The sequence below is a fragment of the Panicum virgatum genome, chromosome 1K (assembly GCF_016808335.1).
Source record: "Panicum virgatum strain AP13 chromosome 1K, P.virgatum_v5, whole genome shotgun sequence".
NCBI classification, from domain to species: domain Eukaryota; kingdom Viridiplantae; phylum Streptophyta; class Magnoliopsida; order Poales; family Poaceae; genus Panicum; species Panicum virgatum.
In genome coordinates, this window is record NC_053136.1 from 3,560,099 (window position 1) to 3,624,991 (window position 64,893).

At 44.3% G+C, this 64,893-nt stretch overlaps 6 protein-coding genes and 1 long non-coding RNA gene across 11 annotated transcripts; 3 read left to right on the forward strand and 4 right to left on the reverse strand.

Annotated features, from left to right (window-relative positions):
• Positions 1-438: 438 nt before the first annotated feature.
• LOC120646058 (achilleol B synthase-like) lies at positions 439-10,498 on the reverse strand. Its single transcript, XM_039922800.1, has 13 exons — positions 10,308-10,498; positions 10,110-10,194; positions 9,862-10,028; positions 7,858-8,046; positions 7,557-7,670; positions 7,039-7,161; positions 6,833-6,955; positions 6,494-6,592; positions 1,836-1,882; positions 1,603-1,746; positions 1,339-1,516; positions 873-953; positions 439-788 (listed from the first exon to the last, which is right to left on the reverse strand). The coding sequence occupies exons 1-13, from the start codon at positions 10,455-10,457 to the stop codon at positions 681-683; spliced, it is 1,608 nt and encodes a 535-aa protein (XP_039778734.1). The 5' UTR covers positions 10,458-10,498; the 3' UTR covers positions 439-680.
• Positions 10,499-11,228: 730 nt separating this feature from the next.
• LOC120646493 lies at positions 11,229-13,120 on the reverse strand. The gene is made up of 3 exons (XR_005664429.1): positions 12,942-13,120; positions 12,565-12,623; positions 11,229-11,602 (listed from the first exon to the last, which is right to left on the reverse strand). It is a non-coding gene; the product is annotated as an uncharacterized LOC120646493 (long non-coding RNA).
• Positions 13,121-16,699: 3,579 nt separating this feature from the next.
• Positions 16,700-19,133, forward strand: LOC120646159 (aspartate--tRNA ligase 1, cytoplasmic-like). Its single transcript, XM_039922883.1, has 7 exons — positions 16,700-17,251; positions 17,345-17,458; positions 17,554-17,667; positions 17,784-18,074; positions 18,155-18,265; positions 18,370-18,503; positions 18,608-19,133. Exons 1-7 carry the CDS (start codon positions 16,901-16,903, stop codon positions 18,963-18,965), a joined length of 1,473 nt encoding a protein of 490 aa, XP_039778817.1. The 5' UTR covers positions 16,700-16,900; the 3' UTR covers positions 18,966-19,133.
• Positions 19,134-21,702: 2,569 nt separating this feature from the next.
• LOC120646390 (cycloartenol synthase-like) lies at positions 21,703-35,668 on the reverse strand. The gene is made up of 17 exons (XM_039922994.1): positions 35,624-35,668; positions 28,394-28,540; positions 28,226-28,310; positions 27,723-27,889; positions 26,058-26,246; positions 25,146-25,259; positions 24,895-24,994; positions 24,504-24,526; positions 24,295-24,417; positions 23,930-24,028; positions 23,580-23,636; positions 23,291-23,337; positions 23,070-23,213; positions 22,801-22,978; positions 22,324-22,404; positions 22,153-22,236; positions 21,703-21,837 (listed from the first exon to the last, which is right to left on the reverse strand). The coding sequence occupies exons 1-17, from the start codon at positions 35,624-35,626 to the stop codon at positions 21,718-21,720; spliced, it is 1,761 nt and encodes a 586-aa protein (XP_039778928.1). The 5' UTR covers positions 35,627-35,668; the 3' UTR covers positions 21,703-21,717.
• Positions 35,669-38,352: 2,684 nt separating this feature from the next.
• LOC120646579 (molybdopterin synthase catalytic subunit-like) lies at positions 38,353-39,379 on the forward strand. Its single transcript, XM_039923080.1, has one exon. It carries the CDS (start codon positions 38,540-38,542, stop codon positions 39,122-39,124), a length of 585 nt encoding a protein of 194 aa, XP_039779014.1. The 5' UTR covers positions 38,353-38,539; the 3' UTR covers positions 39,125-39,379.
• A 597-nt stretch (positions 39,380-39,976) lies between these two features.
• On the forward strand, positions 39,977-40,994 carry LOC120646950 (AIG2-like protein D). Its single transcript, XM_039923543.1, has 4 exons — positions 39,977-40,237; positions 40,325-40,417; positions 40,552-40,635; positions 40,731-40,994. The coding sequence occupies exons 1-4, from the start codon at positions 40,025-40,027 to the stop codon at positions 40,803-40,805; spliced, it is 465 nt and encodes a 154-aa protein (XP_039779477.1). The 5' UTR covers positions 39,977-40,024; the 3' UTR covers positions 40,806-40,994.
• Positions 40,995-41,116: 122 nt separating this feature from the next.
• Positions 41,117-49,219, reverse strand: LOC120646702 (auxin response factor 5-like). 5 transcript variants are annotated; one of them, XM_039923308.1, is made up of 15 exons: positions 48,713-49,219; positions 48,389-48,522; positions 46,890-46,988; positions 46,749-46,805; positions 46,504-46,659; positions 46,315-46,399; positions 45,977-46,067; positions 45,738-45,902; positions 45,508-45,630; positions 45,281-45,356; positions 45,060-45,189; positions 43,115-44,943; positions 42,310-42,500; positions 41,778-41,991; positions 41,211-41,695 (listed from the first exon to the last, which is right to left on the reverse strand). In XM_039923308.1, the coding sequence occupies exons 1-14, from the start codon at positions 48,786-48,788 to the stop codon at positions 41,793-41,795; spliced, it is 3,411 nt and encodes a 1,136-aa protein (XP_039779242.1). In that variant the 5' UTR covers positions 48,789-49,219; the 3' UTR covers positions 41,211-41,695; positions 41,778-41,792. The 5 variants fall into 5 exon arrangements, 4 of the variants coding, with proteins under 4 accessions (XP_039779172.1, XP_039779317.1, XP_039779105.1 ...); XM_039923238.1 differs by having other exon boundaries at positions 41,117-41,991; XM_039923383.1 differs by having other exon boundaries at positions 41,117-41,991; positions 48,389-48,507; positions 48,713-49,082.
• Positions 49,220-64,893: the final 15,674 nt, after the last annotated feature.

Consider the following 64,893-nt stretch of genomic DNA (forward strand, 5'->3'; position numbering starts at 1 on the left):
CCCCTAATTTATCTTGGGTCATGACAGTCTTTAGAGAAGAGGTCCAGCAGTGGTATGTAGGAGGGGCTCGAGCAGTGGTCTCCTTGCCCTAGCTCCTACCTCCTAGCTGATCTGAGCTGGTGGTGTGGTCTAGTCCAGTAGTAGTTTTTGTATAAAAGAGAATTTCTAGTTTACAGGGTGTGTTACAGACCCTTTATCTATGTAACTTTTTTGTTTTGGGGCACCCCCCACCCTTTTTCTTCTTAATATATTGATGCGCAGCTCTCTTGCGCGTTCGAGAAAAAGAATTAGACACAATAATATCTGGAACATCACCTCATACTGTTTTGGGCAAGGTAACTGAAGTGCAGTTGTGTGATTATGGTCGATGTATAGGCCAGGGTGAATTCTTTTGGGGGAGCATGTGCAGTTGTGTGATTACTGCAAGATGTATAGGTGTGATTTTTTTGGAGCATGTAAACTGAAAATATATTGTTAGACATTCTAGTCTGTACTCTGTAGTCACCCATCTGGCCATATCATTTGATCACATATTCACACGTGAGAATAATGGGTGTTTCATTCCTGTAATAATTATGCAATATGAATGGTGTTCCAATAGTAGTCCTCAACACTATATTTCGTTAAAATTCTGTTGAATTTAAGAGAATAACAAGCTTGCTTGTTCATAGAAGCCGCCATTATGAACACAAGTAGAAACCTACTTGTTGCGGAAACTCTCCTGTCTCCAACTGCATATTGATCAATTCTTTTGCAGCATGATGCAGTGGTGTTGGATCTCGTTCAAACTGGTATTCAAACAAAGGTATGTGACTAGATTGATGAAATGCATATTATTGTCAAAATTTAAATCAAGCACTAGAAAATTGTACCTGTTTAGCATAAATTAAAGCTAGCATCGCCCAAGCTGTATTCACTGCATGAGCGCGGCTACCTTCGATGTTTACATAAACCTATTTAGTATTAAAAGGAAAAAGAAAACAAATTAAAAGACAAAATGCAAACTCTTTGATAGTCTATAAATATAAGTTTACCAATGCATTAAATAGTGTGCCCTACCCCAATTAGCAAGGCTCTGTTCTTGTTGCATTAAATACTGGAACTGGAGCATTCTTATTGCGAAAGAAACTGAGTAAGATAGGCTTCTAAGAATATTTAGATTCGATGATTCAATAAATCCAACGAATGACTAATGATTCAAATCAATTCGTATTATTCAGATTTACCATGGAATCATGTTAAATAAGAATCCAATGAAAAAAAATTGTATGTTTATCAGTATTCACCAGCAAGACAAACCAGAGCTAGAGAGATCTAGAGAACAGGAATGAGAAGTACCTTAGTTTCATTTGATACATGGCTTTCTCCCCATCCACCGGTACTGAGCTGCTTTGACAACAAAAATTGGCAAGCTTTCCTGATGGAAGAGCTGTTCTCATATGTTCTTCCAGAAGCAACTAAACCTTTAATCGAAAAGAAGGCCCCATCGGTAAAACATACACCCCAAGTGCCCAACCTGCCAAAAAGCTATGTGTGTTATCAATTCTTAAAGTAAAATTCATATTAGTAAGGTAAGTCAGCAAATGACGCATTAGGACAAACCATGAACCATCTTCCTTTTGTCTGCTCTCGATAAATATTGCTGCCTTTCTGATAGATGCATTGATCTCTTCTGTACGATAACTAGGGTATAACTCTTTAAACAGTATCAGAGCTTGAAGCACAGAGGAAGTGCATTCTGGGTAACTGCCAATGTAGTGAGTAAATTTCTTCAGCTAAACTGGAAAGTTCATTATGAGGGTTTTTGCTAATAGTACGTCATTTGCATCACTTACGGATAATCAACGACCATATTGGGAAAACTCTCACAAGGATTTAGAATCTAGTTAATTAATAGAAATATGTTAATACAGTGGACTGGAAACAGTAAATGTTAAAAAAAAGGCAAGATAGCTGGATAAAAAGTACTGATGCATCTTACTAAGGGAAAATTACAAGAATATATATGAGCAGAAGCTTGTAAAACTTAACCTCTATCCAATAAGAAGTTCTTTTGCACTCGTATGTAGAAAAGCTACTGTTGGTGTATATGTGAGCCCATGTATAGAGGCTCATCTAGAGACCCATGTATAGGAATTATATATACCCACCCTTTTAAGGTTGGAGGTATATCATCCATTATTCTCTCCTATATGGTATCTTTAGCCTAGGTTTAGGTTTAACTCTCCACTCCTCCCTCCCCTACCCAGCCGCCGCCGCAGCCGGCAGCCATGGCCGGCCGCCGGCCGCCGGCCGCCGGGCCCCCCTCCTCTCTCCTCCTTCCCTCCCCTCCCCTCCTCCTCTGCTGCCGCCGCCGGGTCGGCCGCCGCTCCCTGGCCGGACGCCCCTACCTCTGCCGGTGCCGCCGCCTGGCGCCCTACTGCCGCTGCCCTGGTCGCGCAGACCGCCGCAGCAGCCGACGCGGGCGCGGGCGCAGCCGATGCCCTGCAGCCCGCCCTGCAGGCGCTGCCGAAGGGGCCACTGCAGCCGGCCGCGCCTGGCCCGCACGCGCCCGGGCCGCATGCGCCTGGGCTGCCCCTGCGTGGGCCGCACGCGCCCCTGATGCCCGATGCAGCGGCCGCCGCAGCTGCCGCCATTCAGGCCGCCGCTGACGCCGCCGCCATCGCCGCTGCTCACCGGGCTGCCATCGCCGCGGGCAAGCAGCCCGCCGCCGCCGCCGATCCCGCGTGGTCTGGCCTCGGGATGGCCCCCGTGGATGCACCGCCGCCACACTCCGTGAGCAGCAAGCCGACGCCGCTCTCGTCGCGGCTCTCCTCGCCGCCAAGTCGGAGGCTTCGGCGGCCCAGGAGCGGGTCCGCGTGGCTGCCCTCGCTTGGGAGCGCGAGCGCGCCACGGCCGATGCTCTCGCTCTCCGGGTCGCCGAGACGGAGCAGTATGGCTGGGCATTCGGGTTACCCGAAAATTTCGGGTCGGGTATTTCGGGTTTCAGGTATTTCGGGTTTCCAAAAATGCTACCCGAAATTAGCTGGGGAAAAGAAAAACCCGAAAATTCGGGTTCGGGTTCGGGTTCGGGTTTACCCGAATTACTCGATTTTCTCACACTTCACATATGCAACACGCTGCAGCCTGCAGCAGAGAGGCGACGACGGCTCGGCGACGGCGCCCCGCGGCAGGAGACCGGCTCAGCCAGGGCGCCCCGCGGCGGCGGCTTGGCTAGGGACGCAGAGACCAGCCGGGGAGGGGTCGTCGGCGGCTCGGCCAGCGATGTGCCAGCGCGGAGACTGGCGGGGGCGGGGTCGTCGGTGGCTCGGCCAGCGACGCGCCGACGCGGAGACCGGCGGGGGCGAGGATGCGCCGCAACAGGGAGACCGGCAGTCGCGCAGACCCGAGCTCTTGGTCCTTGCCTCCTGATCTGGCGGAGAGATGGAGAGGATTGGAGAGAGAGAGACGGAGAGATGGTTGGGCGGTGAGCGGCATCCGTGAGCGCCTGAGCGGCGTGTCGGCGTGGGGCGTGGGGGGTGTTGGCCCTTGGCGGCTGGGGGATGAGGTGGGGGTGCGTTGTGGGCCTTGGGTGTCGGCAGCTAGGGTTAAGAAATTGGGAAGGTTTGTTGGACTGGGCTGAAATGAGTGAAAATATTTGGGTTGGGCTGTTGTTCGGGTTTTTCGGGTAGTTCGGGTACCGTGGGTTGAAACCCAAATTACCCAAAATAATTTCGGGTACCGTGAGTTGAAACCCGAATTAGTGTTCGGGTTTTTCGGGCTCGGGTTTTTCGGGTTCGGGCTCGGGTTTTTCGGGTTTGGGGTTCGGGTTTCGGGTATTTTGCCCATCCATACCGGCTAGCTTCCCGTCGACCCCGAGAACGGCACCTCTTCCTCCCATCAGGCTCCGCCTGCTGGATCTGGAGCCCGGCACGACCCGACCGACCCCATGGTCGCCCAGCTCCACCTCCAGGCTGCCGGCGTCCAGAAGATCCGGGCCCTGGTCACCGTCGTCCTCGACCCCACGTCCTCCTCCTACGGACGCTAGCGGGACCAGGTCCTCCTCACCCTCCGCCGCTACGCCCTCGACGACCACGTCCTCGTCGACTCGCCGATCGAGGCGCGGGATGGGGTGTGGCTGCGCCTCGACAGCGTCGCCCTGTCCTGGATCTTTGGGACCATCTCCCTAGATCTTCAGGACCTTGTCAGGACCCACGCAGGCACCGCACGACAGGCCTGGGTGGCACTTGAGGGGCAGTTCCTCGGCAACGCCGAGTTCCACGCCCTCTAGCTCGACGCCACCTTCCGCACCTTCGAGCAGAGAGACCTCTCCGTTGGTGAGTTCTGCCGGAGGATGAAGGGCATGGCCGATGCTCTTCGCGACCTCGGGTGTCCGTTGTCCGATCGGATCTTGGTGCTCAACGTCCTGCGGGGTCTGAGCAGCACCTATGACCATCTGAAGACCTAGATCACCCGCTAGAGGCCCTTCCCCTCCTTCCAGCAGGTCCGGGACGACCTCGCTCTCGAGGAGATCACCAGGGGTCTCGTGCCCGGATCGTCCTCGCCCACCCCCACCGCGCTCGTCGCTGCTCCACCGGCCTCCTCCGCCGCTCCTGCCACCTCGCTCCTTGGTGTTGCTCCCGCCGGGCAGACCGGAGGAGGGGGGCGTGGACGTCGTCGGTGGGGGGGGGGACGGGGTGGCGGTGGCACTGGTGGCCCTGCTTCTGGGAGTTTTGGTACCGGTGGGGGCCGTCGGGGCGCGCCGACTCCCGCTCCCGCTCCTGCCCCTGCCCCTGGAGGTACGCCCTGGCCATCCTTTAGCAACCCATGGTCACGGCGCATCTCGATGTGGCCGTTCCAGGGTCCGGGAGGGGGGCTCGTCCTCAGCTCTAGCCGGCGGCCATGTTCTCCTCGCCGTCCTGGACCCCGCCTGCTCAGCCCAGCCAGCAGCCGACCTGGCCTGGGGGTGGGACCAGGCCGCTCTGGCGTAGTCTTTCAGCACCATGGGACTGACGCCGCCGATCTGCACCGAGTGGATCGCCAACTCGGGTGCCTCCTTCCACACCACCCCAAACGCCGGTATCCTCTCTTCTGTCCGACCCCCACACCCCGCTTGTCCTTCTTCCATCATGGTTGGTGATGGGTCTTGCCTTCCTGTCACCGCCGTGGGTTCTGCTCCTCGTCTTTCTAATATTCTTGTTGCTCTTCAAATGATTCACAACCTTCTTTCCATTCGCCAGTTTACTGCCGACAACTCTTGTTCTATCGAATTTGACTCTTCTGGTCTTACTGTGAAGGATTCGCTTTCCCGGCGTCTGCTTCTTCGATGTGACAGCCCGGGGCCCCTTTACACTCTTCGGCTTTCTGCTTCCGCTGCTCCGCCTTCGGCTTCTTCTTCTTCGTCTGCTGCTTTTGCCGTGACGCCTTCTTCCACCACTTGGCACCGCCGACTTGGACACCCCGGTCGTGACGTTTTGGCTCAGCTCAGTCGTAGTACTGATGTTCCATGTACTAGGACTCCTGCTGAGCACCTCTGTCATGCGTGCCAGTTAGGTCGTCATGTTAGACTTCTTTTTTCTTCTTCTTCTTCGCATGCTGCGCATGCTTTTGATCTTATTCACTGTGACCTGTGGACATCTCCTGTACTCAGCATGTCTGGCTACAAATATTATCTGGTCGTAGTGGATGATTTCTCTCATTACTCTTGGACTTTTCCTTTGCGCGCCAAGTCTAAGACCTTCCCCACCCTCCTCCAATTCTTTGTCTGGGTGTCCACTCAGTTCAGCCTCACCGTTAAGGCCGTCCAATGCGACAACGGGCGTGAGTTCGATAACTCTACCTCCCAGTTTGCCGACATCTTCACCAAGGGACTACCCTCCTCGATCTTCTCGGAGTTTCGCTCCAGCCTCAACGTAGCAGGTGGCTAGTTGTGGCTGCGGGGGGGGGGGTATTTGCCCTTTGTACTTTTTTCTTATCCAGTCTTGAACACCGCTGCGCTGGTAGTTCAGACTGCGAGGGAGTGTTGACTTTCTTGTTGTCCAGTCTTGAACACCGCTGCGCCGGTAGTTCAGACTGCGCGCGGGGGGGGGGGGTGTTGGTGTATATGTGAGCCCATCTAGAGGCCCATGTATAGGAATTATATATACCCACCCTTTTAGGATTGGAGGTATATCATCCATTATTCTCTCCTACAGCTACCATCTTTGTTCTGCAGCATAATGATTAGACATTAAAAGATGATCTTCACAGCTTAGAACAGGAACTCTGATAAACTTTTAAGGGTCATAAAAACCATAGCATAGTTAATAAATTTTAAATTTATTTGACTGACTGCTAAAAGGTGGAAAAATATCATAAACACGCAGGGAGCCAAGAAAAATTATGCAGATTCTAATGAAAGATGTAATGTTCATAGTTTCATACACTTTAGTTCCTTAACAGAATTACCCCGGGGCATGAACGAATGCATTAAATTGGAACAAGTTTAGATTATTCCGTTTAAGAGAACTCATACCAAATAAGATAAAAGGCAATCGGCAGCGTCATGCAGCCTTTCTCTTTCTATTGGATCACCAATATGGTTGCTTGCAATGTTTGACAGCAAAAGTACAGCCTGTAAATAAAGTTAAATAAGTTCCTTTGTATAGTGAAAATGAGAAAGTATGGAAAAAATTGACAGAAGAAGGTATGGAAATTAACAACAGATATTGCTGAGTATTTTATAAGATTGTTATTTACACACTATGCGTTCACTAATTAAGATTAGGTTATGTTGTACTCAGTAACCTATCCGATCACTAGTTTTGCTTGTCCACATTAAGACAAAATAAAAGGTGAACAAGAATCTAACAACCTTAAGAGCTTCTCCTGTAGTGTCAGATACAGCCCATCCGTTGTCTGCAGATGAAAGAGTCCATGATCCCTTCGATCTATGGCGATGCCAATAACTTTGGTCACCAGGATGATTCCTCAGAAGCTGTGAGTACACAAATACATGTCAAGTTACATAATGCAATTGTCAATTTAGAACATGGATGATTTGATGACAAAGAAAGAAACCTGTGAATGTTTCATGAACTCATAGGCTCTCTGGATAGTTGGAATATACTCGTTGACAAGATCCGTTGCACAAAATGCTTGAATTATGAATGCTGTCTCCCAGCTCTGACAGCCATCATATACCTATCACGATAATACAGCAGATTCATCAAAATATAATTATATGTTCAATAAATACAACATATGTATCATTGTACCAAGACATTTCTACTCTAATTTTAATTGACAACATATCATATGCTCTACTGTCTACTAAATGATGGTTAGGCGATGCACATCCCCTGCAATTTAAATGAAACATTAACCTGTGAGCTCAGGCATACTTGCAACATGTCAACGGCCATCGTTGAAACTTGAAAGTAAATTTAACGTTAATTATTCCTTGTAAAGTTGGAGTAATGACATCATTAACTAGCCAATGGAAAAGAACTATGATAGTAATCGTGCACTTATTAATCATATAGTTATGACGATGCTAGCAGGTACTAGAAAGTGCATGAAACAGGGAAAACTTATACCTGTGCCTTCATGCCGTCTTCTGAAAGCCACAAGAAATCAGGTATCCTTGCAAGGTGATGCTTGAATGCATTTGAATTTGGATTTTCTACCCAGCAGCAGAACATGTTTAGAGCCTAAATTGCAAAGCAACAAAATGGGCACCAAGCACCAGTCCAAGATGCACATGATAGTTAACAAGAACCATTATAACAAAGTATATACTAGATCATAAAGCAAAAGGATCACTAATAAGAATACCACAACAGAATGGCAGTACAACTTAGGTAAATCGTGAGGAGTCAAACTTTTAACATTGTTTACCTTGTTCAAAGCGCATATGCAAACATACTGAGTGTTCTCATCTTCATAATGTATATGCTCCATGAGGTTGTACAGGGCTCTGTCTCTCAGCTTGTTGACAGGCCAACTGCTCAACACTGGTTCCACACACCTGTAGAGTGAGGTCCAAACAGCATTCTGCATGTCTGTACGTGGACAGAGGAGATCCTCCTGAATTTACAGGAAAAAAGAGTCTTAAGAAAAAAAAGACCCTTCATATCAGTTAGAACATTGTTGTGAGTAGAGCAACCTAACATTATCTTACAGTTTCACATTGTGATAGTTTACGTGAAAATAAACAAATTACATTGCTGGTTTTATTGTTTAGATAGAAGCTTGGAACTATTCCATCAACAACATCAACAAAGCCTTTTAATCCCAAGCAAGTTGGGGTAGACTAGAGTTGAAACTTGAAACCCAACAAAGACCATTATTCATGGTTCTGGCACGTGAATCGCGGCTTTCCAAGCACTCCTATCCAAGGACAAATCTCTAGGTATACTCCAGTCTTTCAAGTCTCTTCTAATTGTTTCTTCCCATGTCAACTTCAGCCGGCCCCTGCCTCTCATATTACCGTCGTGCTTTAGGATCCACTATGCACTGGTGCCTCTAACGGTCTCCGTTGGACATGTCCAAACCATTTCAGTCGGTGTTGGATAAGCTTTTCTTCAATTGGTGCTATCCCTAGCCTATCCCGTATATCATCATTTCGAACTTGATCCATCCTTGTATGCCCACAAATCCAACGCAACATGCGCATTTCTGCAACACTTAATTGTTGGACGTGCCGTCTTTTTGTAGGCCAACATTCCGCACCATACAACATTGCCATCCACACTCAGGTGCAGAGGGAGAGGAGGGGACAGGTGTTTGCATGTTAGGGCTGCTTGTCATCCACACTCTAGAAGTCTTGTATGTGGCAGCCCAGAGCCCACATCTGTCCGGGAATGAGCCCTTTTAAACTGACAAGCTATCCAAAAACCATAGGTTAGTCATAAATCAGAATCAGGCCATGAAATAGATCCTGCCCCACATTGCACCAACTATCCAGGCGATTTGCCGAGCCCAATCTATATATCCTATATAGATAGCACCCACTAACTATTTCTCTCTTCATGCAAGGTGTCCACATCATTCTCCACTAAGTGTCCCACTAAGTTTTAACTACCTTATTAATTATAAAAAATGTTCATGTCATCTCTACAATATACAATACTTTTAATCTTTAATTAACTAAAATAAAATCATATACATACGTTATTTTTTTTCATCACCTATTCTTCTATAATGTGATCAAATATTATATTGGTGTTTCTTCTTTTAACTTATCGATTTTTACGAGATTCAATAAACAAGAAAATGTCCATATGATCTCTACTATGTGCAATACTTTTAATCTTAATTCTATTTACATAAAGTCATATACATACTCTATTTTTGCAATACTTTTAATCTTTAATCTATTAAGGTAAAGACTTATATACATACTCTATTTCTTTGAGCACCTATTCTTTTATAATGTGATCAAATATTCTATTGACGTTAGTTTATCGATTTCTACCAGATCTTGATAAAAATAACATGCAAGTAAAATTCATATCAACTATATAGCATATATATAGATGACACCTACTAAAGTCATTAACTCTATTTCTCTTAACATGCAAGTTATCCGCATCATATAGGAATCCATTATATCAAATGCCACATCAACGTCCACTAGGGCCATCTATTTATGTTTTCCATCGATTTTTTTTGTGAATGTTGCCATGCAATCATCTTAATTTTTCTACTTTCAAATTTCACGTTAAATTTAAAAAATCCCGCAACAACGCGCGGGGTATCACCTAGTTAATCTTTACTTTGTTTACCACAGAAAGTGACGTATCAAAACTGAGTGGCCAATCGGCATTTTTCCAATCATTGAAGGCATGTAAGCAAATGGTGAACCGATGGAACTGCAAAACTGGAAGAAATTTGACAAACCTTTGCACAGGCGTTACGGGCCTTGCTCCAGTCGATCTTGACATAACAAGTGCCATAAATCTCCTCTCTTAGTGCCAGTATAGTTGGTGTAATCGGCCCAACAAATTTCTTGCCGTAAAGATAAGCCATTGGCAGATACACCATACGGGTTAAACACCAGAACTTCCCTAAAAGAACAGAGCTTAAGCTATGTGTCCAATGTATTATACCCTGGAGGTTGGAATTGTATCATTACAAGGAAGGAATACCTGGATGAAATGGCAGAAACTTGGGAGCCAACCATAGTTCAGGGAAAATTGGATTATTTCCAGACCAATCATACACTCCAAGTATCTTCACTTAATCCATAAAATAGCTTGGATCAGTTATAGTGATGGTACCCCCCAAAAAAAACAAGGGTTCTAAAATGTAACACAAAATAATCACATATAGACTCTGGTGCGTACCGAAAGCCATATCTTTCCCCATTGGGGCACTAAAGTTGCACCACCATGGGATAAAATCCAAGCACGCCATTTAGCCAATGGACTGTCCTCATCGTTTGGTTCCTCACCGAGAAGCCTCAAGGTGATGTAGTTTGAGCATGTTCCAAACATGCTGCTTGAGCCCAAGATAAGTGTGCCCCATCCACCATCTTCATTCTACATATTATTCGTTTTGGATAACAAGAAAAATTGACTTAGTTGGGACCTTATCCAAAATATGTATAAGTGCATATGGCTTGGTCTAAACTTGTGTGAAGCCTAAAAGCAAAGTTAGATAATACAAGGTTGACTGGTAAACATCTTAATCAACTTAGCTAAAGTCAGAGCAAAATGCTACTAGGCCTATAACATGGGTAGGCGTGGATCCTCAACCATCCAGAGAAGTCCTTGAAGAGAGATCAATTCTAAGAGAATAATGCCATGCCTGATGATTGTAGATGTAGCGGCATATCTCCCGCCGATGCTCCGGTGATACGACAATGTCCAGTGAATTAGTGACGTGCACAGCAAATATCTGCAAGTGAATGCGCACATATGTTTTTATCCTTGTCAGTTTGTACGGAATAACTAACAGCACTCGATTACACAAAAAGGGAAAGTAAAAAAAAAGGAGTCGACTAACCTACGGCCAGCCGTATTTTAGACTAAATATACGGCTGCTCCTTTTTAGGAAAGTAGACAAACTCTGCAAACTTAGCTTTCCTTTTATGACAAAACTTTGCACAGCGGTCAGCGGGCAGAGGAAGCAACATAAAATAAATATGCAAATCCTGTTTCTGCTCTTCGTTATCCAAGTGGGCCCACATAGGCTTACTGCCCTCAGAAATAGACAAAATTTCTCTGCTAGACAACGGTGACGAAAATTGATAAAAATGCAGAAAAGTTACTCATGGTACATATGTATCACAAATCCACTATTTTCTCTATAATCTGATGATCTAATTCACAATTTGAATCAGGATTTCACAAATAGATCCATTATTGCCTCATATATAGCACACATTGGTTTCAGCAAAAATCACAAAATAGATGCAGGTCGATTGTTGTTCTTAAACAACTGTATAAACAGATATCTAACCGTTCAGGCTGCACGCATCAGGCTTGGCAAAAACTGAATGAACTAGGCAATATGTACTACCACGCAGACTGCACATAGCATTTCCTTCCCTTCTTAATGGGTTGAAATTTGAAATGCCTAATATCTACTACCATATAACCTGATCTGGCCCCCCTTCTCACTGTTTGAAGATGGTTACCTGCAATGTAACAAGGGAAATGAAGATGATTAGATAACCTATAGTACGAAAAAAAGATGGAAAAATAACCTGCTGAGTTACATTGTTTTGCTTTGATACAACCATGTTATTGCCTAATAAAATACCTACTAAATTGCATTTTAACATAGTTCTAACCACATTTTTTACTGATGGAAAAATTAAAAAAATGACTATTGGATTGCATTGTTTTGCTTGGTTCTGACCACATTTTTGCCCAATGAAAAATACAAAACTGCTAATATAGAACAGATGTAGAACACACCTGTATTATTGATAATTCAAAATCATATTATTGCCTACTAAAGTATATTTGTTTGCCTAATTTAGTAGCATATTATTGCCTAAAGGATTACATCATTTTGCCTAATTTCCAACTATGCTATGAACATCAATGATCTATGGGTGAGAGAAACAACATAACAAAACTAACAGAATACACACAAAAAAGAAAGATCTGATGGTGATGCTATAAAGGTTGGATAAGCTGAAGAACTAATTTTCTCATACAATAGTAAGCACTTGGTTAAAAATTGTAGGCTTGTTATTTTGAACTCACGAGCACCCTAGAATAAATGCGCAAGCAAAATAACAAAACTTAGAATAAATGTGCAAGCAAATAAAAACAGTGTTCTGCCTGACCAAGAAGAGAGCAATAATTTTGCCTAACTGGTAACGGCATGGACTAACACAAAACAATATTGTTGCCGAATGAAAGTTATATTATTTCCTAGTGAAAACCATGTTATTGCCTGATGAAAACCATATTGTTGCCTAGTAAGAAAGATGTTGCGGCATTTATTAAAGAGGGGCAATCATCGTTCAACATGCACGTATATCTCTAGCGAGCACAACTACAATAGCAGAGCCATGTCACATATAATCTCCTGAAGCACCAATGGTGATTTAGAAAAAGCAATCATGTCAAGAGAAATCTAAACTACCTCAAGCTTTTTGTGTGTTCTTTCAATCTATCTGCTGATGGAAATGTTGCTCCCAGCTCCTGTGAGGTTGACACGTAATCTTAAAGTTAGTCATTGTATAGTCCAGAAATATGCTACTGAATGAATAATTTTCTTGTTCATTTAGAAAAGGTTCTCTACACATGAATCGAACAAATTTATTGTTACGATAGAAAAATGGCAGAGGGCCACAATTCGCAAAAAATGCTAAAAAGTTAGAACACAAAAGTGCTTAGCTAGTATGATTAATTTGCATGCTGGTTTAGCATAAGTTGCATACATGAAATCCAAAAAATAATCAGTAGGAACACATGAAAATGCTAGAATAAATGTTTGAACTATGTCTGTCAGGGACATACAGTTTGATATACCAAAAATCTTCTGGTAACAGAATAGGTTCACCTCCATAGCTCAATTTGAAATAAACGTCGAACCATGATATGTAAATTGCTTAACTGTAATCGGAGAAATGCTAAAGTCCCAAGCTATAATTGCGAAAGTACAATATATTAGTCTAAATTGCTAATATGCCTTAAATAAAATGCTTACCTGTAATTAGAAATATGCTAGAGTGCTAGACTATAATTGCAAATAATGCTATATACTATAATAACATTAGTAATAACTGGGAAAAAAATACTAGATAGCCAGACCGTCCACTTCACATAGCACTTGTGGCAGCTGTACCCCCAACCTTCTGAACACAGCATACTCATCATGAAAAGAAAACTGAACATAGCAAGAGATGGAGGTCTTACTATTTAGCATCACTTTATATTATTTTTTTACTCTGAATACAAAAATATAACATTCAATTCAAAAAAAAACAAGAGGAAATATCTAAAGATGATATGAACATCAACTATGTATTGGTGAGAGCCAAAAGAAAGATGTTCATATTACTAATGTTATTATAGTATATTGCTGGAAAGGATCAAAAGCCAGCCATAAAAGCAAGGAATGATATCAACCAAAAAAATATTTTGGAGGAAAAGTCCTAAAAACCATCAGTTCATAACGCTGCCGGGTAATTTTTAGTAATTACTAAACACATGTTGAAATTTCGCCAAATAGTTATAAATAGAGACTTAATAGAGAAAACTAAATTCATTCCTAGCAAATTTATTCCTTTTAACATAAGCAGGATGCCACATTACCAAGTTGTATGGTGCACCAGCTCTACAAATCACTAGATTTTATAGCTGTAGCTATAAAATTGCTTGACAGAAAAAACCATAATTTCTAGAAAAATATAGAACACCCGTGTATGCATTCCTAGGTAAAAAAATAGCTACAGCTTCTATTTTCTATTTTTCATTTTTTGGAAATTGATTTGTATGAACGGTTCCTAGAAATTGATTTCTAGGGACGGGCACGTTACTCGTTCCTACGAAACGACTTTTAGTTGCGAGAAGTATCACCCCAAAAAATATATTTTTATCCATCTGTAAAAATCTTTTTTAGTAGTGGTAAGGGTTATGATTTTCTCGAAATAATGATGGCCATTTCTAGGGACAGGTGATGCATCACCCGCCTCTAAAATGCATTTTTAGGGGGTGGGTCAATTGCTACATTAGCTCCTCTCTCTTTATAGGAACAGGTTACCTTTTAACCCATGCCTGGAAGAAAAACGGGGCAATCATTTTTGTAGTAGTGTACCACACAATCGCAAACGGTAACCATTTCTTCTTCTAGCATCCTGGCATTGTAAAGATGTCATTTCCAGGAGCTGTCACATGATGACCAGATGGCTAGTGGTATGAGCGATCAATCTATGATGCAAGTCTTTGTGCGTCTGTTTAATTATTGGTTTTAGCATGTGTGTTTTGCCCTCTGGACAGCTTAGGTCCGTTTGGATCATCTAGGACTAAGCTTAGTCCGAACTAAACTTTAGACTAAACTTTAGGTAACTAAAATTCAGCCCACGCCTGTTTGGATCCATGGACTAAATTTTATGTGAAAAATACAATAGAATTATCATTTTTAACCTTGGATTATATTGTTGTTGTGCCTACATGCGCATAGTGAGGGTAGTTTGGTCTTTTCGCAGTTCACAATTTGGTTTAGTCCAAATTATCATGTGGGTTTTAAGGAGTAATAGACTAAATTTTAGTTGGGCTCACTACAACATAATATGCATGTAGAGACACTATTTTTGGCTTCAAGAGACATTTTATGTTGTCTCTACAAAATTGTAAAGACATTTTAACAAAATTGTAGTGTCATTTTTAACTATATCGTAGAGGTGCCACTACATCGAGTGTCTCTTTAATAGAAGACACTTTGCTAGTTGTCTCTATATTCTATATAAAAACTTGTAACGACACACTTTTATGTCTCTACCCTCTAGGCACACTAAAAAATATTAAAAATACTTGAGTGGTGAGCTTTGAAGCTTCGAACTCAAGACCTCACACCATATATATTGCATAATCCTCAACTTTCTAACCATCTCAACCTTACATATACTTATAGTATAATTCTTATGAGTATTCCATAAGGTGCCTCAATGATCTAAATAGTGTATCAAGGTATTACAAGGAATGACTCAAACTCTGCCTATGCAAAGCCAAGGTAAAAAATTAAAGTGTCTCAAATTTGCCCCTAATAATATGTATTGATATTTTATAAAATAACATAAAAAATATCTCTATGATTTAAAATGACTTAAATAATGTCTCAATACATGTGACTCTTTCGCCTACCATTCAATGCACAACGCCGTTAAATCTCAAAATATTTGCTCCCATAGAGAGTCGAACTCAAGACTTTAGGTGCTACCGAGACTCTTATAACCACTAGACTACATGTCCTTTCGCGCCAATATGCATATATGGTTACAATTAATAACGTGATCTAGGAAGTGAGAATTGCTGGGCCAGGCTGTTCAAATTTTAATGCGGTGAGAATGGGCTGGGCCTATTGGGCCGGCTAATATCACCAGGCTTCAGTTTGATCTGAAATGTGGTCGGATGAGCTAGGTTATCAGTTTCAGAAGAAAATTTTTATTAATAGATGAGGACCTTCCTGTCTGTCCAAAAAAAAGGAGATTCTAGCCGAACAGTGGAACAATCTGGTAAACCTTTTGGAGGGTGTTCAAAAACAGGTGCAAGTTAGCTCCTCGATAAGTTAGAGGCCAGGTTTCTCAGCACTTTTTTTTTCAGGCTTTCTGTGGGCAATGTTGAAACACTCGGAATAAGACGGCAAGCGAAAGGATGATTTTCTAATCACCCAACTGAAATTCGAGTGTTTATTGGCAACTCATCTAGCTTGACTAGCTTGCATTAAGAGTAGTTCATTTCCTATAAAAGTGTAGCGAGTTTTCTACCTTTTCACATAACTGAGAAAAAAGGATTGAATAAGCGAGCACCAGCAATGACTTTATTGCTTTAACTAACCTGACGCTAGCCCTTTTTGTTCAGTCTATCCGATCCATCGGTAAATAAAGTCTATCTGGGTTCGATTCCCCCAAAAAGAAAAGACCAATACTAAGTTTCGACCTTACTGTAGAAATGGGTGTTACTGTCAATGGTTACATCACCCAACTGAAACAGTGCCTTGATCTTTGATGCTGGTTTCATTCGAACCCTGTCAATGGCCACATGACGCTGGAGATCGCTAGCCACTGACCATCCGCAAACCACCTGCATCGCCACGCTGTGCCACCGTTGGATCCTTGGAAAAATGGAAATTCTCCCACTCTCCTGCAGCTCTCCTAGAGTTTAGTGCCCCTCGCGTCCTCGCTGGAGATTCGGTGATATTCTCATGACATTGAGTCACTGACATATGAGACCGACATCTTCTAGGCTCACGTGAGTCTCACAAATCAATGACTCAATGTCACGGGGAATATCACCGTGTAATGTCATCGAATCTCTGTGTCGGTTCTCGCAATGAATTGGGACCAAGTTGCTCAAGGAATTTTGTTCGACTTGTTCGATCTGATCTTGATAAATAAATTGGCGTAGCACTGGAGCTGCCCTAAGACAACCCACCTACTTGCGGAGCCGTATCAACCGTTGGATCGGATATAGGCGGCTGGGAGCGAGACGGGGGCAAGAAGCCATGGCAGTTTTTGCCGTCACCCTTTCAAGTCAACGAGCATGGGGGGAAAAAAAAGACAACAGCAGCGGCGCCACTACAACTACCAGCAAGCGCAGCCTCCCCCAGTTCACCGCTGCCAGCCGCCGGCGTGGGCAGGCAACAACTCCGCATGTTCACTGCGCACTACAACTACCACCCGCATGCGCAGGCGCGCAGCAGCTTCCAGTAAGCTTCCGGAACAAAAGCCTCCGCCGCCGGCGGCAGCCCACGATCCATGGCTTCCGGGGAGGGGGACTACGGAGACGCGGCCACCATGCTGGCGCTGCGGCAGCTGTACGCGGGGTACGCCTGGGCAGACGTGGCGTCGCTCGATCCGGCAGCCGTGGCCGCGGCCGCGGCCGGCGCCGCCGTGCGCGTGCGCGTGCGCGGCGCGGCGCAGGCGGTGCGCGCCGTGGGGCGGCGCGTGGCGTTCCTCGTGCTGCGGCAGGGGGCGGCCACCGTGCAGTGCGTGGTGGCCGGCGGCGGGATGGCGCGGTTCGCGGCCGGGCTGAGCCGGGAGTCCGTGGTGGACGTGGCCGGCGTCGTGTCGCTGCCCCGGGAGCCCGTCCGCGGCACCACCCAGCAGGTGCTCGACGTTTTGACCCATCTCGATTGGCGTCTCTGTTTCTTGCGCCGCCGATCGATCTCACGTCTGCCCGTCGCCCGTGTTGAACAACAGCTCGTGGAGATCCACGTGGAGAAGCTCCACTGCATCAGCAGGGCCGTCCCCAACCTCCCGATCAGCGTCGACGACGCCGCGCGGAGCGAGGAAGACGTCGCAAGAGCCAAAGCTGTAAGCTCCTGATTTTGCAGCTCACACGCATTGACATTGCACAATCCTTGGTAACCTTTCAAATTCTCTACTATGTGCACAACGGACTCACACAGGCAGGGGAGCAGCTCGTTCATGTCGGGCAGGACAAGCGGCTGGACTACCGGGTCATCGACCTCCGCACTGCCGCCAACCAGGCCATCTTCCGCGTCCAGTGCCAAGTCGAAAACGTAAGTTCTTGCCATTTCATGGGTCAAAAACATGAATTCCAATCCTAATCTTTCGTCACAAAATCTGAAGAACACATAAAAAAAAGAGATGGTGAGTGTTTGCAAACGGCGTGCAGATGTTCAGGCAGGTGCTGCTGTCTGAAGGGTTCGTGGGCATCCACACGCCGAAGCTGATCGGCGGGTCGAGCGAGGGCGGCGCGGCGGTGTTCAAGCTGGACTACAACGGGCAGCCGGCGTGCCTGGCGCAGTCGCCGCAGCTGCACAAGCAGATGGCGGTGTGCGGCGGGTTCGAGCGCGTGTTCGAGGTCGGCCCCGTGTTCAGGGCCGAGGGCTCCGACACCCACCGCCACCTCTGCGAGTTCGTCGGCCTCGACGTCGAGATGGTGCTCAGGGACCATTACTCTGAGGTGAGGGTGCCGCCGATTCTGCTGTCGAATGGTTTGGCTCCATGGACACATGAGCACATTGTTCTTCTCTTTCGTGGCAGGTGTGCGACGTCGTTGACAGGCTGTTCGTCGCCATGTTTGATCACCTGAACAAGAACTGCGCCCGGGAGCTCGAGGCCATCCATAGGCAGTACCCCTTCAAACCGTTGAAGGCAAGCTGCTTCGCATAATAATGCTGTCAGATTCAATCTGATCAAACAGGATCGATTTCAGATTCTGAATTCCTGTTAATCAGTCGTTGTGTTGAGGCTTGCAGTACTTGGAGACGACGCTGCGCCTCGACTACGACCAAGGCATCCGGATGCTGCAGGAAGCCGGGGTCCACGTGGACCCCATGGGGGACCTCAACACGGAGGCCGAGAAGAAGCTGGGTGAGCTCGTTCGAGACAAGTGAGCCTCCCTCCATGTCCATGGAGCCCTGCCAGCATTCGCGTTCGCGTTCTTGATCTGGGTAGTAGAATGAGACTCTGATCTGGGCGTGTGTTTTTCAACAGGTACGACACGGAGTTCTACATGCTCTGCCGGTACCCGTCGGCGGTGAGGCCGTTCTACACCATGCCCTGCTCCGACGACCCGCGCTACAGCTGCTCCTTCGACGTCTTCGTCCGCGGCGAGGAGATCATCTCCGGGGCGCAGAGGGTGCACGACCCGGAGCTCCTGGCGGCGCAGGCGCAGGCGCGGGGCATCGACGTCCGCACCATCGCCGCCTACGTCGACTCGTTCCGGTACGGCGCGCCACCGCACGGCGGGTTCGGAGTCGGGCTGGAGCGGGTCGTGATGCTCTTCTGCGGCCTCGGCAACATCAGGAAGACGTCGCTCTTCCCGCGCGACCCCAGAAGGCTGGCGCCGTGACGACGACGGCGCTCACGGCTTGCCCTGTGCATGCCAAAATGCACATTAATAATAAGCTTACATGTATGTTTATGGGGGACTGGATTGCTTCTCCCAACTTTGCTCTGGATTGACTCTGCGACATGAGAAAAAGAAAATACATGGGCACAAGACATCTACTGGCCTTAACTGTGTCGAGACTTATCCATGTGTCCACCGTTGCAACTCCAGATACATCTGTTGCACACGAAAACGGAGCAACAGAACCTATCAACTGATCTGGATCTAGCTACATTATTAACCACCTTGACTATACATTATTAGGATTAGGAAGGCAGCACCTAAACGTAACGCAGCTAATTATTCGAACTACTAGACTCGCATAAGATGATTCACAAGACAGTCCTCCGCAGGGGCGGAGCCAGGAATTTGTCTTTTTCATTATTAGGGGGGCCAACTATATTAATTTATATAAAAATTTAATCAAAATTCAAATTTTCAATGTAAATTTGGGAGCCATAGGGGGGGCAGGCCCCTGCCCGCCCCCCTGTCTACGCCCCTGGTCCTCCGTGTGGCAAGGTAGAGCAACAACATGGGCAATTGCATGATTAAATTCCGAAATAAATAAATCATGATGAACACGAAAACTAGCATGCACAGATCTAACATACTAGACAAGATGAGCAACACAGCCAAGAACTCAGGATACAAGGTTATGAAATAGATCGGATCACAAAACACGTACTGAGTCTTGGCAGGAGAGTCGACGACGGCAGAAGGGTTGACGACGATGAACCGCTGCTGCTGGAGTCGACGAAAGCGGTTGGCCCGTGAGGCGGCGGAGTTGACCGGAAGACGCACTGTCATGAAGACCTTGCAGTCGTGCGAGGCGCTTCCCAAAAACCTTATTCGCCCTCAGCGAAGAGTTCCGGAGACCTGCTCTCCCGTTCGTCGATGCACGCCGGCACTCGGGATGGAGTAAGCTATGAAGTCGGCGCAGTAGCGAGAAGAGGCAAAAACCCTAGATTTTGATGTGTTTCTGGTGGACGCCGATGGGTCATATAAATAGGGAAGCCAAACTGACCTCGCGTCGCAATCGCGATCTAAAACCGATTAGGTTTAGGGTTTAGGTTTCCATATTTCGCAGACTTAGAGTCCAAGTCACCAAAAATAAAAATTGCAAAAAGAAGCCACGCCCCCAAGATGAGGAGCCGATTTCCGCGGACCATTTACGTAGGCGCCGCGCGCCCCGGCACGAGCCCGGCGAGGCGAGCGTGGTGTTTCTCTTCTCTACCCTTCACATAACTTGAATGAGCAAAGATAGCCTCACTATTTAAGTTAGGTATCCTCCCCTTCCACTAGTAATGTGGAACTAAATGTTTGCAGCACTCCTCCACTCCCTGCCCACATAGATCTTTGAGGTTTTATTTGGAATAGCTGAAATATTATTGGGCCAAGCTCACAAATTCCAACAATCCCCCACCAGATTTCAAATGACTATTTAGAGATTTGCCTGTTTCTCACTACTGTTTAAGATACTAGTCTTTCAGTAGAGACTGTCAAGTTAAACTTCCGCTTAGAGCTTCAAGCTACGCCTATTCACAACTTGGCAATGGACTATGTCTTGAATTGCTAGTTTTTTGTGAACAAGTTTCACTCAAAGTCATAACCAATACATGACTGCCAGTAGCTTACCCCGCGGGTGGAGCATATACGTCATACTCTCTGGTCTTTTCATGAGTTTGCTAGAGATTAACCAAGTCTCATAGACTGCGGCGTTTAACAGTCAGGCTCATATAGGTGTATTCTTTCAAGGATACTCAGTCCTAGGACAGTACCTTTGCTTATCAAAGCCAATAGAAACACATTAAGGCGTATAGGCAACCCACCTTACAGCATTTGAGAGTATTGCATTCACACAGAGAGGGTTAAAAAGGTTACTCTCCTCAGTTAACCAATAGCTTGTTTCTCCCTGGTCCTAATCCATGGGATCTCCGATCACATAGGTTGGATTACTACTGTGGCAACTTATATGGGTCTCATACCCATCTCCCTCAATGCATTTTCAATCACATTCCGTGAAAGCCGTTTTGTAAAGGGATCTGTCAGGTTTTTCTCGGTTGAAATATAAGTCACTCTTATTACTCTGGAGTTTCTCAACTTGCCTAACAGACTTTAATCGTCTTTTGACATGTCTTGATGAATTCGCATTATTCTTAGCACTGTTAACTTTTACTATCAATGTTTGATTGTCACAGTTCATAAGAATAGCCGTCACTGGCTTTTCAACCACAGGCAAGTCCATCAAAAGCTCACACAACCACTCTGCTTCAACAGTGGTTGTGTCTAAAGCAGTAAGTTCTGCTTCCATGGTTGACCTCGTCAAAATGGTCTGTTTACAAGACCTCCATGATATCGCACCACCTCCAAGAGTAAACACGTACCCACTCATGGCATAAAGCTCATTTGCATTAGAAATCCAGTTCGAGTCACTATATCCCTCTAGCACAGCAGGAGTACCCCATCAAGTAGCGCATGACCTGATCAAGTGCATGCCAATGATCAGAACTCGGGTTTGACATAAACCTACTCAATTTGCTCACAGCAAAAGATATGTCGGGTCTTTTTACGCTAGCTAAGTACATAAGTGAATCAATAACCTATGAGTACCTCAATTGATCCTTAGCAATTTTCTTGTTCTTGTGGCATAAAGTGCTGGAGATGGCTTGCTATCCATGTAACCGAATCGGCTCAAGATCACACTGGGATCACACTACTTCTTGCCAGCGCCTAGGACTCGGCACTGGTACTCTCCCAAAGCCCAAATTGGGAAGATGCTCCTGCACTGGGAGTAACTGATCATGCAGTTCTTGTTGAAGACTCCAATGATTTCCTGTGTTATGTGGAGCAAAAAGTTATTCAACTTCTAAGAAGGGAAGTAATCAGTTATGGGTTTAAAAGAAAAACTGAGATCCACGCAAACATGGGTTTATCATGGTCCGTAAACAAAATTTGAGGTACCTAAAACAATCTGATGTTTACATATCCAAAAAAAGAGGAGATTACGAGCCTCCAATCAGTACACCAGCAACATATATATATCTAATATTCCGACCATTTTGCTTCTCGAGCAAAGTTTCATAGTGATGACATATGAGGTGGAACAATGCATCAGTGTTAGTATTTTTGTAGATCGATTGTTACTTACATGCTGAGGAAATTCTCCATCCTCTGATTGCAAGTTGATCAAAACCTTTGCTGCTCGGTGTAGAGGTGTTGGATCTCTCTCAGCCTGTATGGATGAGATTTGAGTACCATTCTGAATGTGCAAATTGTATCAGAGTATCAAAAGCAACAAGCTAAATAAAACAATGCAGACCTGTCCTGCACCAATCAGTGACAGCATGGCCCAACCAGTGTTCACTGCATGAGCTCGCTTGCCTTTGAGATTGGTGTAAACCTGAATGAGTGCAAGTTAAAAGATGTTTAGTGCAAAGGTCTTTCCAATTTCCAAGAAGGCATGACTTATCACTGTACCCCATTGTTTTTTACTCACTACCGAGTTAAGCATTCCAAGAAGGCAAGAATTACAGAGTGCTACTTGTGCCGCACTCTTCAGATAAATAATGTGCAAATATTACAGGTTTTTCCTGGGTTAGTGTCCAATGATGATTAATTACATAATTTTGGTACAGACCAGGTCACACCAAAATCTTTAGTATAGCACACAGATGATGAAATTTGGAATAGATATACATAATGCGGCAAGCAGATTGCAAGTATATCCAGGATACTGGCAATGGTTAACAGGTTAAGTGCTGTTAAATTCTAAAGAATCTGCTAGAAGTGAATTTACCTGGTCTTGAGACGACAAATAGCTTTCTCCCCAACCACCAGAAGGAAGCTCTTTTGATAACAGAAATTCGCATGCCTTTCTGATTGCAGGACTGTTCTCGAATGTCCTACCAGCAGCAACTAATCCCTTCACACCAAACCAAGTGCCGTAGGTGAAACAAACAGCCCAAGAGCCATACCTGTTTGGAAACGTTGAATCGAATAGAGAACAATGTAGAGCTATTCGGAGGCACCTTATAGAATAATATACAGTTTCTGATAAATACTGACCATGAGCCGTCGCTTTTCTGAATACTCTCAATGAAACTAGCAGCTTTACTGATACAGTTGTCAACCTCTTTCTTGCGGTGCCCCGGGTAGAGCTTTCTGAATGATGTCAGGGCCTGAATTGCTGCTGATGTACATTCAACATACCTGCCAAATGAGTATTATATTTTTTCCATTTTGTTTTAAACATAAAAATAAGCACAGGAAAAGTTATTTCATCTTGCGGGCAATCAATCACAATGTCGCCAAAGGTCTCAGCAGGATTAATAAGCTGAATATTTTAAGAAAGAATGTCAGTATAGATGAAACGTGAAGATTCGAGGAATGATGAATATTCTACTTTCAAAACGAAATATCTTATTAACCTGTATTTTATTCAATGGAAAACGGAAATAACTAAGAAAATTACTAGTGTCCTGATTAACTTGGAAATTGGCATTATATGATTCCAGTTACTTGGTTAACTTCCCATTTCAGATGAGAGCACAGCGACCCAAAATGGGTAGCACCTACCTCCAGCCAGGCATGAGACCTTGTGAGTTCATATGTGGCAAAACCACCATTATCATTCTGTAAAGGTTAATACAAACTTATGAGACATGGTCCCTCCAACAGAAACATGGATGTGATTAATTCAAATCACAGATACATAAAATAATGGAATCAAAGAGAAACTGTTGAAAACATAAGTTTGATTTTAGTGTTCGATATAATATTTAAACAAGATACAAGGCGCTGCTTCCCTTTCAAGGAGTCTTGTTTTCCATATAATAAACATTTTTTACACAATTTCACATTGACTATTTCATCAAAAACTGATTCAACAGCAACAATTGAGAGTAAAAAAAATCAAAGGTACTTACCATATAAGACATCAGACAGCTGACAGCATCATAAAATCTATTAGCTTCCAGCGATTCGCCAACAATTTCAGGAGATATCTTTGATAACAATAATGAGGCCTGGAGTAAAGGAAAACAAAACATTAGATACTAGTCAAATAATTATGACAAGATACGTAGCACTATACTCTCAAGAATACTGGAACATAAATGATAAGGAACAAAACTAAGCCTCATCACAAGTGAGAGCTAAAAATACCCGTATAGTTTGGCAACAGTGAAAAAGTTGAGATGTTGAAAGAATAAAGAAAAATGTAGATCTCAAAAGGGGGAAAATCAAACTTCAAAAGTATTTCCTTATTGATTTTTCTGATGATCTAACTCACCTTCAGTCCTTCTGCAGTGCAATCTGATATAGGCCAACCATGATCGGCAGTAGAGAATGGCCATGCACCTTTAGATGTGTGGCGGTACCAGTCATCCAGATTTCCAGGGCAGTCGTCACGAACCTTTCATAATAAATAGCCTTATCATCAGTACTGTAAATGAATCTGACGTTGAACCATATGGATGAAAAGGCATGTTGAATGTGTACCTGTGCATTCTTAATGTAGTCGTCACTACCGGAAACGGCATATATGCCGAGTGCTCGGTTCTTTGCTGAGTGCCAAACCACGGGCACTCGGCAAACAAACTCTTTGCCGAGTGCCGAGCCCCAGGCACTCGGCAAAGATTCCGCACACGGTACATTCCATTTTTGCCGAGTGTCTTTTGCCACGTAGCTGCTTTGCCGAGTGTCAGGGCACTCGGCAAAGCCTTTGCCAAGTGACCGTAATCCGACACTCGGCAAAGTCAACATTGCCGTGGGATCCTTTGCCGAGTGTCTTTTGCCGAGTGTTACACTCGGCAAAGACTTTGCCGAGTGGAACCTGTCCTTTGCCGAGTGTAACGGACACTCGGCAAAGTTTGGAAGTCCGGTAGTGCGTGTGCTAGTTTAAGGGTGGGACCAAACTCTTCAATAAGGTTGGTAGCCACAATAGCTTGAACTGTGAAAGCTGTATCCCAAAGCTGGCTACCATTATAACCCTACAGTGCAAAGAAGTGACTGGATTGAAGATGCCAATCCCATTAAGAGACGGTAACGTGTTTTATGCTGACAAGTTTTCTGTTGCGGTAGCAGCCTAATGGAAAGTTAATTAGGTAAAAGGAAATGGGCCACAAAACAAACAATAATCACCTGCATTTTCATGCCATCTTCAGCAAGCCACAAGTAATCATAGACTTGCGGAATGTGGAGCTTGAATGCCTCTGAGTTTGGATCTTCGATCCAGCAAGCAAGCATATTTAATACCTGCATAGGATTTCTTGCAACGATCAGTTGAACAACATCAAGAAATAATCAAGAAATGTTATACTAATCCAACAATCAAGGTATACACTTCTGATAAACATTTCATAACCTACGAGCACATCACCAAATTTGCAGAAGTGAATTAAGTCAACAGAAGTGGCAAGCAGAGTTAGAAATACACTATGCTCATGGCTGAGGAATCCAACTCATACATCAAGGCACTAACAGAAGGATTCTGAGTTTGTTAACATTACAAAAATGTTGGAGATGAAAGAAAAAGAAAAGAAAATCCACAATATGAAATTAATGATCATTCAAGTAGTATCTTGTTTGGCATAATCCTATGCTGTTGCAAAGGACTGTAGATTGCACGTACTGGATACTGTTAGCAACATCACAAGTACTTGGCATAGAATACATGTTTCACCATATATACATGGTATAGCTCACAAGATTTAATCATAGTGCACGCTATGGCAAAACTTAACAGAAAGCTGCGGTCGGAATATTTTTAGTTCTCATAGACGGTTCAGGTGAAAGTAATGTGGGGAACATGGTATGGGAAGGCTTCATCACTGCAATGCAAGTAAAAGCTGAAAGTTAAAGGAAGCACTGAAATCACAAGTGCCTCAGCTTTTCTTTCTAATTGGAGAGCAAAAAAAAATCTATACTAAAGTTGCCAGCACATGCCTTGTGATGCAACATAGTTCTTCTGATGCTTCCAGTAAGAATAGGACAAAAGAAGAGTCCACTTTTTTTTTGTAAAGGTTCAACAAGCAATCATAGTCCTCAATTTACCTTGTTTACAGAAGCAATGCAAATGTACTGAGTGTTCTCATCTTCATAGTGAACGTGCTGCATGACAGTTTCCAGAGCTTTCTCTCTCAATTTGCTCCCAGGCCAATGCAACATAACTGGTTCGACAAATTTATGGAGTGTAGCCCATAAGACATCTTGAACGAATGGGTGTGGATAGTACAGATCTTCCTGCAGCACAAGGATATAAGAACTCTTTCAGACAGAACAATCAAGATCCTAAATGGACTTCTCACAGACAAAAGAAGATAAACATGAAAGTCCATATAAGCTTCCGTAAGTAAGCAACTTTTCAAATAGCACGTCACTTGCCAATTAATGATTGCTATGGACAAAAGGGACTTCAACACACATTTGTGTGAAACTGTGAAAGATAGATCCTAAACTTACTACAGATCTAGATCACTTAGCCCATCTGCGGTGATAAGTCGTTCTCCCTCCATTTGAAATTATAAGGCTTATTTTGTTTTGTTAAGCCTTTGACCAAAAATTACTCTAGTAATACATAACTTTTTGTGACAAAAAATTGACATCACTAGACTTGTATTAAAAAAATTATGATTACTCTGTTGTACCAAAGAGATTAAATATTAGTAGAATAATATTGGTCAAAGCCTTGTCCGAATGAAATCAAATATGCCTTTGAAAAGAATGGAGGGAGTAATACATGCTTTCACCGTTTACAAATAACTGTCGAGTTCGATTTTATTACTCAAAGTAAACAGAGGGACTAGGGAGTATTTACTCCAGCAAGCATTGCAGAAGAGTCTTCTAACCATGAGAATACATGGAAAGAAATCTCTTTTGAGAAAAAAAAATCTCTTTGAGCTTCTTGACAGCTTATATATTTAATATTGAGTTATGAGTATGAATCAAAGTCACAGTCTGCGAGAGAGATTGCTGATAGAGTATTATTTAGCACTAGCGTGGTTACCATGAGGTTTTTGTTGTGAAGTATTAGTGGATTGCCCACCTCTTCCCAATAGCTTAAGCTTTTGAGTTCATCTGGTTGGTGCATGAAACCTAACATGGTAAGGTCTCGAGTTCGAGTCTTGGTAGAGACATTTAAGTCCTCCGCTCCCTTCTTTATTTCCACATTTGCGCCTTGTTCTGGCTGCATGTGAGTGGGAGTGTTGTGAAGTATTAGTGGATTGCCCACCTCTTCCCAATAACTTAAACTTTTAAGTTCATCTAGTTGGTGCATGAAACCTAACAGTTTTGTCAGCGGCAAAACATACTCTCTTTCGACAGTGGGATTTCTGAACAAGGAGTAAGGACAACCTTGGTCTCACAAGATCAACTTAGGGACTACTCCCTCCGTTCCAAATTATAGGTCGTTTGACATTTTTAACCTCACGTTTGACCACTCGTCTTATTCATAAAATTTGTGCAAACATAATCAAATTTAAGTTATTCTTGAAAGAACTTGTATTGATAAAGCAAACCACAACAAAAGAAGTGATATTTTGCACAAATTTTAGAATAATACGAGTGGTCAAACTTAGGGTTAAAAAAGTCAAACGACCTATAATTTGGAACGGGGAGTAGTAGATAACTTCACAGCACCTCATGCAATGAACTTGTGCCACAATTTGGCCCATATGTATCAATTTTCTATAAGAAAGGTTAAGCATAAAGTTAACAAACCTTAGCACATTGATTGCGGGCCTTGTCCCAATCAATCTTGTTGTAAGGGTCTTTGAAGAGTTCCTTTCTTAATTCCAACACAAGTGGTGTGATTCTGCCGACAAACCTCTTCCCATAAATGTAACACATTGGCAAATACACCATTCGGCAATGGCACCACATCCTCCCTGCAAGACATTGTAACCTGTAGTAGAGAATCAGCAAGAGACAACATAACAACCAAAAATAGACTACTGTTCAGAATGCGGTAATGCAAAGTAATTCGATTGTTGACCTGTTAAAAATGAAAAAAGATCGATATAGAAAATGAAAAGAATTATGATATAAGATTGGTGGTGATTGTAATATTCAATTCGGATCAAATATTTTTTTTGTGAAATCTTTCAACGCATACTGTGTAGTGTATTTTGGATCAAAATACCCCTGGACTACAGCAAGTAGTATCAACTACCTCTGAGTGATAAAACACTGGAGTTATGTACATGTATAAAAAGAAAGCGGACCTGGATGAAATGGCAGGATATATGGTAGCAGCCATACTTCTGGTGGCACTGGGTTGTTATCAGACCATTCAAACACACCAATTACCTTAAATAATCCAGGAAAATAGAAGGAATTATACGGATCCAAGAAGATGGAGGCAGCTCAATAAATAAGAGTAAATACCCTACCGAGAGCCAAAACTTTCCCCATGATGTTATAAATGTTGCTCCACCATGGTCTAAAATCCAGTTTCGACCTTTCTCCATGGCTCCATCTCCACTATCTGGTCCCTCTCCAAGCAATCTCAAAATAACATACGTCAGTGCTGAGCCAAACTGTGAGGAACCGCCCAAATTATCTCGATTAAACTAGGATTGACGATCAATCCTAGTTTAATCGAGATAATTTGGGCGGTATCGTCAATCCTAGTTTAATCGAGATAATTTGGGCGGTTCCTCACAGCGTGGCATCAGAGCTTGGTTATGGAGAGAACCATAGATAGAGTAGTTAGATGGGTAAATAAAATATAACAACATACACTTAGTAACCAACTTATGCCACTAAATATAATTTTAATTTTCTAAGTGTATTCTCTTATATGTCTTACCTATCCTAGAGCTATCCTCTTCATGTTCATAACCAATTGAATTGTTAATTTATTCTTAACTTGTCTTTTCTATCATGGTTTTGGGTGCGTAGATAATGTCCTATCATCATGGTGCAACTCCAACCTTTGTATCTTATCTAATCCTTGTTAGATGATTCACATTGTACCTCACCTTGACCTTATCCACTCTCTTCTTAATTCCTGCTTTCTATCTCAAGATGTGGTGCAATCTAAATAAGTAGTGTTTTGAATAGCAATAATGTGGGTTTATAAGTGGAAATGAACCATGGCCAACCTAGACAGCCTGTATGTGCCTTAGGATTGGACTGAGCATGGTTAAGTTTTAGGAAGGCTAAAAGTATGAAACTGACTAGACGTGAGTGAGGAATGAGTGTTCGTCATGCTTCTTGCCCTATGTTTCTATGAAAGATAATAAAATTTTATTCTTGTTGTATAACTCATGGATTGCATAGGGATGTTTGTAGTTTGGAAATTTCAGCAAGTACACTTTATGCTTTTATGTTATAATTTATCCTAGACTTATGTTTTAATCTCTGCACTACTAGAATGTTTTATTTTGCATGAATATAGGAGGCTGATTTAACATGCTTTGAACTATTCATGCTTACTGAAATTTCTAAGGAATCATGACCATATGCATTGGTATTTATGTTGAGTCACACCACATGTGTTCTTGTGAAAAAGAAGTTTTTGTATAGGTAGTATCCTTGCTGAAATTTCTGAAGAATGGCGAGTGTGAGAATATCGTGTAGCTAGGATTGCGGTAATGTAGTCATCCTCATGTTGCATCCATTCATTTGTATATGTGTTGCTAAGGATTTTTTTTATGAGCATACATGATTTTGTATACTTGTACCTTGCTGTCCAACATCTATAGTAATCTTTCACTCTTGCTGTCCAAATTCTTTTACATGAGCCATTCCAACTTTTCCATGCTATCAATAAGTAGATATCCTTCTTACAATTTTATTCCACAGATTACCTGCTGAATTGGTCCCCTCCTTGCTGTCCAAACTTTAGAAAACATGTTCTTTGCTAATATGTGCCATTTAGTCGCTATCGGCCGTTTGCTTGTGGTGGTGCCATCCCATGTGACCCATAGTGCCGCGATGGAACCTAGGGCCCCTGTGTGCCGCAGCCACATGGTTGTGCTGCTAGGCGCGCGCCGGTGCTCGGGTCTATGGTTGTGACATGCTACAAAAGCTTACCGGTGCACTACCTTGGTCTTCAAAATTTTCTAGTGCTTTCATTCTTGATACTCGATCATATCTTGCAACTTCTGTCTAATAAGTGAACCCTTCTCATGGTAACAAACAGCTACCAATCTAGTTTCCCTTTTCTCCACTCCATCATCCAAACACCGGTGTACCCAATAATCTTTTTACCTACTATATCCTTCCTATTGCTTTGTAGGTTTTGAGTGAGGTGATAACCTTTTAGGTTAAAATCCAATCATCCTTGACCCCTAAAGAGTCTATGTCATCTTGAAATTAGTTCCCACTCTATAGTGTGCCTTAAGTAAATGAACTTGGTTTAAGTAGCTATTTTTCTGCTAGATTGTAGCTAGAAAACCACTATGACAACCCACCTATCAAGTTGTAGGTATGCCAGAAATATCCTAGTCCATCTCTCTTTCTTGCAAAAAAAAATACAATCATGTAATTCTGTGCACTATGAAAACATTCATAAGCATGTGCATCCTTGCAGTCATTTGCACTACTGCACCGCCATCTCCATGTGTATTGCACTCTGATAATCATGTGATGCACCATGAATTGCCTCATGTCATGCATTATGTTTTCATGCTGTCCATTTAGAATCATTATCAATAGAACAATTTTCTTATATATATATAAATGCATCACCAATCATTTTGTCATGTGCAATCATGTGATTTCAAATGAGCATTTTTTGTTCATGAGCAAAGGTTTTGAAAAAAAAAATCTGAAATGTTATCTTAAGACAAACTGCTAGAATGAGTTGGGGAGTAACCATGTCAAGAATAGATACCAATAGCTGCTCCTAATCAAATGGGTTCTTTCTTGAAATCAGCCCTTTGTAGAACCAATTCAATTTCTTTATGCAGCATCCCATACTCTCTTTTACCAAAATGTGTCCATCACCAAATCTAGTAGACAACATCTATGTGGATCGATTGTAATCTCACATCTTTCCTTCTTTAAGTACTTCTTTCATCTCTTAGAGAAAACTTCCAATGAACATATTTTAGATTCTAAATTCTTTAGCTATGATTCCTTTATTTCTTCTACCCTAGGAAAAGAAATACCAACACAAGACCATAAGGATCATCTTCCTATCAATACCCATGTCTGTTATATCCTAGTTAGATGAACTCATCTTTATCAAACTGCAAAGCTCCTTATCCACCATGCTCTTGACCATATGTAACTATCCACCAAGCCTATCTTCTACCATGTCCTTTTTTTAAGCTTGTCTTTGAATCTCGGGACGAGATTCTTCTAAGGGGAGTAGAATTTGTAACGACCCAAATATAATTATCATGTTAAGCATCGCATAATGAGCATCTTTGTTTAGCTTTGAGAAAAATTTGTGCTTGATTTGAATGCATTTGAATTTAATTTTGAATTGTTGATACCTTTGAAACTCATGCTTTGTGAAGCAACTTGCATTTTTATTATATGACTTATGTTGGGAGTTATTTTTATAAATTACTATTTTCAAAATCTAGAATTAAGGTGATTTTTACCGGATTTTAGGAATCCATCTTGAACCCAAACAGCTCAGCCGAAAAACCCAAAAATAGCATTCCGGGAAGAATTTTCATTTCAAATCTACAACAGCTTTTCTACCAATTCCAAGCAAAATGGGTTGCTCTTGATTTCTAGTATCAACACAAAAATTGACGTGATTTTTGAAGGCTTGGAAGATTAGTTTTGAAGAATGGAGTAAAGAGAAAAGTTTCTGTACAGAACCAGGATGTTACGTGATTTTGTTCCCGGACAGTCCGCTCCTTTACCGCGGACGGTTCGCCAGAAGCTCTCTGAGCGTGTCGCCTCTGCAGAGAAGCTGCGCCACGTACCCCAACACGTGTCCCACCTAACCCGATCCAACCCCCCACCTCACCAGCGCCCCTCCCTTCCTGGTGCCTCACTTTTCCACAGCCAGCTCTTCCCCTCCTCTTGCTCTCTTCCCCACCAAGCTATGGAGGAAGAAACACTTCCCCACACCCAATCGCCACCCCCCTCGCCGGAGTTCGACGGAGGACGAGTCAAGGACGGTGTCGACGAGCTTCTCCACCACCACGACCACCTCTTCCTCGCCGGAGACCCAGGAGAAGGCCATCCCCAAGCTCTCCTTCATCTTCCCCAAGCTCTCAAGGAGAAACTCGAATCGATCTATACCAACGTCGCTCTACTCCAACAAGTGGCTCCATGCTCATGACCTACTCATCGCCGGTGAGCTCCCCTCGCCATTTCCCTTCCTCTTGTGCCCTCATTCAACCTCTCTGGCCCATCCATGGACTTTCAACACTTTTCACCATTGATGACCTAGAGCTTTGTAGACCCCATGCATGTTAAATCTACTAGCCAAAACAAGTCCTCCATGTCCTTAGGAACTCATAGGAACAAACCGCACTCGAAACCGTTGCCGGAGCCTCCACCGGCGACCTCGCCGGTGAGTCTCGGCCGACAAGCAGACGGTCCGCGACCTATGGTCGGACAGTCCGTGAGTCGTGGCCTCAAGACCGAGCCTCTGCACAAAAACATGTCTCCAGAATTTTCAACGGAGGACAGTCCGCCATCCACCCCCGGACGGTCCGCCGTTCAATTCCAAATCTTACATAGAACCGATGCGTTTCTAGAACTCATCTCGAGCTTGTATGGCGGACGGTCCGCCCCTCCGGACCGGACAGTCCGCGGGTACTGTAGCAGCACAATAGCAGACTTGTTTGTTCAAGTGCATAAGCATGCATCATCTTGCATAATTTGTATAAAATTGAATATAGCTCCGATTGATGTGAAACAAATTTTGTTGGTTTTCTCTTGATCTTCTCTACCTGTTAAAAATATGTTTACAACCAAAGTAATTATATTATTTTCCCAGTTTATTTAATATGTATTTATCATATAAATTGCATAATTAATTCTCTGCTAGTCCAAAAATTATAAAACCAATTTTGCTAGCTTCCTTATGATGTGTACTATCCATTAGACATGTTGTTTTGCATGAATTGCTTATAGATTGGTACAATTTAATCTATGTTTTCTTAACACTAGTTAAATAGTATGATGCACAATAAATACATATATACCTCTAAAATTGTAAATCCAGTTTTGTTTACTTTACTCAACCTTTATCTACTGTCTAAAATTAATAACACCTATGAAATAGTTATATACTCTTGTAGTTTCTAATTTATTAATTAAGAGCTTGTTCCCTAGTTGAATGCATGGTTAATTAGTTTATGATGCTCTTTCTAAAATCATAGACCACTCTTGTTAATTACCTATGGCCATGATATGTTGTTGTAAATACTAGCTTTCATTAGATGTTTGTAGGAGGATACAAATTTGAATATGTTGTTCTAGGATTAATCTACTTGCAAAATGCCTAGTGAATCACTTGTGCTTATGTGAGCTATCAACCGTTCTCCGATAACTAAAAATAAATATGATATGCTTTTGTGGTTAGTAACCTCCATGAAATAACTTATAGTAATGATGTCACCTTAATTAAATAGAACATGATTTGCTAGCTTCCCTTCTTTATAATGATGATCTTGCCTTAACTAAAATGTGATGTTGCTAGAGTTACCCATTAATTCTTGAATTGTCTAAATTTAGCTATAACAATATTCCTAACTTGTATGAGCATACTCTAGTCTCTTGTACTCCATGTTGATAGCAATCATTAACTACTCCTATGGTTGATGCTTGACGTTGAAATGAGTTACTGATAATTTATATGATGACATAACTAGTTTTATAGTATCGTCATGTTACAACTTGTCTTGTAAAGTGTGTGCGCAAATGTGTGAGTAATTGTTTTGTATCTCCACCCTATGTAATGTTTGTGTGGCCTTATTTACCTCTTTGAATTGATTCCTTTATGACCTTGAATCATGTTAGCTTTTACCTCTCATAAATCATTGCATCTCATAAGCATATGCATTCATGACATCTTTTCTAATTCATCATAAGCATATGCATTGGCATTCTTTCTAATTCATGCATTTTCTACTTTCTTAGAGGATGACGTTCCGGAGTGTCGCGGTTGCAGAGTACCAAGGCAGGCACCTATGTATCTCAAACCTTACTTTTGAATCCTTAATTTGCTATTATAAAGTATTGCTTGTGCATGGGCTTAACCCTATCTAGTCATGTGATTTGTGTAGAACCCGCTCGGCATGTTTCCCTTATAGCTCTAGAACAACTTATACTAGGTAAAGTATGTATGCTTAGACTTCTCGAATTAATTTGCTTAGCCATGCTTAGCTTATGGTAGAAGTCGAGAGATGGCAAGGTCACCATCACTCGCGAGCTATAGGATGTTTACTTAAATATACCTGAGTAGATGAGAAAGATTAAAACATGAGCAATATATGAATGATGGATCGAGACTTGAGCAAGTGTGGTAGGGCCATGTTGGAAGTGGAATCCAAATGGTTTAGACTTGCTTGAGTTGGTTAAGGATCGATGCGTCATCGCTTTGATACTTGATCACTTTTTCGTACAAGCCACATGCTTTATAATGGGATGGTAAGCTAAGTACCATACGCGCACCCTTCACTGAGCGGATTCGGTGCGATTTGTGATGGAGTGTAGTCGGCGGTTCTGTTGCACCTGTCCATCCCGGCCGTTCGTCTCAGCGTTGGGGATGGGTATGCGAACGGTTGACATGTGAATCATTGCTTACGGATCGACAGGTCGTATGGCCTATGGTCTCGTGTCGTGTGGGAAAAGTTGTACACCCCTGCAGGGTTTATAATCTATTGCAATAGCCGCGCTCTCGGACATTGAGCACGCTCTTGTACTTTGACTTTAACGTAGATTTTCGTGAAGGGCTTATGGAAGATTGAGCTCATAATTACATGATCACTTTACTTATACAATTGTATTGGTGCTTGATATAGAAATATTAGATGCCATGTCTTTTGCTTATTCACTTGACAACTATGCTCGCATTTTTTATATACCAATGTTAAAACTTGACTAGCCTCTTGCATCCACCAAATGTATAGTATTGTGGATAAGTCCTGCAAGTACGAAATGTACTTACGGTGTTGCCGTTAAGTTGTTTTGCAGGTTCTCTCCTAAGAAGTGACCGCCACGTTCATCCCGCCAGAGCCGGCAAAGTGGATGGACGGTGGAACTCGCTCAAAGTTTATGCAAGTGGTGTCTTGGGCAAGGACATCATTATTGCTACTTAATACTCTCTAAATATCCGCTGCGTTTAGACTCTGAATCATAAGAAAAACATGGTAGGTTATCCACTTAGACCTATAATACATCTTAGTTGTAAAGAAACTCTTAAATTGCTGGAAACCCTCATGTATAGTTGCTTATGCTATAGTTAACTTCATGCATTTTTGTAAGATGATTAAGACTTGTAATCAAAAGTTTAAAATTTTGCTCTCATATGTATCCTTGTGATGGTTGCTATGATGTGAACAAACCGTATGCGGGTTGATCCTGGGCGTTGCTCAAGGCGCATACCGGGGACCCGGGATTATCTCGCTTAAGCTAGGATTGATCAATGGACGATAACCTAGTTTAATCGAGATAATTTGGGCGGTTCCTCACACAAACATTGTGCTTGGACCCTCTATATGCAAGCCCCAGCCGCCATCTTCATTCTGCACTTGCATTGGCAAAAATTAGATTACTTTTAGCCACCACAGGATCGACAGATTTAGAAATGAATCCTTGCCTCATGATTATAAAGACATCGTCGGATCTCTTTCTGGTGTTCTGGTGACAAGACAGTGTTTAGTGCTCCAGTCACATACAATGTTATGATCTGGGTGAAGGATAAAACACAATTAGTATCTTTCATATAGACCAAGAAACAAGGACATATTTTTCCTTACAATCTAAAAGAAATTTGTGCTCACATAGAAATAGAGGCACAGCAAGTGAGAAAGAAGAATAGATCAACTTGCTCCTAACCATTGGCAAGATTAAATGCATTTTATTTGTAGAAATGCATATCCGAGTGAAGTAAGAAAGTTCAAGGAAGTACCAAGCCTGGCATAAGGAACATAGGGCCACCATAGTCCCCAGGCCAGTGTCCATCATGTGCCTGGAGAGTAGAAAAACGGCTAATTGCCCTTTTCAAAGTAGTTGCTACGGCTTCCTCCGTAACATCTTCATTCTCATCCATCTTGATTGCTGGAAGGTCCAGGTTAAGAGGATTTTCTTTAGCGAACTGCAGTATGTAAAAGATAATATATGTTTCAAATTTACAGGGAAGTGGAGCACTGGGATTGCAGAAGAGAACATCTTTTTAAGCCTACAGAAAAACAGAGCACAGACTGAATTAATTGACAAAGCAATGCTCCATGTTAACCCTTTCACATAGTACTAATATTTTCACGGAGACACTGAAAAAGGATACTGCAATAAAGAGGCCAAGCAAAGCTGATACTTTAGTAGGTAACATTTAACTGCAGTGTGTATAATAGAACAAATGTTATAAGTCCACAGTGAAGTGGAACAAAACAGAGACATTAGGAGAAAACAGGTTTTCTATGTTTACAGGGAACGTAACACTGAACGCAGACTGAATTGCATAATTCAAAACCCTCAGCGCTCCATTTTTAGTCATTTTGCATGGTACAGGAATATTACCAAGGGTAGTGAAAGGCTACTGTGAGTAAAAGAAACAAATCCAAGCAAGGCGTAGCTGATAGAAGCGCCCTCAATACAGCCATGTGATGTGTGACGTTACATACGGTTGCAAATTGCAAACTAAACAACGCCACACATTTAAAAGGTACCCACTGCAAAGTAAGCTAAAAGGAGCACATCCCTCTTTCAAAAAAAAGGAGCACATCCCCGTACTGAGAACGACACGTGGGTCTCATGGTAACTTTGTCACCGACATGTGGGTCTCGGCACCATCAGGCTCACATGTCAGTGGCAAAGTCACAGCCTCCGTGACCGCAGAGTATCTCAAACCGACACCGATCCCGATTGGCCGATCGAGCGGTGGAAACGGCGACATGCACGCGGCCGCGGCATCCACAGACCACAGCCGGGGCGAGCGCAGAGGCGGCATCAGTGGGGGGAAGGCCAGGCGCGTATCACGGGCATTACGCACCTGGAGGCGCACGAGGAGGTCGGCGCTGTGCTTGAGGTCGTGCCTCCGCTCGACGAAGGCCCGGCGCGTGGCGTCGACGGCGGGGTCGGGGTCGGCGGCCGCGTCGAACTCCCAGACCCGGCGGCCGACGTGGCCGTTGGTCGTGCGCAGCCAGGGGTCCCCGCCAGGGTTAACCATTTCGTTTTCCGATGAAATCCCGGTGTTTAGCGGAAACGAAATTTCGTTCCAAAATTTCGGTAAATTTCAGTGGATTTCGGTGAATTTTGGACGAAATTTGTTGAATTTTGAATTTGGAAACGAAATATATCGAAAAATACCGAAATTTCTTTTCCCGGTAATTAGCGGAAACGAAAAAAAACCGAAATTTCGGCGAAATTCCGCCGAAAAGTTAAACCCTGGTCCCCGCCCCCCTCCGCTATATTTAGCCGCCACATCTCCTCGACTCCTCCCGCCGCAATGCAGCAGCGCCGGCGGCGAAAGGGGCGGCGCGGGATCCCGATCCGCGGCCCTCCTTCCTCGGCGCGTGGCTCCTCGCTTGTCGTACCTGTGGCCGCCGGCGATCGCGATCGACGTGAGAGAACAGATCGGATCGAGACAGATAGCTGGGAACCGCCGCGAGAGGGCAGTGTTAGAATAAATCCTGAGCATGCCTTATCTTTTTTTCTGTTAGTTGGTTGCATCGTGCGCGCTCACCATGGGCTGGACGCGCACAACGCGCATGGCGCGCGCTCTTCACGGCACGTCCCAGGTCGTTGGGATGGCAGCGGTCAAGCACGAACGTGCCGTGGTTTTGTCGGCCTCTAATGGCCATGTAATCTTGCATGTACTTTCCATATATTAGTGAAATCAATCACCAGAAAAGCTGCCAGTTCTGCAGCACCAAAACTCTAAGTTGTCCACTGTGTTCGCGTGTGTTATCGTGTGGTCGCCCGGTCAATGGTTACATCACCTAACTGAAACGAGTGCAGACCACCGTTGCATCGCCACGGCGGCGGTGCCACCGTTGGAACTTGGAGACTTTCTCCTGCTCTGCTGCTGCTCCTAGTCCACCTCCCGTCCTCAGACAAGCTACTCAAGAAATTTTGATAAAAAGGCACTTATTCCTTTTTTTTATGATTAAAAGAGGTTCTTTTTCACGGAGACTCGAATTGGGGATCTTGCTCTGTATCTTGTATTTTTTGTATTGGTGGTTTGGTGCTCAGCCTACACGCGCCCTACCTCATTGCACTCGTAAGCAACCGGAGGGCAGACTCGTCATTGCGGCGGCAGTTCGTCCTCTGCCTCCTCCCATCCCCCACCCCCCCATTGACGGAACCTTATCTGCTCTGGAGTCTCCCTCGCCCGCTGCAGCTCCAATCCGTGCTCTGCCAAGTCAAAGAATCCAAAAAATCCCAGCTTTCCTATGGCCGCCGGCGATTTCCCACCTGCCGAGGAGGCAACGGCAGCGGCGGCCGCGAAGGAGGAGGAGGACCTGATCGAGATCGTGGAGGAAGGGTCCGGCCGGCTGGACATCGCCCGGTACGTGGACCACGTCCGGGACCTGTCGGCCGGCGCCATCGCCACGTTCGAGGGCACGACGCGGGACCACTTCGCGGGGCGGCGCGTGGTGGAGCTCCGGTACGAGGCGTACGCGGCGATGGCGCGGCGCCGCCTGGCGGGCATCCTGCGGGAGGCCCGGTCCCGGCACGCGCTTCGGCGGCTCGCCGTGGCGCACCGCCTGGGCCCTGTGCCCGCGGGGGAGGCGAGCGTGTTCGTGGCGGCCTCGGCCACGCACCGCGCCGACGCCATGGAGGCTTGCCGGTACGTGATAGACGAGCTCAAGGCGTCCGTGCCCATCTGGAAGAAGGAGGTGTACGACGACGGCGAGGTGTGGAAGGAGAACCGCGAGTTCTTGGACCGCCACTCCGGCGCCGCGGCTCCGGCTCCGGCTCCGGCGGCGAAGGCGGGCGGTTGCTGCGGCAGCAAGGTCAGGGTCCAGGAGGCCTGACTGATGGCAGACGCCGGGAGTGGATCTGCGAGATTCTCTGCTGTACTCGATCGATCTCCATGGACTTTTCGTTTCAATTTTTGCTCAGAGATACTACTGTATACCGAAAGGCAGATGCGTTTAAAGAACACGAGGCACAGGAAACTCCTGCTTGTATTGTGATGATGGAAACCCCATGAGGGAAAATAATGGAAACAGTAAGGATTTGGTATAAATGGATACTACTGAAGATTTGTTTGTGAGAAGACAACCAAACCAGCGCACAAATAAAAAAACATTTGCTCTCTCACCAATCCTTTTTCTGAAACTGGACAGGAGGAACCGAGGATCTGTTGTAACTGAATCTGAAACGGGTGGAAAGTGATTGATTTGCCTCGTCCAAGTTGATTTCAGTGGCAAGTCTTTGACATTGAGGGTCGCCCAAGAGTGCACGAAACTGAACGGAAAATAAATAAGGCAGTGTGCACGATGTATACTTGTACTCGGTCGAAGTACACCTGATCTTCTGGTTTGTTGGTTTATTTAAGAATAGACTGAAATTTGTTCTTTTCAAAAGAATAGACTGAAATTTAAATAAAATAATAAATTTACAAGAATGGGCGGCACAACAAATTGGCTGTAGTTTAGTGGTGAGAATTCCACGTTGTGGCCGTGGAGACCTGGGCTCGAATCCCAGCAGCCACAGAATTAAGTTTTTTTTCCCTTTTTATCGTCCCCATGATTTAGCAGCCACAGCACTCAGCCCAAGCCCAACCCAAACATGGGGATCATTCTTGCCGGCCCAAGCCCAACTCATACAGCGTTTCGGCCCAACGCAATGCCGCCGGCCTGGCCACCCACCTGGCCGCCGGCGTCCTCGTCCTGCTGCTGTTGCCGACACCTCCCATCAACCTCCTCCTCATGGCGGCGCCGCCTCCTCCCGCAGCCCCGGCCGCCGGGCAGCACAGCGTCTTCGTGTACGGCACGCTGATGGCGGAGGAGGTGGTGCGGGTCCTCCTGGGCCGCGCCCCGCCCTCCTCCCCCGCGCTCCTCCCCGGCCACCGCAGGTTCAGCCTCAGGGGCCGCGTCTACCCGGCCATCCTCCCCGTCCCCGACCACGCGGTGAGCGGAAAGGTCCGCCCCCCACTGAACCGCACGCCACCTGGCGCACCTGCCTCACGACCCGTCTGAATTTGTTGCCTCTGTCTGCGCTCCTTCCAGGTTTTCAGGGGGCTCACCGACAGGGAACTCCATGTGTTCGACTTGTTCGAGGACGAGGAGTATGTGAAGAAAACTGTTGAGGTCTCGCTGGCAGTGAGTGCACTGGAATCGTATCATGCAGTCTGATTTTGATTGCCCATGCTACCTCGCGTTGCTGTGAATCGTAGCTTGGATGGTTGATGGTTTCACCGATGGAAGAAAAAAGGGATCATTTGGTGGTTTTGCAGGATACGTCGGAGAAATCACTCGCCTACGCCTACATCTGGGGCAACGAGGGTGATCCTGACCTCTACGGCGAATGGGATTACGAGGTCTGACTCTGAATGCTAATGTATCCTGAAATGGTGTTCATGTTCATGATTCTATATGTTCTTGAACGGGTTTCATGTCTATTTGTGGTCTGTAGGAGTGGAGGAAGGTGCATTTGAAGGATTATCTTGAGATGACTCGGGAATTCATGGAGGAACTTGGGCAATTTTGAACAGATCTCCTCTGGTTTGTAAACAGGGTCCTTGCAAAAGTTACCATACGATATGTGTCATAGACTCGTAGCATAGCCTCTTTTGTTCATAGACTTGACCAGTGCTATTATACATTTCTTCTGTGTTTTTGGATTACAGAGATGTTACTTGAGCCATTTGGATGCGAACAAATTGACTCTTTTCTTCTACCTGTTTTTTGTTGTGCTATGATGATACGGTTTCTGCTTCCTAGAGGTTTACCCGTACGAATACAGCTCTATTAATCACCAACCCATTGGGAGGTGTCAGTACAAGGGCCCAAATGCCAGTGTGATAAAACGTGGTTATTGTATGACAAAATACACCTACAGATGGAGATGGATACGACATCCGATTGTTGTTTTGTCTGCCAGCCTTTCCCAAAGTAGAAAACAAGGAATTAAGACAGCAAGCATGTCATGTAAGTATACTCAAATGGGAAATTCATACGAGACATGCTCCTAATCACTAGTGCCTCAAAATCTTCATCGGCGTTTCTGAAATGAGACTGATTATGTTATATGGGGTTCAAGCAACCCAGCAGCAGTTCAGTACAAATGCTCTTCACCAAATACTTCATCTTCAGATCTGTTACCCCCTCAGTCTGAAGTTCAGATTTTGTCTAACCCTTTGTCTGGAGTCCGACACACCACAGCTCTAGGTAAGTTCCATTCTCTTGCCTGCATTGTTTTAACCGAGAAAGCTACACATATATCCAAAACATAACCTAATCTGAGGAGCATTTGCCCTCCCAGATATAAAAGCCTAGGCATCTACAGCATTCTGCTCGGCATAACTCTTCCAGGTCATAATTTTGTTCATGGCTAAACACTGCTGGCTTTTTTCAGCCATACTCCTCGTCTGTCCATTTCTGAATCGATAATTATGACAACCAATTCAATAACCAACATAGCAATGAAGACAGATACTGCAAGTCAACAATGCGAACATACTTGTTGATGATCAGGTCATTCAAATTGGTCATAGAAGCCAATGGAAGGGTTACTTGGGTTCTGGTCACAGCGAGGCCTCCAGGCGTTCCCACCATCTGAGCTGCTGCAAGCCTGGTTGGAGAGGACATTGTTGCCCAAATCACCATCTAAGCTCATCTGTTGCACTTCTTGAGGGGATAGGATTCTAATGCACTTCACACAGTTCACAAACTCCCTGTATAATGAACAACAGATTTTTATCACGATGATAACCAATGGAATCCTTCTTTCATTCATAAACAGTGCTGTCCACATTTTTATATATTTTTTTGGCTATATTAGTATATTAGTATCCTCCACTAACATTCCTAGACAGTATACATATATTATTATGTTCTTTTACAATATTCTTTTTCTTAACAAATTTTTGATAGTGTATCCAAATTTTGATATAAGCACAAGTAGAACGGTAAACTTACTCCCATGGGTCATCACCAAGAAGTAGGATGTCATCCAAATTTTGATATAAGCACAAGTAGAACGGTAAACTTACTCCCATGGGTCATCACCAAGAAGTAGGATGTCATCCTCATGATCCTTGTAGACTAGCTTCCAGCCTATTCTCTGTCGGTCCTCAAGTTGGCCCTCAATACCAAACATGCGGGCCAAAGCATGCTTCAATTCTTCATATCCAGAGTACCTACCAATGTCAATTGACCGACCTACAGCTCCACGTTTGTAGACCTACAAGATTTATGTTATTGTTACATTCAGAAGAATGAATGGCTGTAGCAAACAAAGCACATGCTCAAGAGTTTATGGCATTAGAGTATGCATAATCATAGGAGGTCCCAATTCCATGTCCTGTCCTTGAGAAGCTTTTAAACCTATATGTGGCCATCTCATCAACCATACATACAAGCATGCATGGACATCTCATTTGCATCACGATTTCAAAATTGCTACACAGCTAGCAGACTTCTCAATTTTTATAATAACACTGCACGATATACTAGCACAACTAAAATCATAGCACAACTAAAATCATAACAAGTTAACAACTGCATTCTTTTCTTTACAGAGGAACGCATGTATATTATATATTATTTAGTAATAGTCAGAATAAAATTGAACTTTCACCGCTCTGGCCTTAAATTCGTTAGATCTGAATTTTTGGAACATTTGGGAGGACCTACTTCACATAAATTGCCATATCTACTCCAACAGAAGTATATTGCCTTCTTCCATTATTGCGCCTCAATTTTCTATTGTCAATAATTAGTCAATAGACCAACGAAATTATGCTACTTGAATTTTATACTGTTGGCAAGTTGAGAATGTAAAGGAGAAGTGCAAACCTTGGTGAATGTCCGCATTCTCTGTGATGGAGGTGCAGGGGGCCAAGGATTTCTGTTCAACAGGGCACCATCGTTGATTGCAGAATCAATGGAATTAAAAGCTATATCAGAATGTCCAAATGACTGGGAAACCATGGAAGTTGAAATCTCTTGCTGAGCATCCTTTTGTATATGGTAATTGTTCTCAGCATCAGTTGACATATGAGTCTGACACTTCACAGGATTAAGTGCACTTACCAACAAGCCTTCTGTTTCCATAGGAAAGCCCAACGGACCATCATTGTTTATCCCAAAGAAGGCATTGTTAGTCGGATCCACATCTTGGATTTCCACATCTGGAAGTGCATCTTTGAACATTTGTTGCTGACTGAAGGTAGAAGTGGGGAAGCCTTGATGCAGAAGTCCATCTGTTTGGGTTGGCCATAATGAAGTTGCTGATGAAGCTGTTTCCAGGTTGTCTGTTGATGGTACATTGTTCAAAAGATTGTCAGGACCAGTCCCACCAGTGGGTGACTTTGAGGTGATCACATTCCCCTTCACATTATGGTTCAACTTTGACAAATCTTTGCCCATTATTGGAGCTGCTGTTACCGCTTCAACAGATGTTGGAATCGACATCAGAGCAGATGACTGAGGCACCTTCTCTATGTTAACTTTGCAATGCTCGTTCCTGCCAGTGGTGGGATGTGCCAAATGATTTCCATTAGCTGTAGAAGGTGATGTGGAGCAAGAAGGAATTTCCTCAATTAGTACAGATTGTGCAGCACCCAGAATAATCAACGGGCTTCCAGCTTTCCCAGCAACATTGGTTGACGAAATCGGTGCAAAAGCAACATCTGACACATCTGCAAGTGCAACTTGTTTCTGTGAAAGCTTCTGCTGTTGCTCTTGCTTCATTGGTGGTGGGGCCGGTGATGCTTGCAGTGAAACTTTGCTATCTTGCTGAGGCATGATTCGCTGTTGGGCAAGTGAACGAGAACCCGATAGCTGCTGAATGTCCGAAAGTAACTTATGCTGTTCCTGTATTAGTGGTAATTGTGAGAGTGTAACTGCTGGCTGTGATATGAGTGACTGCTGCTGTAGTTTCTGCAGCAGCTGCAACTGAAGTTCCTGATCAGACAGTTGAGCCTGCTGACCAGCCATATTCATGAGCTGGCCAGGCAACTTATGCAGCTGCTGCCGCTGCAGTTGCTGAAGTAAAAGCTGCTGTTGCTGCAGCAGTTGCAAATTCTGGTCCTGCTGTTTCTGAGAAGGAAGCAGCTGTTGGTTACTGGTCCCTTGCTGGTTCTTAGTTGGAGACGACTGTTGTGGTTGCTGCTGCTGCTGCATCTGATTTTGGACAATTACCTGGGCCTGGACAAGAGTGGCTTGAGCCTGGCTTAAAGGAATTGCTTGGCTAACAGGCTGCTGCTGCCTCTGCTGGTTGCCAGCTTCTTGTTTCTGTTCTTGATTGGATATGGCATCGAGTTGATTAAACAATAGCACTCCTTTGGACAGCTCATTGATAGGCTGCATTTGCTGAGGGAGCTTGGAAGCATTAAGCTGTGCACTGTTTTGTTGCAGAAGATGACTCTGCACATAGAGCTGCCTTGCAAGCTCAGTGGCACCAAGGTTTTGCATGGCAGGGTTACTTAGAGTATGCATGTACTCAGACTGTATACCTGTATTAGCTAATGTGGAGCTCTGCTGCCTGTTCATGTTCATCCATTGAACCAAGCTCAGACCAGGCATTGTGGTGTTTTGGGTCTGAGCGTCCTTTAAGCATATCTCCTCACCAAGCCAAGGCATTGTCCTCTTGAAAAGGTTTTCCATCTCTGATGACTCATCATCTGTCAATTCAAATATAAAAGTGAACCATGGAAACTATGGAAAGTGGTTACATATAGTGATATGCAGTTTGAATTGCCGATCTAATACTGAAAAATGAACCATAAGGCTTCTTTACCTAATTGCCTAGGGCGCTTTACACCAAAGAAAGGCTGGGGGCATATGAAGAAAGGAGCAGCAATTGGTTCAATCTCCCACATTGAAACTCTGTTCCGCCTTTCACCTGCTGCAGACTCATCCCAGCCAACCTTACAAATAACATTAGATCTGTGAATCAGATACAACATAAAAAGAACACAAACCAAGACTGGCACCAACGATGTGGCTCAGCAATCCAACCTGCAAGTTGCGCCACTGGGAGTTTTTCCATCGTACAGGATCTAGATCACTTATCCCAGTTATCGTACCCATGTACCTGCAAAACATTCAATAATTTAATTAGTAATATAATATACAATAGGCAACAAAAACATGGATATCATTCTTTGTGTTTGAATAGATATAAATTGATTGCTTGTCAATGACTTGCCACCTAGATCTTATATAGGTAAAAAGAGCCACTCTACCTTCTCATCCCTAATTCCTCAGTCTCGAACATCATCCGGAATCGCATCCCTAAAGATATCTGGTTACTGTACAATGCCTTCTGGTATTTCGCAAATGGGATAACAAATTCAGTAGGGCTAGCCCTGAAAGTTTATATTTGAGATAAATCAGTTTGATAGCTACTCAGTTACATAAAAAAGGTTATTTAGGGTTATCATGGTAGAAAAATCAGTGTAGAAACATTACTCACCTTGGGTTGTAAAATATGGTAAATGGGCTATTGTTGGCAGCAGCATGGGCCGCTGCAGCGAGCACTCCTATGTGCATGCTGTCACTTGAAAGTACTGAAGAAGATATATTAGTTGGTTGTCGGCTAGCCCGCCTGATTCCCAAAAGAATTTGCTGTCTTTCGTCCCTAAATCATCATACGATAAAATGTAAGATGACATTTACACTCCTAACTATGACAAGCTTTTGCATGGAACTTACCTAACAAAAATGACAGAATCACCAGTAAATAGTTTCTTGCCACCCACAAAAAAGCTCCAGCCAGTAGTTAGTAAATGCCGTTTGGGCTGACCTGATTATATCAAAGTACAAAATGATTAAGAGTATTCAAACTTGCATCTACAGTCTGAGGGTATCTAGTGTTATCAACAGAAACAGTATAGCTTTTTGCAGATCATCCAGGACATAAAAGAACAAGGTGCAAGGTCTTGAAACTTGCATGAAACTCCTTGCTTCAGGAGGGAAATACTTGCATAAAAATGCAAAGGTCCTACCGATACTACCATTTTGTAGCACAGAAAGTGGTATGTTTTCCCCACCTCGAAATATATGGCGAAATGTCCACACAGTGTCATGTATGTCTCTGGCTTGCAGTTCTTGAGCCGGAGGCTGCATATTGAAGTCCTATAGGGCAAGCAAGGAGAGTATAAAAATTATAACAGCACTGTGAAGTCGATAAAATGCAAATATTTACTTGTGGCAGTGCAAGATATTCGATGGCTGCATACCAGTGGAGGTAATATCTTCTCTGCCGCACGGCGAGGCACAGAGAAGCCTCCATGTGTACTTGTATCACTTGCAGTAAGTGTCTTGCAGAAGAACTCCATTTGTGGCCTTGCATGTTTTAGTGCAAGCTCAGATAGCTGTAAAGCCTCTTTTCCATACTAAACCAAAGTCAAAGCCATGGTTTTAGGCATTGGAACAAACAAAGGACCTTTTTTTTTTTGGGAAACCACAAATTCTAGATGCTCACTGTGTTCACTGGCTGAAGAGTCATCTGAGCATACACCTCATCAGTGTCTGGATCAGCCTGAGAATGAAAACAGGATGACTTTTGGACTTGGTGATTGTAAGCTACACATGTCAAAAGGACAGGCAAGGAACAGTAGATTACATGCAAAGTAACACTGTGAAGAAGACATATCAACTTCGAGGGAAGATTTGGGTAGCTTGGCACATGCGCATCAATATCCTTTTGCATAGAAGCTGCAACCTGAGTCAGAAGCATACTAAGTTCAAACATATACTTTCTTTTCTGAAGAAAGCAAAGAGTATTCGTATTGAATAAGCTTCAAGGGAACTTTTTTTCTTAGCCTCAACTTCTCAATGAATTAAGCAGCAAGTAAGTGGACCAATATTCAAGTGTTCATTACCATGTTACAATCAGTATGGCACATGAGCAAATATTTATCTTTGAGGCACGGCTATTCAAAATGTGCAAGTCTGGAGACTCACATCACTCATCAGTATACTGCAGTTTTTGCAATAGAAGATCATTTCATGATATGATTAAGAAAGTAGGGCCATTCAAACATGCTTCCCCTTTTGCAAACCCTTTCTGCAGTTTGACTAAAGAAGTGAAAAGTAGTCTGCAGAAAGAAAGGAGCACCACACGAGTAAACTTTTTCTTAGATATACTCTTTGTAAGTACTCTGATCTCTGCCATCATGTGAGACGCAACCAACTGTCATAAAAACAAAAGGATTTTATTTCCCATACTTTTTTTTTGAAATAGAAAAACTAATTTATGTTCTCATCTTTCTAAAAGGTAATATTGCAACACTATGCCTCCCCATAGTAGTTTTGGATTTAGAATTGAGTCTTTTTTGGTAACTAGAGCAATATATCATAATTCAAATCACAAAACAAATAATTCTCGAAACAAGTTATTCCAATGCCAAATTTTAGAAGGTGCAACAGAAATTAGTGTCCCAGTACCATAAATGCAAGCAGCCCACATGTACAGACGATGCTTCATGTACACCAAACTCCTTACAAGGAAATAGTACCCAGCACACCAAAACCAACAGAAGAAAGAAAAAAGTAGGCCCCCCAATATTTCGAACCACCTTGGTAATGAGCCTAATATTAGCAGGTTTATGCATTGGAACCTGGAAGGTATTAGCAACTAAAGTGAAATTTTCACACTTGTAGCGAACAATGAGAATCCTCTTATGAATGAAAAATTTTCACCAAAAAATCTCAACGCAGATTATAGGAACATACTATTCCAGTTAGCTTAGGAACAATTAGGTCCCATACTAATTAAACAATTTTTTTGAAACTAATTAAACAATTATTTTATTACTACACTAATAGTGACCTTATGCCCCTCTAACACTACAAAAAAAAACATTTTAGCAATAAACCTCAACACGAAGCAGTTGCTACCAAGAACTCCCGGGAAAACAGAAACTTTCACCTGAAAAACAGAAATAAAACTACAAATTTTGGACAAGAACCATAGAACACCAACAAGAAATCGATAGACCAATCGAAGATTTGACCAGAAAATCCCATAGAAGATGCCGAAGAATCACCAAATATTACAACACAGAGCATCCCGGTACAAGGAGAAGCTCGGACTGGGCATGACGGGGAGGACGCGCTCACCTGCTCGCTGTGGCCCTGCGGGAAGTAGACGACGAGGCTGCCCACCGGAGGCAGCGACACGAGCGGGCCCGCGCAGGCGTACCACAGGTCCGCGTTGATCGCCGGCGCCTTCCGCTCCCCTGCGCAGGCCGCCGCTGCGGCCGCCGTCAGCGACAGAACACCAGGGGAAAAAAAAAGGAACCAGCTTTCGGAACTCCGGCAGAACGCGCGCTCAAATGCAAACTACCAATTTGTAGGGCGCTCCGCTGGTCACCGCCGGCGACGCGCGCGGCGCTGCGCCGAAGCCGGCGACAGAAACGCGCAAGAGGAAGGTAAAGGAAGTACCTTCGGGTGGCGCCCCGCCGGCGGAGGCGGCCGTGGCCGCGGGGGCGACAGCGGAGCTTGCCGGGGACTGCTTCATGGTCGCGCGGCCACGCGGGAGCTTCACTGCTCCTCAAGCATGAGCAGGCAGAGGCGCCGCGCCGCGCCGCGTCGCTACCAGCAAGACGGCGCCGCCGCCGGCCGGCTTGGTCGTTCTTGGCAGAAACCTACTAGTACTACCTCGGGCGGCGGTGGTAGGTGCGCGGCGTGGCGGCGCCTCCCCGACAACGCGGGCAGCAGCACTCGAAGACCAAGGGTCGTCCCAGAGACAGAGAGAGAGGGGGGGCGGGGAGACCCGAGGCTGAGCTGCCTGGTCTGGTTGGTGCGTTGCCTCGGGAGTTAAAACGAAACGCTCCTTGTTTCTCTGTTTTGCCTCGTCTTCTTGCGATGAGAGAGAAGAGAGAGCTGCCTCGTCTCGTCTCAGCTCACTAGCTCAGGCCCAGCCGCCGAGCCGCGTCAGATTTTTCTCTTTCTATTTTCTCTGATCACAAGTATAAGTATAAGGGCGCGTTTAGTTACCAAACCAAAAAATTTTATTGTCAAATCAATAGTTTGATCAGATGTCGGGAGGAATTTTCGGACACTAATTAAAAAACTAATTGCAGAACTCACTTGGAAACCGCGAGACGAATCTTTTGATGCCTTTGACCGCATCATTAGCACAAGTGGGTTACTGTAGCACTTATGGCTAATCATGCACTAATTAGGCTCAAAAGATTCATATGTCGTGTACATCCAAACTATACAATTAGTTTTGTTATTTAACTACATTTAATACTCTATACACGTGTCCAAAGGGATAGGCATAAATTTCGAGGTGAAAATTTTTGGGAACTAAACGTGCCCTAAGTAGTAGGATCTAGGTTTTCCATAATTTAAACTTCTTTCAAATTAAGATATCAATACTTATAGGAAATGCTACTTATTATCTTAAATAAAATAGTTATATATTATGAAAGTAGCTTTTATAAATGAATCTGAAAATATTAACGCGGCAACAGTTCATGAAAATGTTTGGAGTTTGCCTTGGTGGTGTGCACATGTTGCCAACACAGGCAGTCAGGCAGGGAGCTCCCAAAAGCAAGAGATCCTTCCAAGAAGAGGGAGAGGGCTGGAGGACCCGTATCCTCACTCCCCAGCCAACCCATGCAAACTCGGATGATGAAATTCTGCACATCCACATCACACCCATGCACCCACCAGTCCACCACTCCACCCCTCTTTTGATCCTTTTGTACTTTCTGACCTGTAGAATTAGAAAGGCAGATGGCTTGGAATGCGGATTAGCAGGAGCAGTGGCGTATGATTGCGTGATTAGTTGGGGCGTTTAAGGCGCCATCAGTCGGCGATGGCAGAGGACATGGTCCAGCTACTTGAGCCTGTCAGTACAGGGACAGCCCGCCGGCCCTGGGCAACCACCACCCTTTCTGTGTTGGAGTCTACAAGACCAGTGTCCAACTTGTGTGCAGATCAGTGTACTGTAGGAAACGTGTCAAGCGATCGAGTCCCAACGAGGATGCATGCAGTGGTACTGTGGCAGAGACAGACATTGTAGCCTTGGGAAGCCAGCTAACTCCGTAGGATAGAAGATGAACCGTTTCGAGGGCGTTTAGGCGTCCTCAATGATAACAGTTGCTAATACTCGCTACGCTGTCTGTTGTTGTGAAGGTAAAAAAAATATTTCATACTATTAGACTCACACGCTCTTCTCACATGTTCTTGAGCTACATGAAATAGATCATCTATTTGCTTGTCGCCAGTAACTACTCCCTCCGTCATCAAATATAAGTCATTCTGATTCAAAATTTGTCCTTCAATATAAGTCATTCTAAGTTGAGAGTGGACCCAACTATTTTAATTGTGCATTATTTTTTGATATTTTACAATAAAAAGATATGTATGCAATAATATAGGGGAGGTATGTGTGGTGAAGGTGCATGGGAAAAGACATGCTAGTTTAATTAGCACATTTCTAATGCTTAATAATTAGGAGTAGGAGAGTCTTTTCTACACAATAATAAGTTGTCCTAAAAACTCTAGAATGACTTACATTTAAGGATGGAGGGAGTAGTTTTTTTTAAATAGATTATCTTTTTAAAATTTATTTGCACGTATAGGATTTTAATGTGGCTATAGTTCTTTCTAAAAAAAATATGAAATCACTAAGGGTATGATTAAATGTATGAATGTATAATATTCAGATATTGGATACACACAAGGCTAAAAATTCGCTCCAAGTCTATCCAAAACAGGATGACTAATCGGTGGATTACTTGTTAGCCAAGCTCCCAACCAGCCATAAGCCCATTAGCTGACTAAACACAGCAAGTTTATGCTAAAACGTAACGATCTGATTGCCGCGAAGAGTCACTTCTACCATGTACTGTCTCGTGCTCGCCAGCATTAGTGGATTACTGTAGCTGGGTGCTCGCCTGCTCCCAGAGTCCGAGCCCCCCCCGGGAGCCGAGCTGAGCAGCGGCTGCGGCGCGGCAGCCGGCAGAGGCAACATGGAATGATTGACGCGACGCGTGTGGCAGCCGCGGCCGCGCCCGACAGCATTTTCGGGCCGCCGCCCTGCCGCCTCGCCGGGGGACACCGCCCCCCTGCCCGCCGGCTTTCTCAGGCCCCTCTGTCCATAGCCTCCCTAGCTCGCTAGCTCCTCCTGCTCGGCCGCTTCGCGCTCCCGCTGCAGCCCAGGCACGCGACGCGCCGACGGCACGGCGGCAGCAGCCAGCCACCGCCAGCCGCGGCCGTGCTCTCGTATCGCCGCCGCGCGAGGAACGGAACGGATTGGAGTGACCGGTTGACAGCCTCGTGGCTCGAGACATGAGGGGCGAGCTCTGCTTTGCGCATTCGCTCGTTCTTGCCTGCTGCCATAGCGCCTTGTACACCTACGAGCGGCGAGCCTCGGTGAACGCGCCGGCGTGCGCGGCTCCTGCTTGGTCGTGCACCTCGGGGGCCGCGCGCGCTGCTACGAGAAGAAAGCTGCCGCTAGCTGCCTAGCTCTGCAATAGTGAAAGATAATTTTCTCTGTCCGTTTTTCTACAATTTTTTTATATGAAGAATTTTACACTAATTAATGGTCCTATTTGGTTGGTGCTACGCTAAAAACTGTAGCAACTTTAACCGCTAATTAAGGATATTAAATGAACGCAGTTTACAAAACTAACTCCAGAATCTCTGCGTTGGGAACTCTGAAGAATCTAATAAGACCTTTGACCGCGTTATTAGAGCATGGTTAATATAGCATCACTATAGCCAATCATAGATTAATTACTGTTATTAGATTCGTCGCGAAAAGATACACCTATCTTTGAAAAGGTTTTACAAATAAACTTCATTTAGTACTCCATGCATAAAAAAAAATTCGTGATAGAAATTAGTATGGAGAAACCAAACAGGACCAATATTATTTAATTAGATGGATCTAACTAGTCTAAATAAATTATTTTTGTGGGATAAATTTGAAAGGCGAAAACAAGAGTACGACGTACTCCCTTCGTTTTGAAATGTAAGATATTTTAATTTATTCTAAATTAAACTCTTTTAAGTTTTATTAAATTTATAGCAAAAATACTTTCAGTGACAAATGAGAATAATTAGATTCATTATGAAATATATTTTATATTTTACTTATTTTATATGTTACATCAAACTTAGACTATTTTGGTAACTTAGAATAAAATAAAATAAAACGAAATATTTTATACTTTTGGACGGAGGGAGTATAGGGAATATAAAAATGAAAATGGGTGCGGGTTCCCATTCCCCCAAACTCCATCAACTAGGGCCCCGTTTGGTTGCGCGGTGTAAAAATTTTGAAAAGGCATCTTTCTACATTTGAAGTACTAAACATAGACTAATCACAAAAATAATTACAGAACTCGTCTGTAAATCGCGAGACGAATCTAACGAGCATAATTAATCCGTCATTAGAGGTTGTTTACTGTAGCATCACTGTAGCAATTTAGCGTCTGATTACAGCCTAGTTAGGTTCATTAGATTCGTCTCGCCATTTACAGACAGCAGTCGCAATGCGTTTTTTTTTCATCTAGATTTAAGTCTCCATGCGGGTGCCGGAAAAAAATTTTGGAATTTTGGTTTTTGGAACTGAACACGGGCTAGATTTTCCTCCCTAAAATGCTGTCAGCGAGCTAAGATCGACGACCGTCGCCTGAACCGACTGTACTGTACCGGAGCACCTGTATAGGTATAGCCTATACTCCAGTCACAGTCGATATTTTTTCCCTAATAGACTTGTACTGCACCATTAGCGTCCGTGTATGCAGGTGCTCGATAGCTCTTGACAGCGATGGGCGTCAAAATAGCAGTAACTAGTAACTAGGTGATACCCCGCGCGTTGCTGCGGGATTTCTTAAATTTAATGTGAAATTTAAAAGTAGAAAAATTAAGATGATTGCATGGCAACATTCACAAAAAAAAATCGATGGAAAACATAAATAAATGGCCCTAGTGGACGTTGATGTGGCATTTGATATAATGGATTCCTATATGATGCGAATAACTTGCATGTTAAGAGAAATAGAGTTAATGACTTTAGTAGGTGTCATCTATATAGGCTATATAGTTGATATGAATTTTACTTGCATGTTATTTTTTATCAAAATCTGGTAGAAATCGATAAACTAACGTCAATATAATATTTGATCACATTATAAAAGAATAGGTGCTCAAAGAAATAGAGTATGTATATGAGTATTTACCTTAATAGATTAAATATTAAAAGTATTGCAAAAATAGAGTATGTATATGACTTTATGTAAATAGATTAAAGATTAAAAGTATTGCACATAGTAGAGATTATATGGACATTTTCTTGTTTATTGAATCTCGGAAAAATCGATAAGCTAAAAGAAAAAACACCAATATAATATTTGATCACATTATAGAAGAATAGGTGATGAAAAAAATAACATATATATATGATTTTATTTTATTTAGTTAAAGACTAAAAGTATTGTATATTGTAGAGATGACATGAATATGTTTTATAATTACTAAGGTAGTTGAAACTTAGTAGGACACCCTTCAATCAGAGTGAAACAGGTTACCTAGGTGGCGATCCGTGTGTCACGGATGGCGGCAGCAGCGGCAGCAGCAGCCAACAAATAGCAGACGTGTGGCGCAGAAAACTCTCGAGTGCTGCCTGGTTTGAGATTCAACAAGAAATCATTGGTATCACAATGTTAAGCCTTCCTGTCAAAAAAAGTCTCGTTTGGCATGGCTTCAGGTTTCTCTTGAAATAGTTGAAGCAGCTTTTCTAGTAAAGTTAAACTTATTTTGAAAAATGTTTGTGAAAAGGTTTGTTCCCAGTGAAGCTGGGTGAAACTACATTTTTATAGTTTCACCTCACTAGTGAAAGCACACAGATGACTCCAAACTTGAAGTTAGTCCAAAAAAAAAAAATCTTTTGACATAGCTCATGTAAAGCTGCCCATAAAGTTACAACCAAACAGGAACTTAGAAGTATCGCACATTCTCCCTCAAGAAAATTTTAAGGTACATACTGTACCGAAATGCAGCCTTGCTTTGATACTCCTTCCGTTTCAAAACAAACTATAACGTGAAATAGAATGAGTGTACCAAACTACTTATAAAACAGTTTATTTTTCATCAAAAGAATGTCTGAAAAAAAGAGAAAACTTCTTGCAGATCTCTGGCTAATTACTCCTCACATAGTCGCATATACCTGTACCAGTTCCTTCTTCTTCTTCTTCTTCTTTTTTGATATTCACCATTTTTTTTTGCGGTACACCAGTTCCTTCTTTGATGCTACCGGTATTCAGAAAGATGGGTTATAGGAGCCATCATCCCGACAACCCGACACATCTCATGCACATACTCTTCAATTTTACACTAGCTTTCCACAGCATGTATACGGCTAGCTAGTGTGATACGGTCTGTACTAATTCCTGGTAGAATAAAAAGTGAGAGTGACAAAGCTGTATAGTACACACCCTTACAAGGGATCATGGCTTGTTATGTCAACGTTTTTTCATAAAAATAGTAGCACTGCAGCATCGAAGTATAAAAATAATTTTCATAGTGGGATCCAATTATACTTATTTGATATCATAATTTTCTATAATTGGTCAAATTTAACATAATTTGACTTGGGAAAACTCAGGGTCGCTTGTATTTCAAGACGGAGTTGACGATTACTTGGCCAATTTCTTATTTGCCCATCGTAAACTTGTCGTGTGCTTCTCTTGTACGATGCCGTAATGATATGGAGCCTATCTCTGTGTCCTTTGCCATTGTCAAATGAAGAATCTTGGCAAGATCGCAACGACTACCCAGGTACTTTGAAAAGCTCGTGGTTACGATTACGAATGCTGCTAGCCTGCTACGCCTATACCCGGCAGCTAGCAGCTTCAACCTGCCGACACGATCATGGAGCCGGCAGAAACACAGTGCGTAAACAAGGATGGCCCCCATCCTTATCTACCCAGCAGCTGGCGATAGAGATAACCAGTCAGTCGCCACTGCAGTCAAGTCACTGATCGCTGCCGCACCTTAGCACACGCACAGCACAGGGCGCACAGTTCATGTTCATGAGGTAGACAAAGCTATGTTTGGTTCTCTCCAAGCTACTCGCCCTACCAAAAAAATCTTACATGCATGAAGTACTAAATGAAGTTTATTTGTAAAATTTTTTTATGGATGGATGTAACTTTTCGCGACGAATCTAGTAACAGTAATTAATCGATGATTGGCTACAGTAATGCTACAGTACTAACCTCTAATCGTGTGGTCAAAGACCTCATTAGATTCATCTCGCAAAATAGTGCAGGGGTTGTGGAGTTAGTTTTGTAAACTACCTTTATTTAATATCTCTAATTATTGATTAAAGTTTGTGCTACCTGTGCTATTGAGAAAACCAAACAGGGTCTTGTGTGACTGCTGAGCATCCCAGCTTGCACACAAGAATTCATGTCATGTCAGCAGGTGTGCTCCGAGTTTTGAGGCTCTGCATCCGTGCCGACACATGCCTGTAGTTGTAATACCTGAAGAACATGTTCCTGAAGCTGGATGATTCGTCACTGCACGCTTGATGTGTGGAGCGCGCGTGTTGCAGCTGATGGCCAGGATCCTATACCATGTCAAGCTTGCGAGTTGTGACACTAGCTGAAAGGTTTTGGGTAACCACGCAATTAATTTTTACTTGTTTTTTCTTTCTTTACTTGCGTTGGTTATCTGTGAAGAAGGAAGAATTCTTTGCGAAGGAAGATTGGTGAGGTTGTAACGGCAAGCGGCAAAGCTGATCTCTTTAGCCCGAGTGGTGTCATCTCATGCTCGCCATTGCAACTACACTAGCCTCAAAGGGCTTTATTCTCCTTCACTTCACCAGGATATGATCTAAGCTTCTCGCCCCTCATCTATAACAGAATTGACCTTGCGCATATGTCCTCATTGGATGGCACCAATGCATCAACTCACCGGAAAAAATCTACACAATGTTAAGATAAAAAATGAGGACTTTTACACCAAACGACCAAGAGAACGGCCCAGATCAGAGCTAGAAAAAACATCTAGTTGGCATTTTTTTTTCTCCAATACGCAGAAGAGCTGCGCATCATTGTATTAAGACGAAAAGAGAGTTTAAAACAACGCAGAGCAGAGCTCGCGTCTATAGTGCACCAACGGGGTGTGCTAGAAATCAGTCACAGTGGAATATGTTCCAGAATTCTGATAGATAGCTATAGCAGGTCCAAGTGCATGCATTTGCACATGCATATGGTTAGGGTACAGGTCAAGTGGCACTGGTTACCTTAAGCGTTTTCCCTTTGGTAGTTTCTGTAACCTAACCATATGGGTGGGTTATGTCCAGCTTATGGTGGTCTAGCTCCGGAGAGTCTGGCTTCCATTGGTTTGGCAGGTTTCTTGAGATGGACACTACATTGGGGAGAATGGCCCAGGTCCAATTAAGACCTGGCCCGGCCAATCACCGGATGCTGAAGGTCAGGAACAGTGAGCATAGTGGGGTCACAATGGGCCTGGTCTTTAGTGGTTGAGCCTAACAGTTTTGGTCAATTTGGACCTTGCAAAAGCTACTGCCTTCCCTACCCCTTTTGGTGGGAGCTGAAAGATTGTGCTATACTGGATGTGCTTTCTGAAAGAGCAATTCAGTCAGAAAAAAACTTGTACTTTTTTCCATTATTTAAAAAATATAAAAGAATATAATGCTGTGCCAATTTGAAAATGATTCCGTGCTAGAAGTGATCCCACAGACAGTATACATTAATAGACATGCAGGAGCACTTCAATTTTCCACTACATATCAGCTTCTGCCAACAGTGATTCCTTGCCACAGCCTCTAACTGCTACCTAATCAAGTGATCAACTATTGGGCCAAAAAAAAGAGTCCAGATCGCACACTGATCACCTTCTTATCCACGATCAGTCGGGCTGATCAAATCATACAGCTGCCGCCTGGTGGAAGGATGGATGCCTGCGTCCGACGCGACGCGTCTCCCTGCATCTTCAGATCTTTCCCGGCCTGCCGACTTGTCATCTAGGACTGTGCTGTTGCTGCTGTTGCGATGCCTGTTTGCTTGCACGATTGCATCTGCTCTGATGTCCGCTGGATCACAAGCCATGGCACTGCATGGTTGCTGACGGTTGTGTGCGTCTAACAGTTGAAGTCGGTGGCGGGCTACTGCATATCCATCAGAAATTCAGAACAGGAATGGCTGTGTTGGAGACAAGCAGCGCACCAATCCTTGGCCACGAACAGGGTAACGTCTTGTCTCTGTCCGAGCAAATGTATTCCTCCATTTTAACTTTTAAGCAGATTATTACTTCTCGAGGTGACCTGGTCTAAAATCCTCTTGCTGTTTGTAGTTTCTGGTGGCCAAGTGCTATCAAGAATTGAAGTGCTTTGCTGACACTGCACAGTGCAGCCCGAGTGTAGCTTCCTGAATACTGGAAGCCTAAAACACTGGAGGGCATCTGAATTTGGAAGCACGATAGGACTTTGCACATATTTCATTCAGAGAGAGATAGAGGATTTTGGCACAGAGGAATGCACAAAAGCAAAACTAGTTGGGCCGACGGATTGGCCCTTGGCCCAGGAAACGCACTTCCTCTCCCTTTTTTTCCGCCCACGGCCTACTTGCTTCATCTAGAAACTTCTAGTTTGTTCTAGACTTTTATCCTTGTACAGTGGACAATTGAGCCTGTGAGTGACGGGGATAGGTCGTTTATTTGTGTCCTGTGTGTTTAGTTGTTTTGGCGTAAAGTTTTTAAAGTATACGGACACATATTTAAAATATTAAATGTAGATTAATAACAAAACAAATTACAGATTTCGCCTATAAACTGCGAGATAAATTCATTAAGCCTAATTAATCTGTTATTAGTAAATATTTACTGTAGCACTGTATTGTCAAATTATGGCACAATTAGACTCAAAAATTCATTTCGTAATTTACATGCAAACTGTGCAATTGATTTTTATTTTGTCTATATTTAATACTCTATACATATGTCCAAACATTCAATATGATATTTTTTATTATTTTTTATCTAATAAATCCGGCCTAGATGGTGTGAATTATTGGTCCCTGCCTCGCGCGGGCATTGCAACATGCAAAGCCGTTGGTTTGTTGTACAAAGCAACATGAACATGAGCCCAACTCAAAATGTAATCAGCATGAACAACTGAAAGGACGGACGGCTCATCACCACCTGCGTGCGGGCCGTCAAGGTGGTGCAGCACGGCTGAAGTCTGTCAGGGCCTCTGCTGAGCTGACTCGGACGCGCTTTTTATATTTTTATATTTTTAATTTTGTTTTTTATAAAAATATATTTTTATTTTCAAAATTTACAAAAATATACCCTGGCCGTCCCGCTGCCGGACGGCAGGGGCTTTTCTGCAAAAAGTTTCGCAGAAAATTTGCGCCCGGGTCTCTGGAGAACCGGTCGCCCGACAGGGGGCGGTTGGATCTGGCCGCCCGGCTGCGGGGAGACCACCTCCCATTCCCTTCTAAAAGGGCTGCCCCCCCTCATTTGGTTCAAAAATTTCAGGAAAAAATATTCGATTCGTCGTAACACTATTTATACACCATATCATGGTCTAACAGTTCATTAGTACTGCAAAAGTGTGCTTGCATTGCAAGGTAGTATAGACGAAGTTTGAGTACGGAATATGAAAACCAAGACGACAGGTCCATAATGACAATAGAGAAACAAGTGGCAACAACTAACCACCCCTGCCATGCCGACCTCTCTTACGTTGTGCGTGTACGTGATCTGTAGGGTAGCTATGACGGTCCGGTGGCCTCACGTCTCTGGCAGGAAGGCGTAACAGAGCCACAGGTGTATGCAAACTGGGATCATCGTCCTGGGCAGGCGTAGCAAACAACCGTGTAAAGTCGTCGAAGTTGGCCTCATTGTTGTCTTGAGACCACCCTACAGATCACCAATTTTTTTTAAACAACGTTCAATAGGTGAATGCAATTCCGCACAAATTATTGTACGTACCCTGTGTTGGAGGTGGTGGTGGTGGATAGGGAGAAACTCATTCATATTCTCCTGGTGGCGGCATAGGGTGATACGAAGAAAGGCCAGCTCCGGTGAACTGTTGTGATCCTGAGTGTAAATAATAACGTATGAGCCTTCGACCATAAAACATAAGCAAATAAAATTATGCACCACATATTTAACTAAAGTTCCTGCAGCTGGTGTCATAGAGGTAAACTGGGTTCCTTGAAATGGAGCCCCTTGCGAGGCACCTAGCCCTCCATAGGGCTGAGAACCGGGATACTCGTATCCTGTGTGGAGTCGTATTTAAATACTACCTACAAACATACGGATCGGTAAATATCACACCATACCTTCGTACTGTCGGTGGTATGGGGGAGGCTGGTGCCATGCGGGACCATAAGGAACCGACGTCGACGCTTGCGACGATCCGTAGGAATCCTCGTACTCCGTCCGCGTACCAAAGGCCTGAAGGATGCATCGGGCTCTATCACGTTGAGTGGTCTAGGCCTCGAGTTGCGCCGGCATGCTCATCGTAAATCTGCCATGAATCCTCATTACATTCAGTGAGCAATCTAATTCAAGCAACCTACACATTTCGAACTGCAACCAAAAAAACTTAGTACACAAATCTTAAAAAATCGAAAATGCCGTCAACATTTACTCACCGCCCCAGCTAGTGCCTCATCCATGTGTCGTGCATAGCCATCCTGCGAAGTCGCAACATGCGGCTGTGGATGCATGTCAGTATACGTCAAACGGCAACGAGTCTTTGGTTCGTACCAGGTCAGGTACGCCCGAAATAAAGTCTCAGTGTGTGGACCGGTATCCTCAGCCAACTGCTCGTCTGCATCATCCCACGTAGCCACCCACGGTTGTAATCTAGTGACCCACATTGTCGAGAAAGGATGTCCAATCCTTGATAAACTGCACATTAAATAGAAATTAGTTATACATTATTAGTACATGGGAACTTAAACGTTTTTGTTACCTATGATCGTGGCGCTGAACACGATCCAACGCTGAAGACACAGGAAAAGACTGGCATTGATCAAACTGCCTCATGACTCTGTTCGGGCAGTGGGCCTCAACTGCAACGTCGTACACCAAAGCTACAGTAGTCATCCATAGGCCCTGGTCCTGTGTGCACACCAAAGATATCCCAAACGGTGCACGTGTGGCTATAGCCGAAGGACTGTATGGCTCCTACACAATATCTTCTGGGGTCAATCGATCAAATTCCGCAACAAACTCAGGATAAGACCGCCAGGTCTGTACATGTGCCATGTTTTCTGCAAAAATAAAAATTATGTGTCCATAAGAAAGGTATTGAGGGAACAATGTATGACCATAGTATGCATAGAATACAAACTTTTATCGGGTCCATACCTGTCGAGAGTACCAGAAAGTCCCCATGGTGGGCCTGTCATCCTCCGTGTCACTGTACATATCCGGCTTGTATGGTGACTGGTCAATCATGGGACGACCGATAGCAATCCTATCGTAAGACCAAAGCTGTAGCAGAATTGGGCACCCCGTTAGGACAGTATTCCTATCATTCTGCTGTGATGCCTTGCAGAGTCCACGATATGTGCATGCAAGAACCGCTGAACCCCAACTATATAAGGGTATGCCATCCTCATTTGCATCGGCGATCTCCTGTGCGTAGGGCACAAGCACCATATCCACACAGTGGTCGTGTGAGTTGTTGAACATGATGTACCCAAACAACCACAGTAGCTATGCCTCGAGTGATCTAGTCATGCTGTACTCATCAGCATCGACTACCAACAGATCCAGCTGCAATGAAGTACGAACATTGAGAATAAGAAACACATGAGGTATTTCAAAGCCATAAAATACATCAACACATCGTTTTGTAGGAAATTGTACTTGAAACGGTAGGAGCCATGACTTGGAAAGGCCTTTTGACTGTGGGTGCTCATTGAAATCTTCAAGATCAATCGTGGTGGCAACACCTGCAAAACGTTGCTCAAGATCCTCTAGCCACATAGAAGGTACCACGCGGGGCCCGACAACGTCTCCAGTGATAGGAAGACCAAGCAGCATCGCAACGTCCTGCAGAGTCGGTGCCATCTCCCCACAAGGGAGGTGGAACGTGTGTGTCTCAGGTCTCCATCTGTCAACGAGAGCTGAAAGTAGAGACATGTCTAACTTCACCAAGGCACTCTCGGCAAGACGAGCCACAGTGACAAGACCTGCCTCGCTCAGCCTGCATCATATAGTGCACAAACGTTAATACATTATGTAACGAAATATATAACGGATAAAAATAGAAAATAGACGACATATCACCTGGGCACCCATCGTGGGCCTACAGGAACCAACTCTGCAGGTGGACGTGGACGCAGCACGTTGAGTTGTTGGTGCTGAACCACAGCAAGGAAGGACCGGTGACCCGAGTCTATTGTTGGGTCTAGCAACGCAAGAGTAACCCCGGCCATACCTACCACGTAAGATCAAAACAATGCAATTGAATCACACACATCTAAATTAAATAGTACCATCGTACAACACTATATGTCCATACATAATAAAATTATTTTGTTACATGCTACCATCTAGTTCAACTACACATACATAATAAAATTATATTGTTATATGCTACCATATTTTTCAAATACATATCCATACATAACTGTACCTAAATCCTTAATCTAATACTAATCACTACTAACATTAATTAATCAGATTGCTAATGTACTGTATCAATGCTAATCACTACAAGTAACTGCACCTAAACTTGAAAACTATATTTTTACCATAACCACTATAGTACCACTAAATCCTTAATTAAAATCCTTAATGTACCACTAATCACTCCTGACAATAATTAAAATGATTGCTAATCTACTGTGTCAACAAAAATAATTACAACATAATCTATTTGTAAAGTATAGAAAATTTTGGTTACCTGAAGTCGCCGACTTGAAAATCCGGCAGGGCTTCGCCGCTTCTCCTCTCTCCCTCACCCCTCCTCTCCCTCCCTCCTCTCTTTTCTTTTTCTCTGGATTTTTAGTGAGGTAAATGAGGGGTGGGGTGGCAGCCAAACCCTTATATAGGGGAGGGGGAGGCGGTCGCCTCGCAGCCGGGCGGCCTGGGGGGCCGGCCGCCCCGCTGCCGGGCGGCCGGCACCTGGCCGTCCCGCTGCCGGGTGACCGGTCCTCCAGAGACCCGGGCGCAAATTTTCTGTGAAACTTTTTTGTAGAAAAGCCCCTGCCGCCAGGCAGCGGGGCAGCCGGAGTATATTCCTGTAAATTTTGAAAATAAAAATATATTTTTAAAAAAATGAAATTGAAAAATATAAAAATAAAAAAAACGCGACTCGGACTGCCTTTGTACGTCCTGTTACGAAGCGAATGGCCGCCGGAAGGGAAGAAGCCTCTGCCGCCATGGCCGTGCTGCTCAATCCACACTAAGCGTTTAGTAAATGCAGTTAAAAAATAACTAATTACATAATTTAACTGATTCATACGAGATGAATCTAATGACGCTAATTAATTTATGATCGGACATTAATTGTCAAGTAAAAACGAAACGTGCTACAGTACCCAAACTCAAACTTTTTCACCAACTAAATACCCCAGTTTACCCTTCTAAGTACCTGAGCCGGGACGGGTAACGGCCGGCGTGCAGCTGCTTGCTGCTTGGATTTGGGCGGCGGAGGTATGCCGTTTGCGCCTCCAACCTGGACGGTTTCTATAAGAAACAAGTCCAATTTACCCTTCTAAATTTGTCCAGAAGTCTCAAATATCTCCCGAACGACAAAATCAGAGATTGTACGCACGTGACTTCTAAAACTGGGCAAATTACCTCCTTAACTAGTTTTCACTGTGATTTTCGCTGACACGGCGACGGGACCCACATGTCAGCATCTCTTTTTTCTCTCTCTCCGCAATGTTGCCGCCTCCTTCTCTTCTTGCCGGAGGTAGGGGAGGAGAGGGAGGCAAGGGAGGAGGTAAATTGGACTTATTCCTTTCTATTTATAAAAAATCCTAGTATTGAGAATAGCTGTGTTGGAGATAATATGCAGCGCGCCAATCCATGGCCACAAACAGTAACGTCTTGTCTCTGTCCGAGCAAATGCATTATTTTAAGCAGCTTATTAGGCCCCGTTCGGATGCACTACTTTTGGCTGGCTGGAACGGAGGGCTGGCTGGATGCGCGGGTGTTTGCGGATGGAGGCGTGCGGCGCAGCGTGGCTTAACCACCAGCCGTTCGGCTGGAGCGGGCGCCGAACGGCCAAATTCACTCAGCCAGACAAATTTAGTGCATCCGAACGGCGCCACTTCTCGAGGTGGCCTGGCGTAAAATCCTCCTGTTGCTTGTAGATTCTGGATGCTCGGTGCTATCAAGAATTGAAGTGCTTGGTTTGGGTTTTTTTTTAGTTTAAGGGTTTTTTTTAGGGCTCCGGCTCCTCCAAAAACGGCTCATCGGGGTATACCTTCTCGGGGCATACTTCGAAGAACCCACCGGTAAAACACGAGCTTTTTACATATTTACCATTATAACAGATGTCACTCATCGGAATATCACTCTTACGATGACACCTACAAATTTACCAATCTTATCTCGTGCCTCTTACATTTTTACCATATTTGCTTATGTGGCACACCACAGCGGCCTGACACAATGGCGCATAGTCAGCAAGGCATGCGAAATGTCATGATTGCCCCTGTTCTTCTCCTCTCTTCTCCCTTCCCGACAGGTGGGTCCCACAATTTCACTCACTGCCAGGTGGGTCCCAATGATCAGATTCGTCTCCTACATCCAGCGCCATTACCAAGCTCGGCCGAGCTCCTATGCCGGGCACCCGGCGTCCGCGGCCAGGACACGCACGGCCACCAGGGACGCGGCCATGGACGGCGTGTCGGCCGTGAGCGCCGCCGCCACGCGCGCTTGTTCTCCTCCTCGATGCAGTCGGACGCCGCGATCGCGGCCAGCACGCGCACGGCGGCCTCCGCGGCCTGGAGGCCCTCCTCCTTCCCCGCCCGCCAGAGCACAGACGCCACGGTCTCCGCGGCGCCGGCTGCCCTCGCGAACGCGTTCTTGTCAAACTCGTCCACGTCGTCATCGTTTAGGAAAGCCGAGAGCTTCCGGAGTGGGGGGCAAGAGTCGGCGCCGGGCGGGGCGACCCGGCGAAGGAGCTCAGCCGCGGCGGCGGCCGGTGTGGGCCCGATGGCGGACACCGCGGGGGGCAACGACGATGACAATGAGGAGGAGGGAGAGGCGGGCGGCAGTGGATGCCCAGAGCGCGATGAGGCGGCGCAGGGTAAGGTTGGGGACAAGGTCCGTGGAGGGGAGCGGGAGCATGGAGGCCGGGCGCGGTGCGGGCGCGGCCTCTCCTCCGGCCGCTCTCCTCGGCGCCTTGGGCGCGGCCGGCCGGGCCGGTCGCCGACCTCACCATCCTCTCGGCGCTTGCGCGCAACCGCTCCTGCTCCCCGCCGCGGCGGCTCGCCTCGCCGCGCTCGTGCTCCGCCACTGCTCGGGTGTGCCCCTCTCCGCCGCGCTCTCCGCACTGCCTTCCGCGCCCGACCCCGCGCTGCTCCTCCTCGCGGCCGCCTCGCTCTCGGCCTCTGACCCCATCCCGCTGTTTACGGTGGCGGCGGTGCTTGCAG

Coding starts and splice junctions, on each gene's coding strand:
- LOC120646058 (XM_039922800.1), bottom strand. CDS start 10,457: ATGTTTGGAACATGCTCAAACTACATCACCTTGAGGCTTCTCGGTGAG. Junction 7,162..7,556: donor AAGACGGCATGAAGGCACAG/GTATAAGTTTTC, acceptor TTATCGTGATAG/GTATATGATGGCTGTCAGAG. Junction 954..1,338: donor ATGTATCAAATGAAACTAAG/GTACTTCTCATT, acceptor AATACTAAATAG/GTTTATGTAAACATCGAAGG.
- LOC120646159 (XM_039922883.1), top strand. CDS start 16,901: ATGGCTTCCGGGGAGGGGGACTACGGAGACGCGGCCACCATGCTGGCG. Junction 17,252..17,344: donor TCCGCGGCACCACCCAGCAG/GTGCTCGACGTT, acceptor GTTGAACAACAG/CTCGTGGAGATCCACGTGGA. Junction 17,459..17,553: donor ACGTCGCAAGAGCCAAAGCT/GTAAGCTCCTGA, acceptor GGACTCACACAG/GCAGGGGAGCAGCTCGTTCA.
- LOC120646390 (XM_039922994.1), bottom strand. Junction 28,311..28,393: donor GGGGAAAGTTTTGGCTCTCG/GTAGGGTATTTA, acceptor GGATTATTTAAG/GTAATTGGTGTGTTTGAATG. Junction 23,637..23,929: donor GCTGTCTGATGTCTTATATG/GTAAGTACCTTT, acceptor TAACCTTTACAG/AATGATAATGGTGGTTTTGC.
- LOC120646579 (XM_039923080.1), top strand. CDS start 38,540: ATGGCCGCCGGCGATTTCCCACCTGCCGAGGAGGCAACGGCAGCGGCG.
- LOC120646950 (XM_039923543.1), top strand. CDS start 40,025: ATGGCGGCGCCGCCTCCTCCCGCAGCCCCGGCCGCCGGGCAGCACAGC. Junction 40,418..40,551: donor CTGTTGAGGTCTCGCTGGCA/GTGAGTGCACTG, acceptor GTGGTTTTGCAG/GATACGTCGGAGAAATCACT. Junction 40,636..40,730: donor ACGGCGAATGGGATTACGAG/GTCTGACTCTGA, acceptor TGTGGTCTGTAG/GAGTGGAGGAAGGTGCATTT.
- LOC120646702 (XM_039923171.1), bottom strand. CDS start 48,788: ATGAAGCAGTCCCCGGCAAGCTCCGCTGTCGCCCCCGCGGCCACGGCC. Junction 46,660..46,748: donor CTCTTCAGCCAGTGAACACA/GTGAGCATCTAG, acceptor ACTTTGGTTTAG/TATGGAAAAGAGGCTTTACA. Junction 46,068..46,314: donor ATTTCGCCATATATTTCGAG/GTGGGGAAAACA, acceptor TGATATAATCAG/GTCAGCCCAAACGGCATTTA.